General features: G+C 52.4%; 2 protein-coding genes across 2 annotated transcripts; both read right to left on the bottom strand.

Moving 5' to 3' along the window:
* Positions 1-17,530: 17,530 nt before the first annotated feature.
* Positions 17,531-21,589, bottom strand: PHLDA3 (pleckstrin homology like domain family A member 3). Its single transcript, XM_039537709.1, has 2 exons — positions 20,933-21,589; positions 17,531-19,216 (listed from the first exon to the last, which is right to left on the bottom strand). The coding sequence occupies exons 1-2, from the start codon at positions 21,282-21,284 to the stop codon at positions 19,092-19,094; spliced, it is 477 nt and encodes a 158-aa protein (XP_039393643.1). The 5' UTR covers positions 21,285-21,589; the 3' UTR covers positions 17,531-19,091.
* A 6,328-nt stretch (positions 21,590-27,917) lies between these two features.
* On the bottom strand, positions 27,918-55,903 carry CSRP1 (cysteine and glycine rich protein 1). Its single transcript, XM_039537707.1, has 6 exons — positions 55,772-55,903; positions 38,889-39,001; positions 36,034-36,202; positions 33,628-33,757; positions 31,503-31,596; positions 27,918-29,573 (listed from the first exon to the last, which is right to left on the bottom strand). Exons 2-6 carry the CDS (start codon positions 38,998-39,000, stop codon positions 29,497-29,499), a joined length of 582 nt encoding a protein of 193 aa, XP_039393641.1. The 5' UTR covers position 39,001; positions 55,772-55,903; the 3' UTR covers positions 27,918-29,496.
* Positions 55,904-70,226: the final 14,323 nt, after the last annotated feature.

The following is a 70,226-nucleotide window of genomic DNA, read 5'->3' as shown; positions in this document are numbered from 1 at the left end:
TTCCATTGGCTATTGCAGATTACGCCTCTAGCCTCTCTCTCAAACCACACCCACCGAAGCTATCGGGGGCGGGGTAACCCATTACAATATGACGGCTGCACCCAGAGGCTCCAGGTCCCCATTGTGCCAGGTGCTGTACAGGTGCAGAGGGATTCACGCTCCCTGCCAGGGCAGATTGGCAGAGGTCCTGGGGGTTATTCGCCTTCCTCTGCAGCGTGGGGCACGGGTCACTTGCTGGTGGATTCTCTGCACCTTGAAGTCTTTAAACCACAATTTGAGGACTTCAATAGCTCAGACATAGGTCAGGGGGTTGTTACAGGAGTGGGTGGGTGCGATTCTGTGGCCTGCGTTGTGCAGGAGGTCAGACTAGACAATCATAATGGTCCCTTCTGACCTTAAAGTCTATGAAATGCTCTCACTGACTTTAGTGGGCTCTGGATTAGGGCTTCAGAGATGGTATGGGGCCAGGGGCGGCTCTACCTTTTTGGCCGCCCCAAGCAGTCATGCGCGGGAGGCGCCCCGGAGCCGCGGGAGCAGCGGACCTCCCGCGGGCATGACTGCAGAGGGTCCGCTGGTCGCGCGGCTCGGCTGAACCTCCCGCGGCTGCGGACGGTTCGCAGGTCCGGCGGCTCCGCTTGAGCTGCCGCAGGCATGCCTGCGGGAGGTCCAGCCAAGCCGCGGGACAAGTGACCCCTCCGCAGTCATGCCTGTGGCAGGTCCGGTCCTCCCGGGGCTCCGGTGGACCTCCCGCAGGCATGACTGCGGCAGGTCTGCCGGCCCAGCCTGCTGCCCCCCCGGGAAAGGGCCGCCCCACGCGCGTGCTTGCCGCGCTGGGGTCTGGAGCCGGCCCTGTATGGGGCACTCTTGGGGCCTGTAATATGGCCTTTTCCTCCCCCAGTGGCTGGAACCGGCTAGGGTTGCATCACATCTCGCTTCCCTGTCAGACAGGGCCCAGTGGGGGCGCAGGCTGTGTGTGCCTGTGAATTAAGGGGCTGTTAATGATTTCCTGTGATTAGAATCAACTTCCACTATGTGCCTTGGAGGCAGGGGCTGGCGGATTACACCGCGTTCCCTGTGGGAATGGCCATGTCAGCGGCTAGTGGACACAGGCTGGAGTTAATCATTGCCCAGGAAATGCTGTAATCACTCCCATTTTGCCTGTTTCAAATAGCCTTATGTGTGTGTTCCCACAGTGGGGCTGTAGTCAAACCTGACCTCTTCCCACAGGGCTCTGAGCATTCCTGTATGGCTTGAGGAATTTACCAATTTTCCCTTAGGAGAAAGCAAAACCCTCATCCTCGTCCCTCATCTCCCAGGCGCTTCAGGTGTCAGCACAGCAGCACTTTGCCTTGTGCATAATGAGTAATCTGAGACTGACACAATGCCATTCAGCCCACAGCCTTTCCCAGCATATGTACATACAGGACCATGATGCAGCTACCTCTGGGGTGGGGAGTCAGCAGCCAAAGTGGAGCCTAACTTACAGCACAGCAGAGGGGGTGAGGAGGGAATTCCGGTTAAAGGCAGTGAGGTATAAGGAAGAAAGCCAGATGGGTGGGCACAGCCAGGGACCAGCTGGGACCTTGGTCACCTGCAAAGGACTCGCACACAGGTATGCTGCAGGGCAGCCCCAGCTCACATAGCAGTTCCCTATGTGTTGGTGGATCACTAGGCATTATCTGAGATGATCCCTTCCTTACTGCCAGTGTGACAGAGTTCGTGTATGTTGGATCTACCCTGAGCTGCCTCCTGGAATCCTTACGCCCCCCCACCCCGTCCTCTCCCGCAGCGTTAGCCGCTGACAAATGTACAATTAACCCAATGCCTGCCTGCCCCCAGGTAGCGCTTTGCCTGTGTTTAGAAGAGAGGCCCCCCAGTGCTGCTCCGATGCTGAGTGCTGGCACCGGTTGGGAATTTTTCAAGGGGACGTTTTTGTGCTGGAAAATCCCACTTCCTCAACCCTGAAACGTCACAGAAACGTGGCGATTTTGACAAAGCTGTTGTTGGGAAAATGTCTTAGGTCCCTGATGGAACTTCTGTTCTGAGCGCCCCACCTGGGGATAGCCAATAACCTGGTGGGTAGGATACTCACCTGACATGGGAGAGAGCTAGAGAGCCTGCTGCAGATCAGACACAGACCCTGTTCCCTACATCCCAGGGCCCTAAGCCCTAGGCTAGTAGCTACTCTAGGTTTCAGAGTGGTAGCCATGTTAGTCTGTATCAGTAAAAACAACGAGGAGGCCTTGTGGCACCTTAGAGACTAACACATTTATTTGGCCATAAGCTTTCAAAAACCAGTAGGAGAGCACTTCAATCTCCCTGGACACTCAATAACAGACCTAAAAGTGGCCATTCTTCAACAAAAAAACTTCAAAATCAGACTCCAATGAGCAACTGCAGAACTGGAATTAATTTGCAAACTTGACACCATCAAATTAGGCCTGAATAAAGACTGGGAGTGGCTGGGTCACTAAAAAACATAATTTTCCCTCTGTTGATACTCACCCCTTCTTATTAACATCCACATCCACCCTGATTGAATTGGCCTCATTAGCACTGACCCCCCCACTCAGTAAGGCAACTCCCATCTTTTCATGTGCTGTGTATTTATACCTCCCTACTGTATGTTCCACTCCATGCATCTGATGAAGTGGGTTTTAGCCCATGAAAGCTTAGGCTCAAATAAATGTGTTAGTCTCTAAGGTGCCACAAGGACTCCTCGCTGTTTTAGCTACTCTAGGGCTTTCTCTGTTGTGTTTTTTGCTGCAGGCGCTGAGAACACTGCTCAGTTGCTACATTCTTTGTCGGGATGGGTTCTGGGACAGCTGTGATGCTTTGGGAGCACGGCATATTCAGAGACTAGTGATTCCAATAAGGGATTAGGAGTCAGGACTCCCTGGGTTCATTTCCCTGCTCTGCCACTGGCTCCCTGGGTGACCTGGTGCAAATCACTTCCCCTTCTTGTGCCTCAGTGTCCCCATATGTAACATGGGCCATAACGATGCTCACGCACCTTTGTCACACTATGAAAAAAGCCTTCCCACCAGGTGCTGTTATCATCACTCCCTTTCTCCCCCCTGCTTCACCCCCCTTCCTGGAACTCAGCAGAGGAAAACTGAGACTGGAACAAATGATGTCTTTAAGAAGAGCAAGTCCTTTTGTCTGGCTCCTGGTTCTCCTGCTGCTGGCTGGGTCACTCACGCAGATGGGAGGGAGGGGAGGAGGGAATTGCAGTTCTCCTTTGTCACTGGCTAATTTTGGCTCTTGGGTGCTCTGAAAGCAATCTCGGGGTGGGACAACAGCTGGCACCGGAACCTTTATAAAAGTGGGCAGGGGGCAAGGCCGAAGTGGCGGAGGAATGAAAATACGACTTAAACATCCCAGAGTACAGCTGTAACCTAAATAACCAGACTACACAAGGTAGCCACATTATACTATGTAAGGTATCATTATAGCACGAACATTGCTGCCCCCCCCCCGCCCCTTTCCCCGAGCTCCCTTCCATGGTCTTACACCCCAGACCCCGCTCCTTGCCTCTTGCCCACAACGCCCACCCATAAGGCCAGCACTGTGCTCTGCCTAGTGCCAACTCCACCAGCTTCATGGATTGGCATCAGGATACACGTGCCAAAATTAAAATTCCTGGGCTCCGAGTAGAGTAAGATCTAAACAGCAGGCTACTAGCATCTAGTGGCCAAGATTCGTGCTCTCTGTAGATTAAGATGCACCCAACAGGGCCATAATGCCAGGATTCACATTAGAGAGGCAAGGTGGGGGAGGTAATATCTTTGATTGAGCTTTTGAGCTTACACAGAGCTCTTCCTCTGGAAGGAGACCTCTGTGAAAGCCCCAGAGCATGTCTCGCTCACCAACAGCAGCTGGTCCAATAAAGGATATCACCTCCCCCACCTTGTCTCTCTAATATCCGGGGACCAACAGGGTTATAACACTGCCTACAAAAATGCAGGATTCATATGAACAACCCACAGCGATCATCACACCCAGGCGCTATTTTAAGACTTCATATTCCTAACATAATGTCATCATTACACCAGGGAACCAGCACTACCAGCACAATGAGATAAATATAGTCATGTGTACATGCCAAAAATTCACAGTCCAAGCACATTGGGATCCACACAGCAGGATAGCAGTGTCAGGATGCATGTTCACAGTATAGCGGGGATGCACTCAATCCCTGAGAGTAAGGATTCAGCAAACATAAGGGCACCTGCAAACAGCTGTACTAACAGCAGGATCTGCACTATTGGTCCAGTAGGAGCTGCACATCAGGGCAGTGCATCAATTCACAAGAACAGTGCAAAGGGATCCAGGTACCAAGTGTTTAGTACCATCCAGAACTTGTACTCCCAGAATAGTGGGATGGAATTACAGAAGTTCCAGGAGAAAAAGCCAGTGCAGGGCTGATCCTTATGGCATGTTTTGTCCACTCTCCTTTTAAAAGTCCCAAGCCTTGGGGTTTCTTCTAGCCCTTCCTTGGGAAACTATCCTACGGCCTATGGCAGAGATCACACTGCAAGGAAGGTTTCCCCAGATAGTTTTGAGTTTCCTCCTCCCTCCCTGCCCCAACCTCTTCCCTCCTCCTCATCTGGCGCCCAGTGTGAGGACTTTAAGCAGTAGGCTACCACCCCCTGGTGTGCTTTTGCCACAATTTTGGCTGCTTTGCAAATAAAAGATGAAGCCCTTCGATAAAGCAGGTGAAGCCTGCAGGTTTTCCATTAGTCACCGGAGGGCACCTTCCAGCTCATTCCCAAGATCAGAGCCTGTTGCTGGAGAGGTTAACATACCCTGACTCCTTAGCCATTTCAAGGCTCAAGTGCCCTAGCAAAGCAAGCGGTCCATGCATGCCAAATGTCAGAGGCATTAGACTATTGCCCCAATCCTGGCAGAAGGACTTCGCTGCCCCACCGAGGCTTGGCACTGCCGGCACGGGCAGGACTTCACAGTGCATGGAGGGGATTCGTGACTGAGGCAGCTGGACACAGACAGGCTCTGTGGTTCTCTCATGGGCACCGTGTCAGGTGTCCCTAAATCCTGGCCAGGGTTCCACAGGTATGGAAGGGGCCACACCATGTCACTGAGTGCCCCTCGCAGCCGGAGCCTACCCCCCGCAGCAGGGCAGGAACGGGAATAACTTGCCAAGTTGTGTGAGCCGAGATTGTTTCCAGGCACTGCCCAGATGAGGGCCTGTGTTGCTTTCCACGCTGGTATCCATTTTCTGCTGTTGGTGGGAAATGTCTTCTCCAGTTAGCAGAGATTTTTGCTGGGAAGATGCTGCATGTGCAGCAAGGGTGGGGGGCTATGGCCCCTGTGCCCCAGGGCATGCCTCAAAAGACCCAGCAGGAGACAGATACAGGGCCTCCCCTTTGAAAGTCACTAAGCCACCATCTTTCTATCTCTGAGGGTCACTTCAGCATTGGCAAGAGGCGCTAGGGGCACAGGGCTGGGCTCTGCTTAGCTACAGAACAGGGGCAACTTGGGCCAGCTCAGGTCCCCGTGATCCCTCCTGCCTATGGCCCAGGAGCTGGGGGCCTGGTATCCATGACCTATTCAATCCTTGGTCTCTCTGCTGTGCCTGCCAGCATGGGCGGGGTGGGGGAGGGGAATCAATGTGGACACTTGTCCTTGGGACCTAGACAAAAGTCCTGCTCCAAAGCTGCTTCCCCACAAGCACCTACCAGGACTCTCATGGGGATGCCGTTGGCTGTGCTCCCAGCCAGCAGCCTCCAGGTCAGAGACCCCCATAGCCCCTCACCGGGCTCCTGATCCAGCCACATCCCGGGGGGGAGGGAATATACCCCACCCTCTCCCTGGGTTACAGTCATACCCTGGGCAGCTCCAGAACAGCAGGCCCCACCTGAGCCTGCAGACATGCACAGAGCAGGCTGCAGCAGGAGCAAAGGCTTTGTAAGGGGCTAACAGGAGAGATTTCCCCTCCCCGCCAAAGGAAAACCCCAAACTTCCTGTCTGGATGCAGCTGCTGAGAGCCCACGCCCTGGGCAAGGGCAGCACCAGCAGCAGGCGCTGCCTGGACATTTGTTCAGGCAATTTGCTCTCAGCCTGAGCTCCGCACACCACATCCCCGACCCAGACCAGCATCAGCTCTGAACTCCAGCCAGAGCTCCAGTGCACTGAGCCCCTCACCCCCTCCCTGGCATTTTACCAGCACAGGACCCTGGAGCCCAGCCTGGGTGCAGCAGAGCCCTGGAACAGAGGAGGGACCAACCTCCCCCATCCAGATCCTCCCTCTGCAGCCAGCAGCGCCTAGGGATAGCGTGACCACCCGGCCCTTGTTGTAAGGGGGAGTCCCTTATTTCATTGATTTGTGCCATAGGGTGACCACCATCCCTGGTTTTAAGATGTAACTGATCAGTACAACTTTAAACATTCCATTGAGGTTTAGGATCATTGCCCTGTATACTTGAGGGCAGCCGAAGTGTACATTTGAGAGAAAAATACATGCTATGCCAAGGGAAATGGCGTGTCCCTGGAACGTCCCTTAAAATAAAGCCTTGTCCCTAATTTTTCCATGTGTTTTTTCCTTCCTTCCTTCCATCCTATCTGGGAAAGGGTTAAACCCATGGCGGCTCCCTGCTGAGGCGCAGCTGTCTGCGTGGGTGAGAGATTTACCGCCAGGCAGCTGACTCAGGGAAAGGTTCCCGCAGGGCAGAGGAAGGGGAAGGGGGAGGGATAGAGCAAAAGTTTATCCATGTTTTCCTTAGACAGAATCCCAGAAGGCCCCAGCGAGAGTCTCCCCACCCTGTGTTCTCAGGGCTTCCAAACCAGGCCCTGAGCCCAGATGCTCTACCGGGGTAAAGGGGCCATTGGAGCACATGGAACAACAGCAGTTTACTCTAGCTGATGATCCAGCCTGGGGTCTTTACTGGGCTGAGCCAGATTCACATCTGTCTCAATCCTTAGTCCAGAACACTAACCCCACTGTCCTAGGGTGCCTCCTTGTGGCGAGAACTAGCATGGCAGCCCCTCTGGACTCCAGCAGTCTGCAGCCACTTAGAATCATAGAATCTCAGGGTTGGAAGGGACCTCAGGAGGTCATCTAGTCCAACCCCCTGCTCAGAGCAGGACCAATCCCCAACAAAATCATCCCAGCCAGGGCTTTGTCAAGCCTGACCTTAAAAACCTCTAAGGATGGAGATTCTACCACGTCCTAGGTAACCCATTGCAGTGCTTCACCACCCTCCTAGTGAAATAGTGTTTCCTAATATCCAACCTAAACCTCCCCCACTGCCACTTGAGACCATTACTCCTTGTTCTGTCATCTGCCACCACTGAGAACAGTCTAGATCCATCCTCTTTAGAACCCCCCTTCAGGTAGTTGAAAGCAGCTATCAAATCCCCCCTTATTCTTCTCTTCTGCAGACTAAACAATCCCAGTTCCCTCAGCCTCTCCTCATAAGTCATGTGCTCCAGCCCCCTAATCATTTTTGTTGTCTTCTGCTGGACTCTCTCCAATTTGTCCACATCCTTTCTGTAGTGGGGGGACCAAAACTGGACGCAGTACCCCAGATGTAGCCTCACCGGTGCCGAATAGAGGGGAATGATCACGTCCCTCGATCTGCTGGCCTGGCAATGCTCCTACGACTACAACCCAATATGCCCTTAGCCTGCTTGGCAATGAGAGCACACTGCTGACTCATATCCAGCTTCTCGTCCACTGTAATCCCCAAGTCCTTTTCTGCAGATCTGCTGCTTAGCCAGTCGGTCCCCAGCCTTGACACTCTAGCCAGCTCACATGCGTCCCACTCCTTCCGGGGTCTCAACATCCTACCCCAATCAGCGTCCACTCCAATGCTGGTGAGCAATCCACCCTTTTCTGCTCCTCCTGGCCTCCTCACGCCATTGGATCAGCTACTCCCAGGGCTTCTCCCTGGAGCCTGTCCCTGGCCCATTCCCACCCTGGAATGCAGACCCACAGGGCTGGCTCCCTGCCCTTGTCCAGGCCAACCACTCCAACTCACTTCACTCTGCAAGCCTTGCCAAGTCCCCAGAGCCTCCCCAGCTGGGTCTTGTTCTTCACTGAGCTCACACCCCTTCTCTGTGCCTCCAGATGCACTAACTCAGCTCCCCAGTTCCCCTTAACCCTCTCCGTACCGGTGTGAGGGTTGTACACCCAGCACAGGGAGCTAGTTTTGGAGCATAGTGGGCAGAATTCAGGGCTCCAGAGCCAGTGCCTGGGGAAGGAGCCTCCTGCTGGGGTTGGACAGAATTAGGATGCTGTTCCCATGACCCCAGGAGTGGAATAGAGCCACTAGTTACTCCTGGTTTACACCAGCGTGAGAGGAGAATCAGGTCCAAAGATTCTTGACCTTTAGGTTGCAAAAAAAACCATCCGTCGTGACACTGATGCAGTGATGTCTGCAAGGAATACCAGGCCTGTTTCTGATGTCTCTTTGTGACAAAGTGGGGGGTTTTCTTGGTTTTTCCATGTTTTCCAGTGGGTTGCACGCAGAGGGAGTGGGACTCAGTGTCCCCGGGTGTTACTGGTTTAACGAGGTGAGGGGAGAGGGAGTTTGCTGTTACAGAGGACCAGAGAGGGAACTTGGGACCCCAGCCGATGGCCTAGAGGATGGAGACCCCAGCGACTGGTGACCCGGTGATGTGGAGATCCAGCTCAGGAGTCGCAGCCGGTTCTGGCCAGTGGGAGGACAATGGGCTGTGAAGAGAGGACCCCAGTGACCTGACCAGCCGGTTCCAGCCAGAAGGGGACAGAGGAGGGCTGAGAGGAGGCCCAGGCCACCCTGTTTATAACCTTGTTTACCTGGAGAGAAGCCAATGGACAGAGGCGGGGCTTGGGGCCCGATATCAGATGCCCAGCTGGGAAGCAGGGGGGTTCTGGGCTGGAGAGAGGAGGCAGGCAGAGCCCACCTGGATGTAGAGGAGATTGGGATGTGCTGTGCTGAGGGAGGCCAGGCCTGAGGCCCGGAGAGTTTCCTGGGCTCTGTTCAACGCTCGATAAACCCTCCTGTTTTACGCTGGCTGAGAGTCGCTCTGGTCTAGAGAACAGGGTTGTACCAACCCCTTCGGGGGTGGAGACCTGGGGGGGTCCAGAGCGAGTGGACTCCCTGAGGGGGCCCACGGAGAGAGACAGACGTGCTAAGGCTCAGAGAGGTGCAGCTCCAGGAGGTGGAGGGGCCTGACCCCGAGACAGAGTGGACCCCCGAGAAGGGCTGTCACACTGGAAGGGGCACCGCCCACGGACCACCCGGGGCCAAGAGTGGGCACAATCTGTGAGTCCATGACACTCTTAGGGCTAGTCTACACTTACCAGCTGGGTCGACGCGGTGAGTTCGACTTCTCGGAATTTGAACTATCGCGTCTAATGTGGACGCGATAGTTCGAACTCTGGAGCGCGCGATGACTCGGTACTCCACCACTGCAAACGGCGGTGGCGGAGTCGACCTTGGAGCCGCGGACTTTGATTCCGCGGCGTCTGGATGGGTGAGTAGTTCGAACTAGGGTACTTCGAATTCAGCTACGCTATTCACGTAGCTGAATTTGCGTACCCTAGTTCGACCCCGCTTCTTAGTGTGGACCAGCCCTTACACTGGCTTTATATCACTGTAGTTCTACTAATGCTAAAAGAAGCATTTGTAATTTGTCTTTGTTCATCGCTGTGGCTTTTAACTCTGAAACCTACTGATGATGTTTTGAACTTCAGTGTTGCAAACTCTCTCCCTGCTGATCATTTAACAGATACAGCCAGTATTGCCGGCCCCTGCCTCCTTTTGTGATCCCTGAATTAATCTTTCAGTAGCTCTTTGCCTCCTCTAAGGCCTCGCTACTTGATGGCTACATCAAACCACCCACTGGAATTAACCAGTGAAAGGCGGATAGGGTTCAGAAAAGTTCTAGTAAGTGTTTTCTTTGCTTTTGTGGCGGCCTCTGAGCTTCCTCATTATTGCCAGCCCAAAGCCATCAAAAATCACAAAACAGGTTTAAAAATCATGAGATTTTAACACCATCTTTGGGGCTCTTTTTCTTTGCCTTCTGGTGTCTGATCCTTTAGGGTGTGGTCCCACTCAGGTCCCATATCCAGCTTTTCTTCACAACCACCACAGTAGGAAACTCACTTGGTTTTTTTAAATGCAAGCTGAGATTCTCACTGATTCACCTGACTCCAGGAACTGGGGCTTGTGTGGTGTCTCTGTTTGGGGTCAGAGTTCTGTGTGAGGTTTCCCTATGTGCCGTGTGGGTTTACTCACAGGATTCATGAGGCTGATCGCAGTCTAGCCCAGTATAAGGGGCTGGTGTGGCTGGAGTAGGCCCCTCCCCTGTGCATGGTCAGCAGCAGCCTGCCTGGGACGACCTTGCTGCGTGCTCACTGCAGACACTTGGTGACCTTTCCTTCTGAAGCTGTATATTAAAATTCAGCCCCCAAAGGCAGAAAGTAAAATGATCTCAACCGCTCACCCACGCCCAATGCGCTCCAGAGCATGCTGGGATATTAACCACTCCTCTCCTGGGTCAGCCCCACCACTAAATATGTCTGGGGCTTCGTTCCAAGTCCCTGGTGTCTGTCTACATCCAACAAACCTCCTCTTGTTTTTGCAGCATCTGGTCTCTGCTCAGGAGAGACTCCAAAATAGGAATAGCAAGGGGGGAGCGGGCTGGGGGGTCAAGATCGAGGAGCAGCAGCAGACCTGCGGCAGGGTGGGAGGGTGTCTCAGGGCAGATCAGGATTATAGTGCACCCAGCAGTGCAGTCCCCACCCATTCACTTTGCTCTTTTTCTTAATTGTCCCTTTTATCACCCATTTGTCTTTTTCACTTGTTCATGGCAATGGCTGCCCGTCTGCGCATCAGCCTCTTTCCAGCTTCTGGCACAGCTCTCTGAAAAGAGAACCGCGGAGACAGAGGCAGCTAGTGTGGGAGGCTGGGGGCACTGCCTGAGCCTCTCCTGCTAGAGACTCTTCCTAGCAAATGGGGATTTGTGGAGTGGGTTCAGAGCCAGATTAAGACTTTTAGAGGCCCTAAGCACTGAAAAGATTATGGTGCCCAGGGCCGGCTCCAGGCACCAGCTTAGCAAGCAGGTGCTTGGGGCAGCCACTCTGGAGAGGGGCGGCACGTCCAGGTATTCGGTGGCAATTCGCCGGAGGGTCCCTTGCTCCCGCTGAATTGCCACCAATCGGGATCGCAATCGCGATGGTGGCTTTTCTTTTTTTTTGGCTGCTTGGGGTGGCAAAACCCCTGGAGCCGGCCCTGATGGTGCCCCCCAATATGTAATTCAAAATAAAAACAATACTATACCATAAAATAAAATTTTATTTTTCGAAATGACACAAAACTTACATGTATGCTGAAATTAAAATAGCTTCTTTCTAGATTTTCTGGTTGCAAAATTCCGGATAAATTCATCGAAGCTGACTCAACGAAGCATGTCCGCTTCCATACACAATAGGGAAAGTGAATCAAGTCTGTCCTGACACATTGTTGTTCTCTGAGGGTTTTTTATTGTTTTCAGCTGAGAAAAAGACCGTTCTGCGGAGCAGTTAGTAATCATCAATGTTAGAAAAATACATAGTGTGATCTCTACATTTGGAAATGCACATTGTATTCTGCCTTTCAATATTGTGTAATGAAGATCAATGTGACTGAATTTCATTTTTCCTGTTTCATTAAACTTTGCGCGCATATAACAGTGGAACTGCCATACTTCTCCACAGAGATTCATGTTCAAGTCAACAGGGTATGAGTCAACTAGCTTTTGGGAACCTTGTGAATATTGTTTGTCAGATAAGTCCGTATTGTTTAGAAAAGAAAATCTACTTGATACTTCTTTGTACACTTCACTTCTCCTTTTCATATGAGCTTCAAGTGTATCAATTATAGCCAGGGGCAGCTGTATGTATTTTGCCGCCCCAAGCATGGCAGTCAGGCAGACTACGAAGGCATGCCCGTGGGAGGTCCGCTGGTAACGTGGATTCGGCGGCAAGCCCAAGGGCATGCCGCTGAAGTGATAGGACCGGTGGACCTCCTGCAGGCATGCCGCCAAAGGCAGCCTGACTGCTGCCCTCACAGCAACCGGTAGGTGCCTCCCCCGTGGCTTGCCGCCCCAGGCACACACTTGGTGCGCTGGTGCCTGGAGCCGCCCCTGATTATAGGGTAGTAAGTAGATACGTGAAATTTGTCTCTAGGAGTCAATGCTGTTTCTGTTGCACTGCTATCTTTCGCTTGTTTTTTCCTGATTCACTTGCAGAACTGCGCTTCTTTGTAGTTAGTATCAAACAAGATATCTTTTGATATGTCTTCAAATATTTCTAAATCATTCCTCAAAGTGAGTAAGTGGTCTGCTAATAATTGTCAGACGTCTGCACATGATTTCAAATCCAAATCTTTTTCTTGGCGAGCTTGACTTGTGTGGTAAAAGTGTTGTAAAATTTCATTCCACATGGTCAACATGAATACAAACTCTAGTTCTTGCATCGTTTGCAATGTTTTCTGCCTCTCGTATAGTTTCTCCCTTTTGTGATTGGTCTTCAGCTATACTGTCTAATGCATCCACAATCGTTGAGTAGGACTCCAGAATTTCACTTGTTGCCACTGCATGTGCCTCCCAGCGAGTATTAGAAAGAGATTTCAACACATGACCATTGCCCAAATATGTTTTAACAACTGCCCATCAGTGTGTTGAGGCAGAGAAAAATGTATAAAGTAACTGAACTGTTGAGAAAAACCTTACTGCCACCGGACAACAATCAACAGCACTGCGGCCAACAAGATTGAGAGAGTGTGCAGCACATGGTATGAATATGGCATATTTGTTCTGTTCTAAAAGCTTCTTCTGCATTCCTTGATAACGCCCTGACATGTTGGCAGCATTGTCAGAAGATTGACCTCTGCACTTTGAGAAATCTATTTTGCAAACTTGGCACAGATAGTGCAGTACTGCACTATTTCTTCACCAGTGTGGCTTTTCAAACTGAGGAATGTTATAAATCATTCAACTGGTTTTCCCTCTGTGGGAGACACAGATCTTAGTACAATACTCAATATGTGAAAGATCAGGTGTAGAGTTGACAGATAAACAGAAGTACTCAGCAGTACTTATTTCATCCACAATAGCTGAACGAACTTTGTCACTCATTAGACCAATGAGTTCATCACATATTGTCTTGGATAAGTATGATGGGTTACCTTTGCCAGCATTCCCATATTTTGAGATATGGCCTGCTAAAAATGGGTCAAACTGAGCCACAAGCTCCAACAATCCCAAGAAATTTCCATTCTGCAATGATCCAAATGTGTCATTTGATCCCCAGAAAGGCAGACCACATTCAGCTAATGTTTGAATAACAGCTATAACACGCTGCAAGACATGTTGTCAGTATTCACACTCCCCTTTAATTTGTTCTTCCAATTTTTGTGTCAATCCAAAGCCCTGTCTTCGATTTAAATATGTCAACATTGAATCTCTGTGAGTAGTGCTATTTTCATGTTGTTCAATTAAAACACTATTCCACCAGTCACTAAATCCATCGCACCAAACCGGGATGTTGAAGGTTTATATGCAAAAGTTTGCAAACAAAACAGTACACAGACCCTGTTGATGGTGAATACAGTAGCCATTCCTGAGTGTATTTCTCACCATTTGCTTTCATGCCGAAAAATATTCTTTGAGGACAATATCTTGTTTGTTTGCCATTGGTAGAAGTCCGACGTGATTTCTCAAATGGCCCAGTGTGGTGTTGACAGTCATTTGGTCCACGATCTATCCAGCAAGCTACATCATCGGTACTGAAATCAACCCACATACCAGGATCTTTTCTCCTATTATTTACAGCATGAGCAGGTTCAGTCTCTGACATATCCACACCTTCTAGAACAATGTCTGTTTTACTACCCAGGAGTAGGATGATCAGTTACAGTCTCTGATTTTCTCACATTATTTCTATCTACGTTAGTAGGACGCCCCCCTGGTTTACGTGGGGATAAATAATAAAAAGAGAACAGGAAAACGGGGGAAGAGTGTGGAGTGGAGTGTAAGGAAGTCTAACAAAGTTCTGATTTTTCCCATGATGATTACTTAGATGCTTTGTTGGTGCCCTAAGCATGTGCTTAGTCTGCCTATTGGGTAATCCAGCCCTGAGTGGGTTTAGTCAGATGCTGCAGCTTAGACCTGAAGTCTGTTCACAGTCCGACTGGGCGGGGAGGTAAGAAAGGCCCCATTAGCTTTACAGAGTCCCAGAATGGCTAGGAGTCAGAGCACAGGTGCAGGGGATTGCGGAGCATTAGTGTGAATGGGGGGATAGCTTTTCCAGCTGTGCTTTCCCTGTCTGTATAGCTGGGTACCTGTGGGGGCGGTATAAGACACCGGGACTTGGGCAGTCAGGGCTAGTAGTTAGAGCAGGAGTCAGCAGCCAAGGGTCAGAGCTAGAGTCAGAAATCAGAGCTGAGGGTCAGGAGTGAGATAAAGGCAGGAGCAGGGCTGGGGGCAACAGGCGCAGGAGCTATTGCAACCGTAGGCAAGTGCTTTGAGCAGCCACTGAACATCTGCTGTGGCTGGGCTTAGGAGCCAGTCCGCTGACTCTTCAAACCAATCCGGTGGGGCAGCCAATCAGGCAGCCTGCTACAGGCCAGGTGTGCTTGTTAGGTTGCCCCAGGCTGGCTCTGCTGCAGGCCCTGCTTCCTGACCAGGGATGGGGAGGTGCTTGTCATGTTGTAACAGGGTGTTGTCCCAGATCGAAGGTGAAGACACAAATAAAGCTTTTGCCCTCCACCTATTGAGGAGCATGTGGGAATTCACACCCCTGTGGAGTGTGACCCCTGCAGCATGCCCAGCCCCAAGCATTCACAACTCCTAAATCAGGCCCCAAAACACCAGATTAGCTTAAAAATCAGGAGAGTTTGTAAAAATGTTGGGTTCTGTTTCTTTGCCTCCTAGGTCATGTTTTCCAGCTTTCCCTCTGCAACCAGGACTGGAGGCTTTGTTGTTAAATGCGAGCCGAGATCCTCATTCACTCCCATGACTCCGGGAGCTGGGGCTTTAGGCAAAATGCTAAATATTGCAAGACTGACAAAAAAAATCATGAGAGCTGGTGACACACTGCATGTGTTTCCTCCCTTCCACTAGCTCTCCACACTGACAGCAAGAAAACAGGCTGCGTGCAGAGGGGGACCTGTCCCCTCCCAGGAAGTGTGTGCCCGACTTGGCTTATGTGCATGTATGTCACTGGCCTTTGCTGAGGAGAATGCCTATCACACACTCAGGCCTGCGGCTGTGACACTGAGGCGCTGCAGAGGGCATGAGTGGGGCTGGCAGCACTGAGGAAGCCATAATGGGGTCTGGTTCAGAGTCCCAGCTGCAGAATGTGCAGGACATGCCCAGGTACAGGCACAGAGAGTGAACCTGAGCTCCTAATGGGAGGCCCCTGGGCCTGCTCTAGTGCCCCATCCCCAGCTGGCAGTGAGTTTACAGGGACCCCAGGGGGCGAGGAACCACCCCCAGTCGTGGATACCATGAGGAGCTGAGCCCAGCTGTGCACCGACCACATCCTTAGGGGCCAGCAGACGGGATGTGGAAATGCCCGTGTTTCACCAACAGACTCACTCTGTTTTGGAAATAGCTGAGAGCGTGCACCTCCATCTCCTTCCAGGGCTGAGTGATTCACGCCCATCCCAGCCGAGCGGGAGGAGCAAGGGGAGCGACGAGAGCACACAAGAGGCATGAGTCTTGCCTCACACCTTGGTCCCGTTGCAGCTCATAGGGGTCAGCGCAAGCCTTGGCTTCACTCCGGACATGCATGGAGCCCGTCCCCTGCAGTTCTGGTGCAGATAGTCTCACCCACCCACACCTCCCTTGGGGGAGTGACCCCTCTGGAGGTATGCATCCCATTCCAGAGGAACCTGCCTCTGATAAGGAGCTGGCACCTTGGCCCACATTCGTACCTGCCAGTGCCGCGCTCCACGTCCTTCCTGCTCAGCCCATAAACAACATGCCTGCCAGGAGCAGCTGGAGAGAAGGAGCCCTGGACAGAGGCAGCACATACCTCAGAGCTGTGTTTTACAGACACAGAGCGAGAACCAGATGCTTGAACGTGTTTTTTAAAAGCCTAGAAAACTGGTCCCTGCAAAACCCACAGCAGCAAAGCCGCAACGAACAGCAAGTGCCCAGAGCAGCACAGGCCACAGAGAAACCCTGCTTGTCTCCCCATGGGGTTCCAGGCTCATGCAGGGTTCCACCCTCCCTCCACAGGGTTCCAGGCTGCAACTTCTCTGCGTTCTAGGCTGTCTCCCCACTGCATTCTGGAGGGCTGCCTCGCAGAGCTCCAGACTGTCTCCCCTCAGGGATGGGTCTGCAGCCAGCCAGGTCCAGGAACATCGAGGGGTGATGTTAACCCTTCCCCGTTCCACACACCCTCCTGCGTGAGGCTGGAGCAGCATGGGGGGGCAGGTGTTCTCATCCTGACTGTGACAGCTTTGCAAAATACTTGTGTCAAACTCAAACCAGCTGGAGCAGAGCAGGGTTTGAGGGCCAGTGTTTTCCCAGAGCTTCACCCGGGCTGTGGGCACTTGGTGAACAATCTGGGGAGCCACCGAACCACATCCCGAGCCACCACGGCCACTCTCCCACCAGCAAGGCCCAAGACCTCATTGTTACTTAGGAGGATAAGGAAGGCTGAGGGAGTGCCATGCCATACAGGGCAAGAACCATCTGGCACTAGGGAACTGGCCTCTCACTGCCAGGCCCTCAATGAAAGGTCCCAGGGTAGATGGGGTGGAGGATGCTCCATGGAAGTGGTGGTTTATCAGCCCTGCAAAGGGAACTGCACAAGCACCTTGCACAGGGGGTGGCCTCCCCCTGCCTACAGGGCCAGCATGGGGCCTGGGCACCCCTGTAATGCCACCTAATCCTGACGGTGAAGCCACAGCCTGGCGCGGGGGGAATCCTAACCCCAGGGGGCAGTGGGCTGAGAGTGGGCACAGCCCCGCTGGCTCCCTGCCCCACACTAGTCCTTCCTGTCGGTGCTGCTGCTGTGATTTCTAAGCTGTTTGCCACCTCTCAGGTCTTTGAGACCCTCCATTGATTCTAATCTCAGGCTCCCAGGCTTCATCTGAGAATCCCTCCTTCTCCCTGGCAGTCCAGCAGCCCAGGCCACTGTGCAATGACAGGGCAGCGCAGACTGAGGAAGCTAGAGAGACCCACTGGGTCTGTCTGTGACCTGCAGCCCCCTTTGCATTCATCACAGCCCAGGCTTGTCTCTGCTGTAGCACAAGGGACACACCATGGGTCTCCTTGCTGTGGTGTACTGGAAACTGGTTACAAAGGACAAGCCATCACTTTAAGCTTGAGGGATTTCCTGGTCCTGCTTGCAGGCTAGGGGCCTCAAAGGGAAGCTGTGTGATCTGCGTCAGTCAGCAGCCTGGAGAGAAGCAGCCTAGAAAATGATGGGATGAGTTGTGCCTCTCTGCCTTCAGGGAGCAGCCTGCTTTGTCGCTCTCTGGTTTATCACTAAGAATTCTCAGAAAGAAAGGAGAGGGACGTTGCAACATTCCAGCAAGAGTATTTGCTTTTATCTCACTTCGCTGTGTGCAAGCCATAAAACAGAACATGTCCAGTGCTCCCCTTCAGATTGTTACACCTCTCGTTCAAATGTTTCGTTTCAATCCCCAGCGGTCATTTTTAATCACATAAAAAACCCTTTACAAGGAGCATTCAGGACATGGCTGCTTTGGGCCATCAATCAGTTCTCTTCCTTCTTTGGGGCAAGGTGGCCACCCCCCACCCAACAAATGATCACAGCAGAGGAGCTCTCCCTGTAACATTTATTGGTCCATGTCACAAAATTACCACTCAGCTTGGCCTTCACATGGAGGCCCAGGATGGGCACAGCAGGTGCAATAGAGGGTCTGTGGCAGATGGGGGGAAGCCCAGGGCCAGAAAAACAGAAGGCTTCAGGTCAGGATTGAGGGGCATTGGCAGAGCTGTATGTGGGGGAGCCTCTGGCTGGAATAGCAGGGGGCTGCGAATCAGGACTGAGGAGCATCGGCAGATCTGTGCATGGGAGAACTTCCCCAGCACACTGCCTGTGTCAGACCTGTCTCTCTGGGGACCTTCACCCTGCCTCCGTTCACCCCAGATGAACCCCCACAAGGTGAAGACGCAAACCAAGCAGCAGCAGCGTGCGGAATGGGCACTGTTCCGGACACAAACCACCCTTTGCTGTCAGCGGCCCAGGTGCCCGCATTGTCAATTGTCCCGACACACCAACAGCAGCGACTCCCCATCCTGGCAGGAGAGCCGGCATGACCCAGTGGGGCAGGGTGTGTGAGCGCTTGCACCGTCTGTTACAAGGGGAGGAATTCATTCGGGGCTGTCCTCACAACCCCTCTGTCCAGACAGGTCACCAGCTGAGACAGGCTGGCACCTTCTCGCTGAAGCCTGTCACCACACAGGCCCCAGCCAAACTGGGGAGCGGCACCACACAATCACTCTGCTCAGGAACCCGCCCCCACCTACACCTGACATCCCACCAGGCTCAATCTCTGGATGCTGAAATTGAGCATCTTCAGCTTGCATCTCCAGCTACTCCAGTCCTGCAGGAGAAGAGACGTAGGGCAGCTGACTTCCAGTTCAGCGCAGCCCCAACCAGCTCAGCTACAGGGCAGCTTGTCACCAAGGGATGCGCCTGTGGATCACACAGATGCCTGGCTGAGCCTTGGCAGCAGAGCCATGGCAGGTCCGGCGGGCAGGATGGGCTCCCCACTCACTAGCACAGTTGAGTCCCTTCTGGCGTCCAGCCAGCAGCAGGCTGATGAAGCACGAAACAATCCTGCTTTGGTTCTTGCTTTCATCCTAGGCTTTTATCCCCCAGGTGCTCCCCTTCCTGCCTCTCCTGCAGGCCCTTGGCTGGGCCAGTGGGCCCCGGATCCCTGGGCCAAGCTATCCGGAGAGCTTGGAGAACAGTGCAGCAGCCTATGGCCGTTGGGAAGCAGGAATGGCCCTGCAGGGAAGGGGGCGGTTCTCAGCAGCTAGCAGCACACGTGGTCCAGGCTCATTGGTCCTTTGGCGCTGAAACGCCTGCTGTCCCTCTTGAAGCCAGGGCCCCGCTTTCACTCACAGCCAGGGACTCCATTCTCCCCACCGGTGGGCGAGTGCCCCTTCGCCATCTCCGTCCTTCCCTTGAGCCCCTCCGGGTCTGTGGCCTGGCCGCTCGGGGCCGGGTCGTACTGGAACGCTGCCAAAGGGAATGCACCAGTTAGCGAGGGTGGCTGCCCAGTTCAGGGCCAAGGGACTGGCTGGCATGGGCACCTGGGAGCTCATCTGGGCATTGAGGGGCCCAGCTCAGACCTGGGGTAAGTGGGATAGACTCTGGGGAAGTGTATGGGGGCATTCCAGCTATTTACATCCGGGAGAATCTGGCCCCAGCTTGGGTTTAGGCCAGAGGAAGGAGCTGAGAAGGGGGCACACAGGGTTGTGATATAAGCCATTGCTTGCTCTACCTGAGCCAGGACAGATGGAGAGCCCAGGCCAGGCCCAGACCAGGGGGAAAGCAAAGGTGGCTTGAAGCCCCCCCCCCCCGCCCCAAACACAGGAAGGGAGTAGTGGAGAATTGGGCTCCCAGGCACCCTGCAGGATCAAGCCCTGCTTTGGGGCTGTGGGGGCAAAGAAGAGATCCAGGGGTGTTTTCCAGCTTGAGAGCTCCAAGTTCCACAGCAGCAGCGCTATGGTCACCATGGCCACCCTGAGGGCCAGGGCATGCTGGGAGGGGACCTCTCCCATCCTGGGGATGCTGTCACTAGCCTGGGGGGCCCCTTGCCCCACTCACTGGGCAGAGGGATCAGCCCTCCCAGCCCCAATCCCTCATGGAAGCGGTGCCAAGTGCCTGAGCAGCACCACAGAAATCAGCCAGGGGATTGGCGCATGTGCTGGAGCAGGGTCTAGGAGCCAGGTCCAGCTGCTTCCCATCCAACCCGCCTCCCCCCCACGCTCCAATCCATCGTGGAGCTCAGGACTGCTCCAGCCAAGGGGATCTGCAGCCACCCCAGCACCTGCCCAGGTTGGAGCATACCCAGGAGGCAGGCAGCGGGACCTGGCACATCATCTCCAAAGCAGGGGGGAGGGAGTTAGGGCACTGGCAACACAGTCCTGAAACAACCGGGCTTGCCAGCTGGGATCCCAGGTCAGCAGCATTAGGGTAAGGAAGGCGGGCTCCTGTAGCAGGGCTCTGGCACAAGGAGAGGAGTGACTCTGCTAGTGGATCATCAGCCCATGGACAGGTTCCAGGCAAAGGCTACGGAAACCCTGTGAGCTCAAGGCAGCACCTGGCCCTCGGTGGAGACATGATCTGTGCCTGGCCCCCTCCCAACCTGCCCCCTGCCCCTCCCCAGTGCTGCTGTGGTGGGACCATCCTTCCAGGCCAGACAGAGGCACTGAAATTCCTCCCCACCCGGGCAAGGAAACAGCAGCTCAGGGGCCCTTGGGGGAGGCTAGACCCCGACTGGCACAGTGTAAATACATGCAGCACCCCAGCTCCCCCTGAAATCCAGGTGACTTGGGGGCACCCCAGGAAATCAGGCGATAGGCCCCGCAATGAAAACAGGGAGGGAAAGCGGGGCCTGGAGACAGAGGGCTGGGATGGCTCTGGGAATTGCAAGCTGACTGGCACATCACCCTTGGCATGGGCAGGGTAACGCCCGGCACAAGCAGGGGGTGAAGGCGAGACTCAGCAGAGACCCCTCTCGGGTGCGCTGAAGGGGCGGCCCCTTTGGCTGGTAGCAGCGGTAAGTTGTTATCCTCCAGGGAAGTTTCCTTCCTCGGGGACAAGGCGGTTCCAACGCAAGGAAGCGCGGGCTGAGCCCCGGGTTCACCCCGCTGCCCTTGGCACGGATCGCTCCCCGCCGCTGGTGCCAGCCCAGGGCGCCCATCCCCGCGGTGTCCGGCCCGGCCTCACCTGCCCCGCCGCCGTGCCGGGCCCGCACGCTCTGCATGGCCAGCCGGTTCTGGTAGCGCACCAGCCCCAGGCCGATCTCCGCGCTCCAGCCGGGCTCCTCCCGCGGGCCGCGGAAGTCGATCTCGCCGCCGCTGTGGGTCACCACGGTGAAGTAGACGTGCCGCCGCTTCCACTCCACGCACTCCACCGCCCGCATGTGGGCGAAGCCCAGCTCCTTGCAGCGGGAGCCGCCGGGCTCGAAGAGCCGCAGCCCCTCCTCGGTCAGCAGGCAGCGCTTCTTCTTCCAGCGCTGCAGCAGCCCCCCGCTGCGCTTCTCCAGCACCCCCTCCTTCAGCACCGCCGCGGGGGTCATGGCCGCCGGGCCGCCCCCCGCCGGGGCATCCGCTGCAGCCTGGGCACGAGAAGCGCGGCCCCTTCCGCTTGCAGCGCAGCGCAGCCAGGCGCGATCCCCCGCGCTGCTCTGCCCGGGCTGTGTCGGTGCATGCCCCGGCGGAGCCTCGCCCCACGCCCCTCCTGCCTGGCGGGCACCCTTCCCAGCCAAGCGCAGGCTGGGGGCGGCCTCGGCGCACAGCTGGGATTCATTCACAGATTGGCACACAGGCGGCTGGGGAGGGAGGCGGAGCAGCCCCGGTTCTACCCCAGTGCCTTTTGGGCAGCCTGGGCTTTCCTGGCTGCCGGGCAGCTGCAGCCCCTGGGTACAAAGGGAGGGTTAGTGGGTTGCAGGGCTGATATGCCAGTCTGAGGCCCGAATCATTGGCAGGAGGGCAGTGTAAATCCCTTTGCTCAGCAGCTACCTGAACCCGGGAATGGAGCTGTTTGCACAGCAGGGGAGCCAGGCAGGGTCTGAGTCATTCCTATGGCAGCCTGGCCGGGTGGGGTCTGAGACTGGTGTGTGGCAGCCATGCCAGGCAGGGGTCTGCCCATACGACCATGCCTCAGAGGCCTGGTGCACCCAGACTCTGCCACGCCCCTGAGAATGAACCCCAGCAGCAGGCAGGCCCAGTGGCCCCAGATACGAGCAACCTAGGGGGTTTGTGTGCAGCTTTGCCAACCCCCACACATTGGCTTGATCAGTTGTTTCACATATGCACAGCCCCACAAAGGGGCTCCCTCTTGTCTTCTGGAGCTTACTATGCGCTGGTGCTTCCCTCTGGCTTTGGGGAAAGGTGGGGGGATTATAAAAGTGGAAACACCAGGGCAGGTGCTGGGTTTGAAACCAGACCCTTCAGCATTACAGCTCAGGCCTTTGCCACTTGAGCTAAAGGAGTAACTCTTTTAACTGACAGCAGTAGTAGGTTGTCATCCACTAACAGCACAGACACTAGAGAGAGCTCACAGCAATGGAAGGGCAAGATGACAGGCTTGGTGGGATGGCCTGTGAGGCAAGCAGCCAGCTTGGGGGGTACAGAAACTAGGGCAAACCCCTCGCTGACAGGGACAGGATGGGAGATCAGGCCCATGCAGTATAGAGATGTCACCACCCCTTCCTGTGTTGTCAGCAGGGTCTGAATCTAGGACCTTCAGCACTAAATCCACCAGCCTCTCTTGCTTGAGCTAAAGAAGCAGAGATCTGGGCAGGCAATGGAAGAAGGCTCTTAGCCACACTAGCTGCCAGAGAGGGACAAATGCCCACACTGTGCTCTTGGGTTGGCAGGAGTTAGTGGGGGAGATGTCCACGTGCTGTCTGTGATCCAGGGTCCAGGGCCGCTGCTTGGGCTGGTGTTGGAGGAACTTGGGGATCAGTGTAGGCAGGTAAGAGGATGCCTCTGGCCAGGGCTGAGGAGAGCTGGGCTGGCTGCCAAGGGAATGGCTCAGACCCCCACCAACATTGGCACGGCTGCCATTCAAATGGCACTGGGAGAGCAGCAGGCACCTGCAAAGCCTCCAGCCACTCCCTGCATCCTAGTGACAGTGCTGCCCAGGGGAGCGGAGCGCAGGTGCTGTTGGAAACAGTCTCTCTGAATGCAGCCACTGATCACCCACATTTCTCAGCCATCCTTAGCTGCAGGGCAGCTGCTGGATATGGCCAGAGCTGCGAATCTGTAGTAAGAATGAGACATGGCTAATTACCCCTTGTTAAAAGGGCTGGGGCCGCAAATCCCAGCGGAAGCTGTACCCAGGAAGTTGTTAGTGTTTCCAAGGGCCAGTTCCTCCCTGACTTACATAGGGTAAATCTGAAGTAACCACAAGCACGAGCTGACCTCCTGGGGTTAACTTCAGTCCCACCTACCCTGTACTACATTACAGCCCCCTGCAGGAGTTGAACCCAGGGCTCAAGTACCCACCTCTCCTACCTGAGCTAAAGGACTATGGGCTGGCAGGGGTAGTAGGTTATCCTCTATGTCAACCAAGAGGAACCTGACCTGCATTTTACAGTTGTGTCCCTGCCACACAGGTTTGATCTTGCAGCATAGACTGGACCAAACAAAGTCCCTGACCCAGCCTATAAGCCAAGGTTGTAGCAAGAACCAGGCACAGGGCACCACATGACTGACCAGCATTTAATCATGGTGGGGGCTGTTGCACAGAACATTTCTACAGTGTCAACAGGTCCTGGCTGCTAGATTTGGGGGCTGCAGCAAGGAGCTGGCACCATAACAGAGCTGTGTGGGGGCAGCCCAGGACTGCAGTAGCAGAGCAGGGCTGAGGGGCATTGGCAGAAGTGGGGAAAGGGGGGCAGGATGGGAGCAGCAGGGGACTGTGGGTTGAGATTTAGGGGCAGTGCCAGAGCTGCAGGGGAGGGGAGCCCATGAAGCTGAGGGTGATCATTAGTCCTCAATGTCATGAGAAGCAGCAATGAAGCAACTGCAACTTGGGAAGACCCAGGCACTCGTAAGGGTTGGATTGTGGTTTTATAGTCTATCCCCTGCACCACAGGCCAGGTCAGGGTTAGCAAGGGGACAGGCCGCACCTCCTGTACTCTGTGACAATGCCACAGCATCACACCCTGGTGCCTACTCATGACAACATGCCCCAACATGAGCTGCAGCCAGAGCTCAGAATTGGCTTCTTCCTTCCCAAATCTATCTAGCCCTGGGCCTCAAATTCCCCTCTCCTGGCCTGCAATACAATCACCCCTTATGGGAACCGAACAGAGCGGGGCCCTTCTCTGCAATGACTCCACAGTGCCACCTGGTGTCAGAGACCTGCAACTGTCCCATTAAAGACTAACATTTATTTGGGCATAAGCTTTTGTGGGTAAAAAACCCACTTCTTCATCTGATATCTGTTAGTCTTTAAGGTGCCACCGGACTCCTTGTTGTTTTGTGTGGATACAGACTCACATACCCCCGATACATAACTGTTCCATTGTCACCTTCTTTTCTGCACCATCACCTCATCCCCGTCCACTGGAACATTTATGTGCAAGGAAATCCCGGGAGCCCGCTCTGTGATCTGGAATAAAGGTTGTGGCCACCTTTGACTCTTCCAGAATTGCAGCTGCCATGGATCCATGCCATGCTCTCAGTAACACTTCATCCGCCCTGCAAGGGATTAAGAGGCGAGACTCCTGGGCTGTGAGGTCACCCTGCCATAGCATGGTGTGACCATGTTGCCATGTCACAGCGCGGTGAGCTCATCACACTGTTGGGTGATGTCATTGTACCGTGAGGTCAGCCCATGGGAGGACTCGGCCCTCCCACAGCCATAATGCAATGCAGCAAAGGAGAATGGGAGAAAGAAAAAGGAGGAAAGTGAGGTGAATGCTAGAAGGGAGAGAAAGAGGAGGAAGGAGATGGGTAAGAAAGAAAGTAATGAAAACCCAGATATAAAACCACAGCCCTGACTGCTGGGCAAGGGAGTATTAGAGAGAGATCTTAGCCCATTGGCCTATTGTGAATGTTCTTGAGAGATCAGATCAGAACATAAGAATGGCCACACCGGGTCAGAGCAAAGGTCCATCTAGCCCAGTGTCCTGCCTTCCAACAGTGGCCAATGCCAGGTGCTTTAAAGGGAATGAACAGAACAGGGCAATTATTGACCCCAAGCCCATCCCCTTTGTCCGGTCCCAGCTTCTGGCAATCAGCAGTTTAGGGACACCCAGAGCATGGGATCCTGTAGACATGGTGCCACCACACATGTGCACAAACAGTGATGCCTGAGATGGTGGCAGCATCACTCTTCTTCACTGCGATGACAGTGCCTCATGGCAATGCCGCTCTGATTTACAGGGCAAAACAGCAAAGGAAGGAGGGGGGAGGAGGATTCCCAGTTAGATTAGCATGGCTTTGCATGCCAGGGAGCCAGGACTGCCCAGGGAACCAAGAGCACAGCCCTGAGAAAGTACATTGTCTCTTGGAGGCACTGACTGTTGAGGTCTCCCCAGTGTGGAGATAATGCAGCAAATGTCTCCATTGGCCCTAACTCCTGCATAGCCTTGGGCCCCATCTCCTTGGGCCCCATGCACGGAGCTAACAATGTACATGGGCCAAACCAACCCCAGCCAGCCCTGGCCTAGCTTGTGAAACCTGCCAGCATTTGTGCTGAATCAGGCTCAGGTGCTTCTCTTTCCCCCAGTGCAGAAGTGTCTGAGCACCTCAGAGCCTGTAATGCATTTACCTTTATGCACCCGTGACAACCATTAGCTCCATTGTACAGCCGGGGAACTGAGGCAGAGCAAGGCTAAGGGATGTGCCCCAGCTCATGCAAAGCAGGGCCTTAAACCCAGGTGTCCCCAGTCCCAGGCTAACGCACTAACAACTGGGGCCCCCTTCCTACCCAAGGGAGAAAGAAGCTTGCTTCCAACAGACACGTGCCAGACTCTTAGGGGACCGCCCCATTACAGCTGGCTGGAAAATGCCACTTCCCTTTCACAAAAAACATCAGAGCTGGGGACTTGGTTGTGAGGAAACCAAGACCTTTTAAAAAGCCAGTAGCCCAGTGGTTAGGGCCCTCATCTGGCATGTGGGGGTCCTGCTCTGCCTGATTCAAACCAGTGCTGCCAGGTGATGGCCCTGGCCTAGCCCTTGGGCTATTGGCTATTTTGGGTCAGTGGGCCTCTCTCTACCCTAGGGTGACCAGGCAGCAAATGTGAAAAATCAGGACCGGTGTGTGTGTGTGTGTGTGTGTGTGTAATAGGAGCCTATATAAGACCCCAAAATCGGAACTGTCCCTATAAAATAGGGACATCTGATCACCCTACTCTACCCATCCCCCTCGAAATTCCACCTGCACCTGAGAAACCTTCTGAGCCAGATGCATTCTGTGGGAAAACTCCCAGCCACCTCCACTCCCTATCTAAGGGCTGGGACCCTGGAGCTCCTCCTGGTATCTCAGCCTGCAGTGCCCAGGAGTCTGCCAGCAGAGGGCACAGACACTCACCCAACTCTGTTGGGTTCAGATTCTGAATTTCCCCAGCCCCTCCCTTCCCAAGGAGCAGCTGAGCGGAGCCAGTCACTTACCACCGCGGTCCTGCTGCCAGCGGGTTTAGGGGCAACTTCCCATCATTGTCATGGAGCCAGGGATCAGAGCTCACATCAATCCGCCCCACTTGTGCCAGGGTAACTGAAGGGCACGGTAGATTGGACATCACCCCCCACCTTGTGCTTTACCAAGTCCTATTATCAGGGCCCAGCATACCCTGCCCCTTGGCGGTGGCTGGGAACTTGGCAAAGAAACCAATACCATTAACCACAAAAAGGTCTCTGGATCCCTATGGGCCCAGCTAGGAGCCAAACCTTTGGTCTAAAGCCCAACAGAGGAGTTGCAACTCTTCCCCCCACCCCCTGTTCTGAAAGTGCCCCTTGCTCCTGGCCTGCAGCCCTCCCGCTCATTTCAGTTCTGAGCCACACACAGCCCTTGATCTCAATCCTGACCTGCAGCGCCCTGCTATTCCAGCCCTGGGCTCCACACACAATTGTGTTGCTGCCTCTCAGCCCCGACCTGTGGCTTCCCATGGCCTCTCTTTAGCATAGAGGGTGCCTATTAGGTCGAGTATTAGCACACATGCTGCTCCGTCCATCTGTAGATCTCCGTCAGTGTCAATACCCCCATGTCGCAGCTGGGGGAGCTGGGCTCTAGACAAATCTCTTGGGGGCAAATGAGACCCATTCAGCCTTGTTCTCAGCAGTATCATCACTGTGCTCTGACAGCAGGGGCAGTTGTCCCCCCCCCAGAGCACTGAGCTCCGCACCACAAACAGCTGTGGGGGCATTTGCCCTCCTGCTGCACAACCAGGCAGGCAGAGGGAGACGTCTGGTTGTTACTGTGGTGTCCCCGCTGCATGCGAGGAGAGCACACCCTGTCACTAGCCAGGCTCCATTACTTCCTTCCTGCAGAGCTCTGCTAGCGCCATTAGGGAGACAAGCTGCCTCCGCTTGCTGCTGGGCTAAGAGGTGGGGCCTGGCTGCACAGCTGGGGTGAGAGCCCCTGCACCTCCCCACGGAGCGCTCTGATGCCAGAGCAGCGGGGCTCCAGGCACCAGCACTCCAAGCACATGCCTGGGGCGGCAAGCCATGGGGGGCCTGCGAGGGGGGGAGCAGCAGCTCCAGCCTGGGGCCCTTACACATGCTGCAGTGCTTGGGAGTGAAGTTAATGAGGGCTAAGCCAGGTAGCTCTGCTATTGCAGTCCAGGCCTGACTCAGAGTCACTCCTGCCCTGGGCTTAGATGCCCACAGACCGGGCATCAATGCAGGGCAGAAACTGTGGCCCCCAGGATGAGCTTAAACTCATGCCACTTGTGACCCGAGTAGTTAATACAGTATAACCTACTTTAGCACAGCATATGGCCTATGTCACCCATAGGCTGCTCCTAGTAAGAGTCTAATACTGCTAGCTGCTTGTAACACTGACTAGTCCCAGGTTCAAATCCTGCTGATGACCCAAGCAGTGGGGTAATGAAGTAGCTTTGATCCAGCTCTCTAAAGGCAGAAGCCAGTTCCCGTCCTCCAGAGTCAGTTTTACATGAAGCCACAGAGGGAGTTCCCCTCTGATGTGACTAATCATTTCTCTTATTGCTAGGGAAAGAAGAGACTGAACAAAAGCCTCATTCTCAGAGCTTTATTGAATACATAATTTTGCTTGAACGCAATCCTTGTACATGGCATATACAGTAGAAATATTGCAACATAATGTTTCTCCTGCATTGTGGAAAAGGTATGTGGAATCCTAGACATCTCTGCTTCAGGAGGAAACAGGGGAAATAAAAGCTGTGATCTTTGCTCAGGTAACACCCTGAAGGGAGGGAATGATGCCAAGTGAATTAGTGAAGTTTTAGGTATAAACCCATAGAATGCTCTGTGTGATCCCAAGTTCTATTATTCCTTGGCCAGTTTTTGCATCTTTCTATTCTGCTCAAGGGATTAGATGGCATCTGAGCCCATGAAAGCAAAGCCGCACCTGAAGCCCCACAATGAGAACTGTACTGGGGAACGTTTGTTTGCTCATACAGCACTGTAAACTGAGGGCAAAACTGGCCCTGTTTTTTTTTTAAAACATACAAACATCTTCCAGCAGAGTTTGCAACCCGAACGCTGTAGCATCAACTGTGAAACCAGCATGAAATTGACCTCAATGTTCAAGCTGAGAGAAACACAAAACCGTGGCATAAACAGTGAAAAGCAAGTTGGATTGTTTCTGCGCTCTCGGGTTAATAGGCTAAGGTGCTGTTAGTAACGCAGGAAGAGAAATCTGGGCCAAAGGTTCCAAGTTAGCCAGTGACGCTGGGCATCGGTTTTTAGGAACACCGTAACAGGCAGCTTTGGGCTGGGGTTTCAGATGTGCCAAGTACCCTTTTGAAGTCAGTGGGAGCTGCAGCGGTTCTGAAAGAGATCAGCACCCTGTTGGCCCCCCAGAACCGAGACAATCTGAGTCAGTGGCCACTTTTGAAAGCGTACTAGTTTACTAGATTTAGAACCAGGGTGTAACTTCACATCGCTGCATTGAAGTCAATGGAGCTGGGCCGATGTACACCACTGGGGAGCTGGCCGGTGATTTATATGGACTGTCCCTCCAATTAGTATTTTTAATACAATACACAATTTAAAAAATATTCTCCTCTCCCTAGTCTGTATCTCTCGCTCACATCAGTCACTGGATCTCTGTCTCCCTCTGTCTCCAGACAAACAATAACCCACCCACAAGCCCCAATCATTTGCCAGCTTTGATTTTTTTACATCTAGGAACGATCGAATAAGGCTTGTTACACTCCTCTGACGTCCCAGTGGCTGGCTGCTTTCAGAGCCTCAGAGCACCCAGGTTTCACAGGTGAGCCTATTACCTACAAAGTGACGCTCCCCAGCTGCGTGGAAAGTTCTCTGCACAAGCGTGTGAGGGCGTCAAGGCCATTTGGCCTACGCTAGGGCTGTTCGCTCCTGAGTCAAAGCCCACGGCTGTCAACAGGAAGATTCCCGATTAGTTCGGTGAGCTTTGAGTCAGGAAACCAGCAGGCAAGTGGGTGGTGGACTAGTTAGAATAAGCAGGAGTTTATTGACAGAAGCACTGGCAGGAAATGGGGGAAGGACCGGGCTGCCTTGATCCACGTTTGAAGGTCAGTCTGGACAAGCCTGGTATCGGCGAAGCGCTCGGCACTGCAGGGAAGAGGCGGAGGAGTCAATCCTCATGGCTCACTCGGAGTGGATGAGCGCGCCGGCTCCCTGCCCGAAGCCAAACCCCTTGGGCCCAAAGTTCTTAGCGTAGCATCCTGCGGGAGGGGAGAAGCCATGAGTGATGGCGACACAGGGAAGGGAGGGGTGCCAGCCACAGGGGACATAGGGATCAGGGGGGAGATGGTTTTACAGTGTGGGGTCAGTGTTGAAATAGGCTCGTTCCCAGAGTTCAGATCCGGCCCCATCTCTCAGGCAGGTGGAAACAGGGTGAAGAAACAAGCACATGGGGACTGGTTAACACCTTTCATCAGAGGATCTCAAAGCCCTTTACGAACAAGGGCCTTGTCGTTACCCCCAATAGTGAAACTGAGGCACAAAGGGGGGGAACTGACTTGCCCAAGATCACACCGTAATGTCAGTGGCAGAGCTGGGAGCAGAAACCAAGCATCCTGGCTCCCAGACTGGTTCCCTATCCACTGCAACTCTCCCCCAGCCTGGACATAGTTGCCCTCGTTAGCTGGCTGCCGGGGGATGGGGTTTAAAGTTCACCCTGGGTCAGAGGTGAAAGTAAGCCGGTACGGTCCGGTCTGGTGTACTGGCAAGAGCCAGTACATCGTGCCGGACTGGACCGGCTTCTGCGGCAATTTAAAGGGCCCAGGGCTCCAGCCGCTGCGAGGAGCCCTGGGCCCTTTAAAGTGCCGCCAGAGCTCCGGCAGCTGGGCTCCCGTGGTGATTTAAAGGCCCCATAGCTCCACGGCAGCTGGACCCCAGACCCTTTAATTGGCCCCTGAGCCCCGGGACTCCCAGCCGCCTGTGCAGCTGGTAGATCTGGGGTGATTTAAAGGCCCTGGGGCTCCCAGCCACAGCCCGGAACCCCAGGGCCTTTAAATCTTGAAAGGCCCCGCCTCTTCCATTTGAGGCCACACCCCTGCTCAGGACTCCAGTGTACCGGTAAGTCCTTTAAGTTACTTTCACCCCTGCCCTGGGTTAGTTTCTCACCTCTACTGCTCGATGTGGACAAGAGTTCCCAGCGGAACCCCAGAGATCAGACTCACATGGAGTTCGCTCCCTTCTCCTAGATCCCACCCACACGCCAGCCCTCATCAAGTGACAACCCCCCCAGAGTCACTGTCAGTGAGCCCTGGGCAGAGCTCACAGGATAATCATCAGGGACGGCAGAGTCTCTGGTTTCGGGCAGAGAGTTTGGTGCAATGAAAGGTGTGCGATTGTTCACCCCGGAGACCAACCGGAAGGGACACAAACCCAGGCGGCAGCAGGGCGAGTTCCCCCATACGGAGCTGGGGCCACACACGAGAAGACTCTGCAGCCAGTCACACATGGGCAACCTGGCTGCCGGCTGCAGCACTTTGGGAGCAGCTGCAGAGGAGCCTGGCTTTCCCCCCTGGGGCGAGGGAAGAGGATGTGGTGGCAACAGCCCCATAGGCAGGAAGAGGAAATGAAGGCACTGATGGCCTTGCCCCCCAGGGGGCCACTAGGGCAGGCAGGGTGGGCACTGCCCACCTCTTTCAAAAGCAGAAGCATTAGGGGTTTTACAGATTCCCATTGAAAGACACTGACATGTTAGGTTCACTTGGCACTTCCAGAGGCCACCAGCCGCCCCCACAAACCTAGACCAGCCTGGCTATGGCCCAGGTAGATCAGGGTGAGGTAATCTGTAGGTGCTAGATGGGGAGAGATCCAGTGTCTCTGCAGCCCGCGTGGCCGGCGCGGCGTTAACCCACAAGGGGCCAGGCCACTAGAGAGTCTGAGTGCTCGCTGTTCCCATACATGGGGTGCTCCCCAGGTACATCCCTGCCCCTCTCTCCATTCATATTTCAATATCAGCTACCCCCCAGTATTTTAGTAGGACCTACAATTGTCAGCATCTCGTGTTCTGGTTTGGGGTCAGCAATTCATTCTCCCCGAAGAGGCACCCCCTCAATGCCCCCTCCCCCACCTTGCTCTGGACTCCTCTCTCCCCTGGGTCCCAGGGATGCCAGCTCGCAGGGAAGGGGGGCGCTCACCTTTGCAGTAGATCTCCCCGTCTTTGTCAGCCAGCGTGGTGGATTCCAGGCCTTTGCCGCACTTGGCGCACCGGAAACAGGCCTTGTGCCACGACTGCGGGGAGATGAGCAGAGAGCAGTCAGAGGGGGCGGGGAGCAGAGCAGGGGGCCGCTCAGGCAGTCACCCACTGCTAGGACACCCAGGGCATGTCAGTTCCCTGGCTCTCCCCGGCAGCACCCCCAGGGCCCCGCCGCGGGGAAAGCTGTACAGTGAAAAGTGCCTGTCCCGAGGCTCTGGTCACAATCCCATTCTCCCCAGAAGGGGTTCAGCCATGCTACAGCCCGGGTCAGACCAGTATGGCTTGATCTCCACTCCATGGGATGGTGGATTTAAGGTGAGTGTGACTCTGTGGTACCCAGGCCCCCCAGTGTCGCTGTTTTTAGCAGCGCAGCCTTGGCTTTACCCCTTCGCAGTCCCTGGCTGGTATTCCCAGCATTGCATGGGAGGGTTGGCTTTTATCACACTTCCTTCTGTCTGGGCAGGACCCTCAGTGCCCAGCCCCTCCTTAAAGAGGTTTTAAAGCTTCCAAGCACAAGTCCCAAGTCACAGCCACAATTTCCCTGGGAAACAGCGTCCAGCTCTAGCCTAGTTCACATATTCCATTCCCCACATAACATAGTGCCCCTTGATGGGTTGTCTACATCGGGGACTGACCCCAGAACCTCAGAGTGGTGACAGAGCCATGCTGTGGGCATGGGCTACCCCCACATCCAGCGGATCAGCTCAGGGAAAACCACCCATTACCCTGGTGAGACGAAACTAACTGGCTCATCAGAAAAGATTCCAGGCGAGTGGGATTTCAGAGGCTGGTCTAACCCGGATCTCAACCAGTCATGCATGAAACCGGTTACAGATAAAACATGCTCCTTTAATCTTGTTTCCAAACTACCAGCCACCCACAGTTTAGGATTTGCTCCTGTAAAGAGTTAACTCTTAAACATTAGGCTGCTGTTGATCAGCACAACTCCTCTGAAGTCAGCCAAGCTGTGGCGACTGGATTCGCAGTGCGCACCACCTAAGGATCTGGCGAGAGCCCCTGGCTCCGTATTCTAGAGATGAATGCATCCTAAAGCACTAGCATTAGAACAGGTGCACCAATGAAAGTTACACCCTGCGGGCCTCAGGTTGAGAACCACTGAGCTAAACCCACTTGAAAGCCAGTAGGCCTCCGATGCCTTCCCTCAATTTCATGTTCCCAGGACAGACAAGTTCTCCCACAGTTCACTGGGAGAGACTCAGAGCAGCTCAGCTTGCTGCAGCACGTAGAACCATGGGACATGGCCGCAGTAGTCCTAGCTATGCACATGGGGATCACAGCCCCAGATGTCCCAGTAACACGAGTCAGGCTGGACTAGTGGAGGGTGCTGCAGGTCAGGACTGCACAGAGTTCCTGGCGGGCGGGACAGAGTCTAAGACTGGAACAGCAGGAGATGCTACAGATGCATTAGCAGAGCTGTATGTGCTCACAGGGCAAGGCCCGGGGAAGACCCAAAGACAGTCTAGAGACTTCATCACCCTGCCTCATGCAGAGGCCAGCGGTGGAGGAGAGAGAGGAGCCTGAAGACTTAGGAAGCCTGCGGCTGGGTGAACTGGGCTGTGGAAGCCAGATCCAGCCTTCTAGAGCCTCTGGGGAGCATGACAACATGGCGGTTTCCTTGCAGCAGACTTGTCTTCCAGCCCAGGGCTGTGATGCACATCATTCTCCTCCCAGGGCATGGGGAGGGGGGTAGGAGAAGGGACCAATCATAATCCCCTGGGATCAGGGAGATGGAGAGGGCCTGTGGCTACCCCATGCGTGCAGCTCTCTGCTACCTGCATGTATCATAAAGACAGAATTTTCAGAAGGGGCCAGCACCACCCATAGGGGCCAGATTCTCAAGAAAGCTCACAGCACGATGGGCGCTAGCTGAGCTCTTAAAAATCCAGCCCCATTTGTGGGTGCTGGACATCTGGCCCATGATAGCGTCCGGGCTTGGCCCTGGACCATGAGCCCTAGTTCATGGACCCTTTCAGAGCTCCCAGCCACATGCTGACTCAGGAACCACCACCCTGCAGTCAGCTCCCCCCACGGCACTGCTGTCTTACCTTCCCAGCGCCAATCACCTTCTCAGCAGCATACACGGCCTGCCCGCAGCGGGGGCAGCCATCAGCACCGCCCACCTTCTGGGCCAACTTGGAGGCATTGGGGTTGTTGGTGGGCTGGTGGGGCTGGATCCTGTGGGATTCCAGTTAGGGAGAGTTAGTTACCTGGTCTGCACGACTGGGAAGCAGCGGCAGACAGAGATGGCTGATGAGACAGGGGGGCTCCACATTCAGGGAAGAAGAGAGGTCTCCGCTAGGGCCAGATTGTGAGAAGGGCTCAGCACATGGGTTCCCGTTGTGGGCCAAACCCTTCGGACGCTCTGGGCATCTGGGAGAGAAGGGTTAGAACATTCCCCGCAGGGGGCACACAGACTACAGACTCTCCTGCAGGTTTGCTCTATGGGAGATCTGCCTCTATTAGCGAAGCAGGGCCCTGCCGGATGAGGGAGAAGGCAGGCTAGAGTCACTGTCGCTCCCATCATGCTGCAGGGAGCCAGCAATTCTGGCTGGACAAGCTCCTCCCACCCCATGGATGGCTTCCCAGATGCTATAAGCCGCCCTACTCTGAATGGGGGATGCACACGGGAGCTGCCCCCCTGGGGGTGAAAGTTCAAGACTTCAGCACAACATTTTGTCAAAACCCTTGCTGCTGTTTGACCAGCTCTGCAAGGAGCACCAGGCGAGGGCTGCACTGCCCCCAAAGGTGGGTGTTTACAGCATGGCTGCTAGCTTGAGTTGGCTCCTGACCTAAAACCCAAGTGGAGATGAGGTGCCGGAGTCCTTCACTCGATGTAGCTAGCCCTGTACCCTGCACCTGAGATTGACCTTGACTGGCTCTTTGTAGCCAAACCCAGCACCCACCATCAGCACTGGTTCGGTTTCAGCAGCTCTCTTGGTATGGACATGTTATTAGGATGGCAGACCAATGAATTACAAAGTGCACTTACCAAGGGATGCTGCTGCACGGCCGGGGATCACGTGCGCACCAAAGGCTTCGGTAGCCAATGATGGACCAAGGGATCGGGGACTGGGAATTGATCCTGCTTTGAGCAGGGGGTTGGACTAGATGACCTCCTGAGGTCCCTTCCAACCCTGATTTTCTATGATTCTAAGGGAACGTCTACACTGCAGTATGTGTGCGCGAGTGCAGTGGCAGCTCATGTAGACATACCCACACTAGCTGTATTCTAAATAGCTCTCTGAAAAGAGCAGTGAGGGTGCAGTGCTGCAGGCATCACTATGGGATGCACAAATGAGTACATACCCTGGGGGTCAGGCAGCCTTGCACAGCCTGCATGAACGCCCACACCACGATGGCTTCACTTCTATTTTTAGCAAGCTAGCTAGAGTACGGCTAGCGCAGGTCTGGCTACACAAGCTGCACATCACACCCCTGGCTGCAACAAAGACCTACTTGTAGCCTGAACATCTGGCCAGATCATCTGAAGGACCTTGATTGATCTAGGTGGCACTCGATCTTCAAGGGGGCTACGTCCCTTTGGGATTTGCCTTGACGATGATGAACTCCATCGAGGTAAGAACTCCAGCGCCTCTGGAATTTTACAGTGAGGCCACCTCAAGATAGCAATGACACTGTAAACGTGCACCTTTGCTTGGCAGTGAAGACACAGCTGAAGGGCTGGTGTACACAAGAAAATGTGTGCGACCCAGTGACGTTGCTCAGTGGGGTGAAAATCCACCCCTCTGAGCGACGTAGTTAAACCAACATAACCCCCAGTGTAGACAGCACTAAGTCGATAAAAGAACTCTTCCATCAACCGAGCTACTGCCTCTTGGGGAGGTGCATTAACCACAGCAAGGGGAGATCCCCTCCCATCGCTCATTTGCTGTAGCGACTGTCTACACCGAAGCACTGCAGCTGTGTAGACATATTCCTAAGCCAGGCTTTGATTGTATTGGAGTAGAGACCTCCCATTCTTCCTGGTCATTTGAACTACCCAGGAGGGCAAGGGCTACTGATCTCATTAGACTCCTGCTAGGTTACGTTTTAGCTGCCAGCTTGATTCTGTTCTCAGGGCTGCCTTTGTTAATGGCAGGGGGCATTGTCTCACCAGGTGAGTGGCTCAGCTAGACGCCCAGCTGCAGCCAGACACTAGACTGACCCAGTCAGAGGATCCTGGGGAGAGGCTGGCATTTACAAGGCTGGGAAGAGCCTGCCAGCCAAACTGCTGACTACTAGGGGTCAGGAGAGTGCAGAACTTTACACGGAAATTGAAAGACATGGTAGAAAGCAGGATTTCTTTAGAACAGGAAATGCTAGCAGAGCTGCTCAGCTCTCTCGGGTCCCCAGTGCCCCTCCCCACTGGGGCCCCCACAGCCTAGCGCTGGGATGGGGGTGCCTCTCTCCCTTTTATAGCCACTATTTTTGAAATGAAGGCTCCAACTCACTCTTCTGATTTGATTCCCAGCGACTCTCCCTTGTCGGTGCTCAGGGTCCCTGCTCCCTGACCATAGCCATAGCCTTTGGGGCCATACTTCTTGCCGTAGCAGGACTTGCAATAGATCTCTTCCCCGTGCACAGCCACGGTGGTGCTGTCCAGGTTCTTTTTACAGACCACTGAAGAGGAACAACGGGAATGTCACGCTCAGACCTTGGCCAGGAGTTTATAGGTCATCTCTGGCTTCTGGGCAGCCAGAACACACTGGCAAGTCTGAGAGCATCAGTCCTCCCAAGACATATTATGTGTCAGATTATGTGCCGAGAACAGGGCCATTGGTATGAGTTAAAAAACAACCAACCCACCCACCCAGGTAAACGCCAGGAAGTTCAGAGTTAAAAGGTGAAATTGACATTAACCCCAGTGCTGCCAGTGGGCAGAGTGGATGCAATTTGAGAAATGACAAGTTATGAAATCCCTTTACAAAGCTCATCTGCACCATTCTAAGGGTTAATCAGGAATGGTGCAGGCAGAGGAGGGCTGCATAGACAGTCAGTGATCTCAGCCTTTGCGGGATCAGTTCCATGGGATGACAGCAGAAAGTGTGCATGCCCGGAGACAGTCCAGCTCGGTCCGGGCCAACCCCGACTGGAGCATGCTCCTGCCAATCAGGAGACTGGCAGCTTAGAACTAGCTGATGACAGGCAGCACAGACAGCACTCTTGGATGCTTAGACACACTTGACCTCCAAGCCCTAGCGCTGGATCAGATAATCCAAGAGGAAGTTGTAGGGGCGGGGAGGAGGCTGGAAGGGGCAGGATCAGAGGTGGGGGCAGGGCTCACAATCCCAGCCGCAGCCTTTTGATGTTTACCTACCTCTGGCTGTAAAGGAACGAAGAGGCTGGAGGAGCCCAGCAAGAGCCAGACACTGGTGTGTGACTGAGGGCTTGGCTACACTTACAAATTTGCAGCGCTGCAGCAGGGTGTGAAAACACACCCTCTGCAGCGCTGCAAATTGCGGCGCTACAAAGCCCCAGTGTAATCAGCCCCAGCGGCTGGCGCTCCCAGCCTCGTCCGTTATTCCCCCAGGGCTGGAGGCTGGACAGGCGCTGGGAGAGTTTCTCCTCGCGCTGCGCGACTTACACTTAGCGCGCGCGCTGCGCGCCAGCTGCGCGCCGCAGCCGCCACTGAGCGTTTGAAGTTATAGCCCCACAGACTCAACCCCCATCCCACATGCATGCCTGAAATGTCAGCAGGAAGCCGCTCCCCGTGGCCTGCTCGTCTCCTTGCCAGAAGAAAAATTTCTTGCCCTTAAACAATGTTTCAAGAATGCAAACACAGAGCCGCGCGCTCCCCTCGGAACGCTCTGCAGGCCCAGCGCCTTCCACCTAAATATGGGATCTTAAATCTGCACTTCCCATCCCCATGACTAAATATGGTGCTTTTCCTCCAGGGCAGCTGCTCCCTGGGCGCTCTCTGTGCTTGGAGAGTAGGAGGGGGAAAAGGAAAAAGATAATGTTTGCCATGTAAGGACGGTTATGTCAGGAATTTCTGCGGGTTAGAAGCTTCCTGAGCCCTCTGTAGCAGAGCTAGCTGGGCTGGTATTCGGAGCCCATCTAGCCCAGTGGTTCAGCAAATCCCCACCAGCTGAGCCATCGGGCATTTAAACATTTAATCTACACTTAACACTTGCATGGCTACATCTGTTGGGGGGGAGACACACACCCACAGCCAATATAGCGATGCTGGCAAAAGCCCCAGTGTAGAAGCAGCTATGCTGACAGAAGTGTGCTTCTGTGGGCACAGCCCATGTCCTTTGGGAAGGTGCTGTTCCTACACAGGTAGAAAAACTCCTGTCAGCGTATGCTGCACCCGCGCTGGGGGGTACCTGGGCTCTGTAGTTCAGATATAGCCTTACACTGGGGAGAAGCAAACAAAGACCAGGGCTTGTGGGTGGGCCCCATTTCCTGTGCGGGAAAGCAGACACCGGAGTGCACCTGTCGGGTGGGGAGATCCTGTGCCGTTCCCTGGAAACTCCTCCCCTTCCCCTGCCAGCTATGATCTCTGGGGAACTGCATTTCTTGGGATAGCAGGTGCCAGCAGTGAAAAGCAGCTGCACGACCCAACCCTGCGTTTCTCTGAGCACAGGTGACATCCACCCAGGTGGGAGCTAGCATGTCAGTTGCCACTCCATGTCTGCATCCTTTCCAGTGCTGGTTGGCATGTGGAGACCGCCGTATGGATGGGCTGAGGCTACGACTGCCAGACGGGTGAGGGGGGTCCAGGCATCGGCCATGCCGCAGGCATTTGGTCACCAGAATGGCCAGCAAGCACAAGGCAAAGCAGCATCCTCTGTCCACAGATCCCCAGGTCCTGCAGGGTTCAAAGGCCACACTCCAGCCGCCTGCAAGGCCCCACACAAACCCTTCCCTCTTCATTCAAAGACGGTGCAGAGATGTGCCCTCATGGAGTTCCTAGCCCTCAGCACCACTAGCATGGCTTTGCTGTGGGATGGTACAGTCAGGGCTTTAAAATAGTGCATTTAGGCATCTAGGGGGCCTGCGCTAGTGTGGTTTAGGGTTAGTGTTTCATTTAGCAATGTGGGGGCGGAAGTTGCATGGATGTTTCCCCAAAGCACCCCTGCCATTTCAGTCCCTAAATCACCCACGATGCTTTGCAAAAATCCCTTCCCCCAGTCTGGAGAACAGAGAGCTGCTCCCAGCCCAGCAGTAATTAGCCAAATGTCAGCTGTCTGGGTCTGCTCTGCAGTGCCGGGGGCATGTTTACATCGCTGGCAAGAGCAAGCAGGCCAGGGCGTTGCCATGTCAACGGAAAGGCCAGGACCCCACGGGGCGCTGTACTCACGGCACAAGAAGCAGGACTTGTGGAAGCTGTTGCCTTCACACTGCACCTCTTCGGCGAAGTACACGGCCTTCTGGCACACGCCGCATTTCTTCCCTCCGCCCCAGTTCGGCATCCTGTGGAAAAAAGACAGGAAAAAGCAGATTCACCCCAACGGAACTGAGCAAGGCAGCTGCTGGACGGTGCAATTAGAATCCTGGGAAAGGGCCAGGACACCCCGCAGGTGCCGGGGAAAGATCCTAATGTCACAGGGACATCTCAAAACCCAGGTATGTAGGCTCCAACCAAGAGCACACACACTGCACCTAAGTCACGTAATGCACAGATTGGAGCTGCATACGCTGGCATTGCCTGCAAAACCCAGCAATGTTTCCACTTGTGTCCCAGAACTTTCTTGCCTGGAGCTGGAGCATTGCATTCTGGTGCTAGCAGTTAGTGCAGGTGCCCCTGGGTATAACGGAAGAGTGGTGGGATGCATTTGGTACATGGGTCACACACTGGCTGGCAGTCAGTGTTGTCCTCAGCAGCTCTCCAGCCTAGATCCGGCTCTCTCTGCTCCGTGTGGCAATTCAGCTACCCACGAGTGCTAGATGAGGCATGGGAAGGAGGAGATCAGATTCTTGTGTCACGGGGCACGCAACAGAGATTTGCACCCCTACAGCGTGGAGAAACGAGACGCCTCTTCGTTGCTTTGCCAGAGATGCAGGGATTTCCCCATTTCCTTGGACCGCTGAGCCCAAAGAATTTTCGGGGAGAAAAGGAATCTAGATTAACAGCACTGCAGGATAGGTTAACAGCACTTCTCCTGGGCCCCAGGTCTGTCTAAGGTGCCCCTCACCATAGTATCACCACTGGACATGGGAACTTTTGTACCTTTTGGGCACAGCTGACCCTGCACTGTTCACCAGGACAGAGAGAACCAGCAACTCCCTGTTATAAAAGGGTAAAGGAATGAGAGCTGGAAAGCGGGGAGGAAGAGAAGAAAATCTGCACAGGCTGAGACAGACCAGGCGAGTCTCACCCCACATTCTGGGTCCTAGTTATCTATGACAAAGCAACAGGCCTGGGGCAACATTCCTCAGGGTCTGGCTGGCTGGAGTGTGGGGGATGAGAGGGCTTCCTGGAGGAGCAGCCTGAAAAGTGTCACTAGAATCGCCTGCTCTCTGAACATCTGTCCTACAGCTGTTGGTGAGGATGAGAGTGGGGAAGGGGATCCCCGATAAAGGCAAGAGACAACATCTGTGACTGTGCCATGTATACCCAGACTCCGCAGTCCTCCCCACACCCCAACTGCACATGCTATTGGAGTATTAGCCCTGTATTAGCCTTCCACCTGGCCTCCCTATTCCCGGGAGATTTGGGTTTTTATCTTGGATTCAACACCAGAGAAGAGAATCAAAGAAGCCCAGGATATCTAGAGACATGTCCACAAACTTGACAAATGTCACAAAACATTTAATTGCCTTGTCTAGGCCAGCCCTGAAATTCTAACTTGGCTGTAGGGGGTGGAAAGCAGGGCTTCCTATGGGGTCTCCTCTTTTCCTGGGAACTCAATGCCAAAAAGGTATCAGAAGGGGACCACCAAGTTGAGGCAGCCCCAAGTTTTAAGAAATGCAGAGCAATCAATCAGGATCAGGCCTTCAGCTAACCCCCAAGGACAGAACAAGACATAGCCATCATGTAAACTGGTTTCTCAATGCACTGCAGGCACCAATACCCTTCCTTAGCCAGCCTCATCCTCTGCCCCTGCCAGCCCTACGGCACTGGGCTGTAGAGCGGTTGGGACAGTGCTTGCTTTGGTGCCGTGCAGCCAGGTAGAAAGATTATTCCAAGGACCATGCACCCCGGTGGGAACACACAGCCTTGTGCTCTTTGGCACAACATCAATGAAAGCAGTGGGGCAAGTTCCCAAGAGATACAGACAGGTTTGCCCAGACACCACACACCAGCCAGAAGAGTTAACTGCCTCCACCAGCTTTAGTACTACAGCTCTGATGAAGAGGACACACGGTTCAATGGTTGCAGGGGAGGGGGCGAGAGCAGGGGGAATAGCCTGAGTCTGGGGGCCATTCCTTATTCTCTCTCTGACTCCCTATGTAACTAAGGGCAAGTCACAGCCTCCCTGTGCCTCAGGTCCCCTGCCTGTACAATGGGGTAATACCCCTGCCCTGCCTCACAGATGGTTAAGGAGAATAAATGCACTGAAGACAGTGAGACTCTCAGATCCGGCCCCATCACTGCAGTAGAAACACTTTAGACTGAGAGGTGAGGCTGCAAACTCCACCTACCCACACAGTCCCAGGGAGACTGCTCACCCAAGCATTGGCAGCATCAGGCTGTCGTTCTTCTGTCACAGGAGAGGTCGAGATCTTGCGGGAATGAAAGAGCTACATAAAATATTCCACAAAGTCCCTGAATTAGGGCTTGTCTACACTTGAAATGCACAAGTGGCATGGCTGCGACACGGCAGTGTAGACACTCACTACGGCGACAGGAAGGGTCCTCCCATCCCTGTAGTTAATCCACCTCTGCCCCATGAAACGGTAGCTAGGCAACAAAAGAATTCTTCCATCGACTGGGGGTTAGGTTGGCTTTACTACGTCACTTAGGAGAATGGGTTTTTCATACCCCTTAGCAACACAGCTGGGTCAACCTAGTTTAGTTTAGGCCAGGCCTTCCGGTAAGTCACTAATAAAATGAGTTTGGTGATCTTAGCCTAGGTTCAAGTAGGCAGGGATGGCTTTAGGAAGTGTGGGGCCCAATTCGAACAGTTTCGATGGGGCCCCGGCAGGGATGACGAAAAAAAAAAAAACCCACGTAAAAAAACACGTGGGGCTTGTACTCACTGGGCGGTGCTCTCAGTCTTCGGCGGTGGGTCCTTCACTTGCTCCAGGTCTTTGGAGGCACTGAAGGACCCGCCGCCAAAGTGCCACCGAAGACCCAGAGCAAGTGAAGGACCCGCTGCCGAAGTGCTGCCGAAGACCCGGAGCGAGCAAAGGACCCGCCGCCGAAGTGCCGCCAAAGACCCAGAGCTCTGCCAGGTAAGTAAAAATTAAAAAGGTGCCTCTAACCAGGGAAGGGATTCTCACTGGGCGCAGGGCCCTCTTAGACGCGGGGCCCAATTCGGGGGAATTGGTGGAATAGGCCTAAAGCCGGCCCTGCATGTAGGCATGGACTCAGGATGGGGACAGCAGAGAGCTCCAGAGTCCAGGTCAGGACTGAGGGCTGGTCTCCACTGAAAAAAAGTTACAGCAGCATAGCTTCATCTCTCAGGGGTGTGAAAAATCAACCCCCCAGAGAGACGGAGTTAAGCCGACCTCACCCCCGGCATAGACCGCGCTAGGTCAGTGGAAGAATTCTTCCGTCAACCTGGCGACGACCTCTCGGGAAGGTGGTTAAACACCAGCAATGGGAGAACCCCTCCCATCCGCATAGGTAGCATCGACACTGAAGCGTTTCAATTGTAGACGTAGCCTGAGGGACAGACCTGAGCCCAGCACCAGGCTAGCAGGGGAGGCTGCATTGGCGGAGCTGTGAAGAGGGCTGACCCGGCGGCTAAGCCTTGCTCTAGCAGTGCTGTGCTAGCAGTTCCTGAGTCACAGCCGCACATTCCAATACCAAATATATTTAAGTGGCCTGCATGGGTTGCAGGGATAAAATGCTACCTAGGATGGGGGATTGTGTCAAGGGACCACCCAAGGGTATCTTATGGGCAGGGTGACCCACTTAGTTAAAAGATTAACTCCAGCAGTCTGCAGCTCCTTGCTCCTCCCCAGTGCCCTGCAGGCTGGGGTTTGTGCATTTTCCTGTCTGCTGCGTCTGGCTGCTGCCAAATCCCTCCCTTTCAGCCAGATCATTCTGGTCCAGCACCCTGGATGGCCTTAAAAGGACTGTTTCTCAGAATCTAATTTCACTTGGCTGGGGTGGGAGGGAGCTCAGTCCCGCTCAGAAAGGGCGGCTCCCTGGAGAACAACAAAGCCGATACCAGCCGTAAAGCACCTGGCCAGAGGCAGCCCAGGTACAGACACACTACAATTCCCAGGACAGAGCTCTGGGGAAGGCCACTTCTGTGATTAGAACAGAGCTTCTCTGACCCTTACAGTACAATCCTAAGCATTTTCCCACCCCCCTATGTCAGATACCAGCCTCCCCTGTTTCAGAAGGGACAGAGAGACCCATTACCCCTTACCCCTCAGTCCGTCCCCTCTCCCCCACTACTCCTAGGCAAATTCCATCTCTAGTAACCAGCCAACCAAAGGCTACCCTGTAGTTTCAGACAGATACACATATCTGTTGTTCAGTGCTCCAGCGCGTGCTGTGTTCAACCCCAGAGGCAGCTGCAATCAAGTTCAGTACCAAGCTGTCTAGCAGGATTTGCTACAGCCGGCACTGAATCCAACCGATTGTCCCCCTGTGACAAAGTGGGGCTGTTCTTAATGTTTCCTCTGAATACTGTGTGGGTGCCTCAGTTTCTGGCCGACATTCTGTATCCGTGGCAACTAATGGCCTGGGCCCTTCCCCCCTGCAAGGGGATGCTAAAGGTGTGGGAGAACAAAGAGATCAGGTGACCGCCTGGCCTGGGAAAGAGACAAAGGCCAGAAAGGAGGGGCTGGAGGGGGTTTCAGTTGGGAGCTGGCTGGGGACGGGAAATAAGGGCAGATGGGGTTATCTGCCTCACTGGGCCCTAGAATGGACCCAGCTGAGGGGTCCCGTTCTCTGTACCTACAAGCTCTGTTTTAGACCGTGTTCCTGTCATCTAATAAACCTCGGTTTTACTGGCTGGCTAAGAGTCACGTCTGACTGCTAAGTGAAGTGGGGGTGCGTGCATGACCCTCTGGCTTCCCCAGGCCTGGGTGGACTCACTGTGGGAAGCGCAAGGAGGGGCAGAGGATGCTGAATGCTCCGAGAGACCCAGGAAGGTGAAGCCATGTGAACTTCTTGCCCTGAAGACAGTCTGCTCCAAGGGAGAGGAGGCTCCCCAAAGTCCTGACTGGCTTTGTGGGGAGCAGTTCCAGAGCATCGCCCGGGGACTCCGTGACACCCCCTCAGTGGAACAGCTTTTTTCAGGAGCAGTTGTCGGAGAGGGGTTGGGATAAGCCCTGTTTGACCCCAGTTATCTGACAGGTTTAATGGTGCAGACGCGGCCTAAGAGAGGTTGCGCGTGGTTTGGGGTCTCCTAGCAAGTCTACCACAAGAGATTTCAGCAGTGAACATGGTATAAATAGATTCCCCAATAAACAAAGCAGCCTCAGTTTACCTCACAGAAATATGGGCTTGTGGGACCGTTAGCGGAGAGAGGTCTTCTGATAGATTGAACAATGTCCTCCTCCCCCTCACCACATGCACACTCAGTCCACAACTCACACACGAAAGCTTGAACACTGACTGGGGAAAACCCAACTGGCAGAGGCTGCAGCAGGGATCAGAAAGCAGCAAGAGCTTTATTCTAAGGGTTCAGTGAAGGTAGGACGGCAGGAGAGTCAAGGAGAGGGACAGGGTGTAGTCAATGAACATAGGAAAGACCAGACCAGATCAGGGGTCTGGCCAGTGTAGTCCAGTGTCCCATCTGACAGTGGCCAGTACCAGATGCTTCAGAGGAAGGTGCAGCCCCTCCCCCCTGTAGACAGATGAGAGATAATCTGCCTACCCCCTACTAATAAATGACTGGATTAAACCATGAGGTTTTTGTAGCCCTTCAGAGTTCATTCACAAGACTCAAAGAGGGATCAAAGATTTATATCCAGAGTTATAACAGTCAATGCTAAATTCTTGACCTCAGTGACATCCTGTGGCAATGTGTGTTTGAAAAGGGTTTGTTTTTTTTTTGGTGGGTTTTGAGTTTGTCACCTTTCAGTTTCATTGCACGTCCCCTTTGTGTGTTACAAGATGGTGAGAAGACAGGAGAGAAGTTCTCCAATCTATTTTCTTTATTCCACTTGCTCAGCAGATACTTTGATCATGTCCCATTGGCGAGTGGGGAGAGGAGCATTGTTAATGGTAGCAATCAGCTGTCACAGGATTCTGGAGAAGGGAATCTATGCAGTTGTGAGCTATTTGAGGAAGGGAAGTTTGTCAGAATCTAGCATTTTCTGAAAGCTGTGCCGGGCATCTTAGAACGTAGTTCTGTGTAAAGCTGCTGAGTTCATCTTATCCCAATCTTCAAATTTCGAATTCACTAGGTGATGTCTTATTCTAGCCACAGTAAGTATGAAAGCTGCAGATCAACATGGAAAATGGGCATTCAACGTTTAGCGCGTCCCAACAATTCACACATTGATGAAGTTGAAGGAAACAAGCAACCGAATGGACGGAGTGAAAAAAAAAATTCCACTTCTACGTGAGGAGAGCTAACACAGTCCATATTAGTGATAAGATTGAGAGAATTCATGCTCAGAGGGCAGAGAATCTGGTTCTTTGAATTCTCCAAGAACAACTGTGCCACTGAATGAAACACTACCATTGAAGCAGAACATTGATTCACCTGACAATGCTGCAGGAGAGACATTTTCAATGCCATCATCACTGAAATGTAGCCACAATGACAACTTAAGTCCCTATTCCAGCTCTTTAGCATTAGCTGAGATCAAATCAGTGATCATGCCGTAAAGACGACTGATATGAAAGGTAGACTGGAACCTGATAAGAAACTGGAACCACTTGTGCCAACACCCCCTTGAATGCAACCCAAACAGCAATCTAAACAAATGATTCAAGCACTTAGCCACAGATTAAATTGGTCAGGAGGAGTGTGACACTCTGTACCTCAAAGTAGTGCCTTGGAACCCCTATATTCACCACTATCATATGATTACGATGTGTTTTGTACAAAGTTTGCCTTGTGAGGTATCATTTAAGAAGTCTTGATCTGTTGAACCTTAATATCCTGTATAAGTAGGAGCATTGCCAGCAGATCAAGGGACGTGATCATTCCTCTCTATTCGGCATTGGTGAGCAGGGGCGGCTCTAGTAATTTCGCCGCCCCAAGCACGGTGGCACGCCGCGGGGGGCGCTCTGGCGGTCGCTGGTCCCGCAGCTCCAGGGGACCTCCTGCAGATGTGCCTGCAGAGGGTCCGCTGCTCCCGCGACTCTGGTGGAGCATCCGCAGGCATGCCTGCGGGAGGTCCACCGGAGCCGCGGACCAGCAGACCCTCCGCAGGCACGCCTGCGGGAGGTCCACTGGAGCCACCTGCTGCCCTCCCGGCGACAGGCAGAGCGCCCCCAGCGGCATGCCGTCCCACACGCGCGCTTGGCACGCTGGGGTCTGGAGCCGGCCCTGTTGGTGAGGCCTCATCTGGAGTACTGTGTCCAGTTTTGGGCTCCACACTACAAGAAGGATGTGGAAAAATTGGAAAGAGTCCAGTGCAGGGCAACAAACATGATTAGGGGGCTGGGGCACATGACTTATGAGGAGAGGCTGAGAGAACTGGGATTGTTTAGTCTGCAGAAGAGAAGAATGAGGGGGGATTTGATAGCTGCTTTCAACTACATGAAAGGGGGTTCCAAAGAGAATAGATCTAGACTGTTCTCAGTGGTAGCAGATGACAGAACAAGAGGCAATGGTCTCAAGTTGCAGTGGGGGAGGTTTAGGATGGATATTAGGAAAAACTTTTTCACTAGGAGGGTGGTGAAGCACTGGAATGGGTTACTTAGGGGGGTGGTGGAATCTCCTTCCTTAGAGATTTTTACGGTCAGGCTTGACAAAGCCCTGGCTGGGATGATTTAGTTGGGGATCGGTCCTGCTTTGAGCAGAAGGTTGGACTAGATGACCTCCTGAGGTCCCTTCCAACCCTGAGATTCTATGATTCTATGATTCCCACAAGGGGGAAATGCATTCCTTCTGAACACTGTTTATATTGCATCTGAAAAGAAAACTGGGGAATATTCTGCCCAGGTCTTTGCATTTGTCCAGTGAAAATATAACTATAGATGAGAACTTCAGGTGCATGCATCCCAGACTTTGACACATGGGTGTGCAGTGCATCATCAGAACCTCGGTGAGCAATTGACACCTAGCAATCTTACAACACATGGTGGCTGTTAAAAGCTGCCAGCCAGCAGCCTCATGTTTAGTTTAACTGAAAGACGAAAATTGATGCACCTGTTTCCCACTTGGGGCTTGGCTACACTTACAAATTTGCAGCGCTGCAGCAGGGTGTGAAAACACACCCTCTGCAGCGCTGCAAATTGCGGCGCTACAAAGCGCCAGTGTAGTCAAAGCCCCAGCGCTGGGAGCCGCGCTCCCAGCGCTGTCCGTTATTCCCCACAGGGATGTGGGGTAAGGACAGCGCTGGGAGAGTTTTCTCCCAGCGCTGGCGCTTTGACTACACTTAGCGCTTCAAAGCGCTGCCGTGGCAGCGCTTTGAAATGCAAGTGTAGCCAAAGCCTCGGTTGAGTTCTTAGGAAGACTGTAGCTCTGGTCCTCCACTGATGGCAGTTAGCGTAGCTTCATTAGTTTCAATTGACACTAGCTGAGGATCTGTCTGCGTCCACATTTGCATCCAGCTACTCCTGCAAGTATGATGAAATCTGCACAGGACACCAGGGGTCTGATCAAAGTGCAGCATGAATTTTACATAAGAAGGGACTCTACAGAGAGGAACTAAACTTTCAGTGGTTTTAGTTGGAACTGGCAGATTTCAGGCTGACACTGTCACAGGCTCAGTGGATGAAGTCTGGCTTCCAAGTTAACAAAAGTTTGTAACCACACAAGGCCAACACTGGAAAACAATTCAGAGACATGATGGAAGCTTTCCAATATTTAAACAAAGGCAAAGGTCAGAGACTGGGCCTAGGATAGAAAGAGGCTGAAATATGAAGAGCACTTACTTAATGAGCAGTTATTCAATGTTTTATTTTCTCCTTATTGTTCGTGTGTGACCCATACTTTATGCCCTGCACACTAGCCAAACGCTGCTCTGAAGGCAGAATTATTAATTTCCTCATGGTCTTTCCTACGATAGTATCTGAGTGACTCACAAACTTATTTATTTTCATAGCATCCCTGTGAGATGAGGGAGCATTATCCTCACTTTACAGATGGAAAACAGAGGCACAGACAGATTATGGTCAAAAGTATCCACTAAATCTGGATGCCCAATCAGAGATGCCTAGGACCTGATTTTTCAGAGTGCTTAGCATTATACAGCACTGATATGTTCAAATCCCAGCTCCCAGTGATTCAATCACAGCTGTAAGTGCTCAGCACTTCTGCAAATCAGACCCCAGGATATCAAGCCAGGCACCCAGAAAATGAGGGATGCACATGTTAGTGATCACCTGTGAAAAGTTGGGTTTAAGCGACTAGACTAGCATAAGGCCAACAGACCCCAGTTGTTGGTGGGCAAATGTAACGATGCAGTTCTGGCGGGACCCAACTGAGAGTGCCAGTTCAGGACAAATTGCTTAAAACAGGGCAGTTATAGCCCAAGGCTGGGGTTTTTCCACCTCTAAGGCAAACCAAACCAGCCAGCCAAAGAAGATTTTGGTCTCACCCCACTGGCTAACCCCAAGTCACACAAGCAATTCCCTTAGACACTCCAGTTTCCCAGTATCACCATCAGTGCCACTCATTATGGGGACAAATGGTTATGAAAACCAATACCCCAATAAAGAAAAAAAAGGGTTCTTTCGATCCCAAAGAATCAAGCCCCAGAACCAGACCCAGGTCAATATACAAATCAGATCTTACCCACAAATCACCCTGTTGCCAATCCTTTAGAATCTAAAATCTAAAGGTTTATTCATAAAAGGAAAAAGATATAGATGAGAGTTAGAATTGGTTAAGTGGAATCAATTACATACAGTAATGGCAAAGTTCTTGGTTCAGGCTTGTAGCAGTGACAGAATAAACTGCAGGTTCAAATCAAATTTCGAGTACATCCCCAGCTGGGATGGGTCATTCAATCCTTTGTGTAGAGCTTTCATTTGTAGCAAAGTCCCTCCAGAGGTATGAAGCAGGATTGAAGACAAAATGGAGATGAGGCATCAGCCTTTTATAGTCTTTTCCATGTGTAAGAACACCTCTTTGTTCTTACTATGGAAAATTACAGCAAAATGGAGTCTGGAGTCACATGGGCAAGTTCCTGCATACTTTGCTAAGTTACAAGGCGTATCTGCCTTCTCTCAATGGGTCAACTGTATAGCTGATGGTCCTTAATGGGCCATCAAGCAGGGTAGGCAGAGCTAACACCAACTTGTCTGGGATGTCACCCAGAAGCATAGCACAAGACCGTATAGAGCCAATATTCATAACTTCAACTACAAAAATGATACACCCATATAGACACCAAAAAGAACAGAAGTACTTGTGGCACCTTAGAGACTAACAAATTTATTTCAGCATAAGCTGTTGTGGGCTACAGCTCACTTCTTCAGATGCAACTGAATATCTTTTTGCGGATACAGACTAACACGGCTGCTACTCTGAAACCTGCCATATAGACACCATAATTATAACCAGCAAACCATAACCTTGTCTTAGACACCTTATGTGACCCCCCAGTTTTCTTTTCAGATGCAATATAAATAGTGTTCAGAAGGAATGCATTTCCCCCTTGTGGGAATCATAGAATCATAGAATCTCAAGGTTGGAAGGGGCCTCAGGAGGTCATCTAGTCCAACCCCCTGCTCAAAGCAGGACCAATCCCCAACTAAATCATCCCAGCCAGGGCTTTGTCAAGCCTGACCTTAAAAACCTCTAAAGTGGTTCAACACTTTTCTAGTGTGGCTACAGTTATACTGGTATAAATGTGCTTCTACGAGTATAGCTTGTTTCCCTTCTCACATGGGAGTAAGCCATACCCGTATAAAGCACTTTTACACTGGTATAACTGCAGTCACCCTACGGGGTTGTACTGCTTTACTTATCCCAGTACAGTTGAACCAATCTGAAAACACCAGTTTTACAAGCTCTCCCTGGAGTTTCACTTGTAAAAGTTTCATGGGTTTTTCCACCTTTCAGACACAAACCACGGCAGGTCTGATCAGGCTGTGGGGGAATCCCACCACTAGGCTGAGGGGTGTGAAAATCTGAGCATTACTTCTCTGAAGAGAAACAGGTCATCCTGACTTGTTACCCCACCACACTCACTGCTCTTCTCCCTCAGGAGACCAACAGTTGCTTGACCTTGCTCAGTGCCTGCTCTGGGTGATTTTGAAACAAGTCTACAGTGGCCAGGATCAGGGTAGGTGACACAGGGCCAGATTTTCAACAGAGTTCGGTGTGCTGGGTGCTGAGCACCTGGCCCCAATCAGTGGCTCTGAGCACTTGGAAATTTGGCCCCATGCTCTTTAACAAGTCTGGCCCCACATGGCTTGGGCCAGCTCTTTAGAACATGCATGAGGTCTGTGTAGCTCCATCCCATTTCCCCTCCCTCAGGCTAACACAGCTGCAGATAAGAATCTGGCCTCATTAGCACCTCTGAAGATCACCAAGGTGTCACTGCAGAAAGCAGCTCCCTGGGCGCCTCTCCGCCATTCCAGTGTCAGAATATTCACGGATGTTCTGTCCATCCTCTACACTACATAATGGGCGAGCATGATTTAGACAGCAATTGCCTTGGATTTAGAGATGAGAGGACAGCTACTAGGGAAAAAAGGTTAGACACCAATTAATTTTGGCCATACTAAAAGGTTATTTAGCAGAGGAGAAGGGCAGGTTTAATGCACTTGGATTGCTGTAGAGCATTGAACAGTGTGGCATAAAATTCCACCTGTAAAGTTAATTCACACTTATTTGTCCAGGAGCAGGGCTGCCCAGGGGGAAAGGGGGGCAAGTGGGGCAATTTGCCCCAGGCCCCACAGGGGCCCCCATGAGAATATAGTATTCTATAGTATTGCAACTTTTTTTTATGGAAGGGGCCTCAAAAATTGCGGCCCTGTCCAGGAGAACTCTCACGTGGCCTTGAAACTAGTGACAGAGTCTGGAACTGCAGGAGAGGGATCTAGAGAGGGACCACAGGGACTGGGGTCTGATTTAAAGTCTTCCTGATTACTGGATGTAAACAGCACACTAACGAGATTTGCAGAGGATAAGTAATTGGCAGGAGATGCAACTCCAAGGGGCCTGGAGAGGTTAGACATCTGGGCAGGAAAGAAAAGGAGAATCTCTTTGCAAAGATATATCCAATCCACTGAGGAAAGCCACAGGGACAGATTTCTGAGGCCTTACCACCTACCACTGGGACCAGCTTTTCAGGGTTCTTTGCACCCAGTGTTCTGAGTTCTTTTGGCAGTTTAGCCAGGAGAGCCCAACTCTCTCCTACCATATGTCACTTCCATCTGTGCAGATCGAGTATGAAGTGGGTGTAGCACACTGTCACTCTGATTTGGTAGCAATTTACATCAGTTGTGTACCGGTGTAAGTGACTGCACAAGGAACAGGTTCCAAAAGAGACCTGGGGCCAACCCTCACTCACCTGGTGCAAATCAGGAGTAACCTCATTAAGTTAGCAGAGATACATGCACATCAGACCGGTGTGAGAGAAAAGAGAATCAGGTCTCAAGCCTCGTGGCATGATGACCAATGCAATCTGGGACCAAATCAGTGTAGCCGAAGAGAGCAGCACTCACTGTGTGAGGCCTTTCTGTGGGTTTTGGCTCGGAGCAAGGGAGTCAGTACAGGATGAGTTATAAATGGGATGAGTTAGGGTCCATGGAAGTGAGAGACTAACAGCAGCCCGTGGCTAGCGCAGGATCCGCACACAGAGCTTGCCAGTGCACCCCGACCTGACCTTCCGAGTGGAGAGCTTCCCCAAACCCAGGCAGACCCAGTCATGCCATATTCTTGAGTGGCTTTGAGACAGGCAGAGAATTTCCACTAGAGACCGGGCCAAGCCCTCTGCTGCTACCAGGGGGGACAAGCCCATGTCCCTGAGCCTGCTCCGCTACAGAAGGCAAAGAGCCGGCCACATAAACACCAGACCACTGTGCTCTAGACAGGTTACCATACATGGCCATTCATTAGTGCTAAAGGGCAGTGAAATTCCTGAGGAATGAGGTATTGCAGCTACAGAGATCGCAAGGATCCCCAGACATTCCACAAGAGGGCTGCTGGCTGCAAGTTTTCCATCCAAATCCAGTTTGGGTGGAAAAACTGGAGTATCTACTAAGTGAACAGTTTGATGGGAAGTGTGTGCTCTCCATGGAAAATCCAGGCTGGGGGCCGGGGGGGCAGAATCAAGAAAGAAGCTATTTGTTTTTCAGCAAAAAGTCAGGTTTTCCTGCAGGGAATTTCCCCTGATCCCTCGTTTTCTGACCAGCCCTATTTAATGCAAGTAATTTAGCCCATACCAGGTACCTTTTGAGAACAGAGTCAGATCCTAGGCTCTATGGGCTGCTTTGCCCTCCCCAGGAGACGGAATCCTGAAGCAGCCCTCCCCAGTTCTAAGGCAGTATTCGGTACAGATGCTCTGAGATGCACTGGGGTTCTGGCTGGGAGAGGCACAAAACCCCATAGAAGAACCCCCACCCTCCCAAGTAGGAAGACAAGCCACACATCCAGTTCATACCAAGCCTCTGTAACAGCATGCCCAGAGGGCAGAGGGAGGAGTATCTTGGCACTACCTTTGCCAAGCTCTGAGCAGCTGCAGGCTCCAGGCTATTCATGGGAAGGTGGATCCCACAAGCCAGACCTTGCAGCCAACAGGAATGGGAGAGAGAAGCCAAGACACCCCCTCCCCAAAGCTCTGTGCGGGGGGAAGAGGTATCCATGCATCAGATGGATCAGTAGCCAAAGACACACAGGATGGTGCCAGGGACAGCACCTAGTAGCAACCTCAACACCTTCCCTCTCCCTGGTATCCCAGTGCTGGCTTTTCTCATCAAGGTGTTGGCTCACTGGCCCTTGACCCTCATGTTTTGAGCTGAGCTCCAGCAAATAGGTTTACACCAGATAGTAAGTGTCTGGTGTACCTTGCCCAGGAGGGCCATCCCTAGGGGGGTGAGGGACCCGGGGTGGAAGTGACGGATTCGTCTCTTCCGGGACCGACCACACTAGCCAATCGCACCAGCCCGCGGGGCCCCCCAAAGTGCGGGGCCCGGAGCGGTTGCTCCGATTCGCCCTACCCAAGGGATGGCTCTGTTGTCCAGCTCTGGTTAACACCCCCTCCTACAATCTCTGCTCTTAATTTGTGCAAACAACGCCTATCTGGATTTCTTGCTTTAACACCAGGCCGAAGCTCATTTATTTGGGCCGCATCCTCAGCTGTATAAATTAGTGCAACTCTAGTTATTTCGGGGAAGAGACCGGTACACTGATTTACACCAACTGAGGATGGAGTCCTTGAAGTTTACAGGAGTGCAACCTTTACCCAGACCAAAATGGGAAGTTAGAGCAGGGCAGTTAGGAGACAGGACTCCTGAGATCCATGCCAAGCCCTGCCACTGATCTTAGGCAAGTCCCCGCTGCTCAGAGCTTCAGTTCCCCTCCCCGACAACCATCTGCAAAATGGAAACACAAATTCTTACCTACCTCCGAGTGGATTCTAACTAGTGATAGCAAAATGCTTTGAGAGCCCCAAATGAAGGGCACTAGGAAAGTTCTCTTTGCTGCTTTAGGGAAACACAATTTTAAACTCCAGGAGCTATAGGCTGGGTTTCCCCATTAGATATAATCACATACGCAACCTCCCTTCCGGGGTACAGAGCACACATACATTTCCGCTTCCCTCGTGGCAGGAAATTCACTGAGCAGGATGATGTCAGCCTGCTTTTCTTGTTTAAATGTTCAGAGATTCCTAGGTTTCTAGGCCAGAAGAGACCATTGTGATCATCTCATCTGACCTCCTGGGTAACACAGGCCGGAGAACAGCCCCACAGTAATTCCTAGAGCTGATCTTTTAGAAAAACCTCTAGCCTTGATTTAAAAATTGTCAGTGATGGAGAATCCATCAGGACCCTGGGTAATGTGTTCCAAGAGTTAAGGACTCTCACTGTTAAAAACGTACACCTTGTGTCCAGTCTTATTTCCCCCCCAGGCCTCACACATTTTCCCTAAAATATTTCAGAAAACATGGCCGTAGGATTCCCCACAGTCAGAGATCAGAACTTGGGCCCACGCCTTTATCCACCAGAGTGGGTGCCACTTATGCTCAAAGAAGCAAAGGATCTAAGCACTGGCAAGAGGTGGTGTGAAGACCAAGCTCATTTCCAGACTTTGGTCACAGGTGAAACGAGTTGGGGAGGTCTCAGTAAACATTCACTGTGGACTCTGCATCAAAACCCCATCACATGATACGGCCCAGGTCTGGAAGAACAGGTGATTTGGGGGAAGGGAGCGAGGGGTCAGCATTGTGGGGCACTGACAGGGCTGCAAGAAGATGTGGGACTACTGCCATTGCAGGTCAGGCTTGAGGGCCACTGGCACAGCTAACAGGGATGCAAGACTGAAATAGCAGGAGGTGCTAGAACTCAGGACTGAGGAGCATTCATAGAGCTATATGCGTGCAGATGAAGCCTGCACCGGACAAGACCCCACCACATGCAGCTCCAGCCAGCATCATGAACCCTTCATTTCCAAGGGTACTACACTCACCAAGAAGTATAGCATGATGGCTACTCCATCCTCATCCAAGCGTCTCTCAGTGTCACAGCACTACCACTCTGTTCAGAGGGTTCCTGCCATGCCATGGGTGCAATGGAGGCAGCCTGGAAGCTCAGAGAGGTAGATTGCAATCGCCAAGCCTAAACGCAGCCCAGGGCATTGCCTGGCACTTGCGGTGGCATGGGCCAGCCCCTCTCCTGCTATGGAAATCAGGGCACAGGACTGACATGCTGCCTCAGCACGTGTGGGGGAGTCTTTGCACACACAGCTGGTGGGAGGGGTGATGGGATTCCATTGTAACAAGCTGATGTTACGGCTGAGACGCATGCAGCTTTACATTACATGACTGAACAACTCCTCTCAACAGTGGCAAGATTCTACCTGCCTGCCAGAGCCAGGAACAGGGAGATCTGGGGAGGAGATTGAGGATGTACAACGTCACAGCCTTAAAATACAATTGATTAGCAGAGCTTCTGAGGCAGCTCTGTGTAGCTGTAGCCCTGACAGAGCTGATACTTGATAACACAGGTTACAATCCAAAGGAACCTTCAAAAACCTGGACCTGAAAAGTCAGCCTGGAGATTTGCAACCTGAACCCAGAGGAAACTCTCTTAGCTGGTCCCCAGCTCTGAACCTCTATTCCAAACACCCCAGCTTTGGAGAGTGGGAGGTGTCTACAACCCCAGCATTGGGCAGCTCATCCCAGGGCTGGTCCGGCAGCAGCAGAGCCCTGCACTGGGATGACTCCCCTAAAGGTTTTGGGGAGTGGGGAGGCAGAAGGGAGCAGCCCTGAAACCCTGCTCTGAATTCGGCACCTCCGAGCCAGCTTTATTTGCAGTCGCTCCGAACTCAGTGCCAGGGGTGCGGCTGGCTCCGTAGCTGGGAGCAGTTCAAAGTTGCCCTGCTCTGGAGAACAGCCCCGTTTGATGACCGGGGACCAAGACAGCACAGGGACTCCGAGCTATACCAGACCCGCTGCCCCTTAGCACATCCCCGGGCAGCACAGCCCCCGCGTAATAACAGAGCCAGGGCTCTGCCCCCCTCCCCCAGCTGCCCAGAGCAAGAGGAAACCGGCCAGATCCTTTCTGACTCAGGCACTTGGCTTTCACGCTAATATGGTCCGGAGTGCGGCTCCTTTGACGCGCGCGCGCTCCGGGACCTGGCGGGGGAAAGCCCCGGGGCAGAGCAGGTCTGGGTCTGGCCGGACAGGGAGCTGCAGTCACGATGCGCCGCGTGGGGCTGGGGGCGCTGCAGCAGGAGCCCATGGAGGGTCCAGCCGGCCTTGGGTAGAGTCCGGGTCCCCTCGCCGCCCGGCCGTGGGAGCAGCTGCCCCGAAGGCACGTACCTGCTGCTGGGCTGGGTTCTCCTTAGCTCTGCGCTCGGCGCTGCGCTCCCGGGCTGGGCTCCGCTGGGGGCTGGGTTTTGTTCTCCCCGGGAGAAGGCGTGTCCCGAGGCACACACCCACCCCCACTGCAGGCCCGGGGGCCGGGCTCTTTGCACTCCGCCCCGAGGGGCTGATGTCACGGCTCCGGAGGAAGGAGGCAGCGCTGCCCACCCAAGCTCCCGGCGAGGGACAGGGGAGCGCCCCCCGGAGACCCGCCCGCGCAGGAGCCCGGCACAGGCTGGGAGGCGCCCGCGCAGGGGCGCGGGCCAGGGTGCCACCTCCCCCGGGGAAAGGGGGAGCAGCCTGGCCAGGGCACGCTGGTGGCCGGCTCCCCTGCACTCCGGAGCGCCCAGCTGGTGAGCGGGAACAGCAGCAGGTGCCTTGCCAGGGCAGGGGCTGCTCTAGTTCAGGTGGCAGGAGCGCTGCAAAATGTGTTCAGTGATACCCCACAAACCGGACCCGCAGCCTCCCGCTATTCCAGGCGCCCCCTCCCAGCTCTGCTGATACCCCGCAATCCTGCCCTCAGCCCCCCGCTATTCCAGCCTGGGGCTCCCCTCCCAGCTCTGCTGATACCCTGCAATGGTGCCCTCAGCCCCCCGCTGTTCCAGTCCTGGGCTCCCCACAAGTGTGATGGGCCATCAAGCAGGCTAGGCAGAGCTAACATCAACTTGTTTGGGATGTCACCCAGACGCATACCACAAGACCGTATAGAGCCAATCCCAGGAAAAACTTTTTCACTAGGAAGGTGGTGATGCCTTTGAATCTGCTAGGATAAAGTCCCCTATCTTGTATTTATATCTAGAGCCTATATTTTTTCTTGCCTTCTACACAGATGACGTCTTTGAAAAAAATCCACACGGGAATGACAAACACACACACTGAATCTCCTGCACACCAACGTCTCTTGGTCTTCGGGGAGAGACCGCGAGATGGAGGCTTGCTGCAGCAAGCCTACAGGGCTCTGCGAGGTTCCCCCTGCCCCGCATCCCTGTCCTGCCTGGCTGTTGGCAAGGGAGCTCTGTGAGGTCACAGACGCCTCATTCATAGAATCATAGACTATCAGGGTTGGAAGGGACCTCAGGAGGTCATCTAGTCCAGCCCTCTGCTCAAAGCAGGACCAATTCCCAACTAATTGTCTTTGCTCAATGGACTGAGTTCCTGCCAAAAGCTTTTGTCAAGTCACTGCCACACCCACCTTTCCCTGGCAGGCCTGACAGCTGCCCCTGGCCAGCCCAGCTGGATGTTTGAGCTGCACCCCGGATCACCCCACTTGCTCATTATTGATTCTGGGGAGCAAGCAGGCTACCCAGTAAAACAGCAGAGTCTGTTCTGCACCCCACACTGAGTTTTTCATAGAGGTAACAGTTGTGAAACAATTCAGTCTCCTAATATGGCCTCTATTTCACGGGCTATGAAATTTCACACTTTTAGCACCCTATTAAGCCCAATTTCTTGTAATTCACTAAAAGGCACCTTCCCAACCAGTTATGATGGTAGGACAACAGGAAACAGAGACTCCACCTCTCCCCTGGGTAATTTGTTCCAGTGGCTAGTCTCCCTCACTGTCATAATTACATTTGAAATTGACAACTTCTGATAAGGGCCAAATTTATGACAATCTTTTAAATAATTTAAATAGAAGAGAAAAAATAACATTCAGTAGAACATGTTCACTGCCAAGTTTTTCAGACAGTCGCACCACTGATGTGATAGCTAAGGCCCTGGAAGCAAAGTTAGCTGAAATGCTAACCCAGCTTTGGGCAGCAGTAGCTTCCTTGAAAGGTGCAGAAAATATTGTCTTCCTTCCAAATTGTTCAGTTCAATCGACTAGTTTGTTGAAATTCAAGAAAGCCATTGGGAATTCACAAAACAGGCAAACTTGTTTTCCTCCCTCAATTTATGGATAAAAACTAGAGGATAGATCTACTGGTTCATCAATCTAGAAACACGTGGAGACAAGAATGTATCATTTCAGTTCACTAACCACACATCAAATTGCCTTTGTCTAAGAAATCAGTTAGTTTGAAATGCAAAACATTTTGATACAACTTCTTTCTTATGCTTCTCTTTCTAGCTCTGGCATGGCCTTGCTGTGTGACCAAAGAGAGGTCACTTCTTTTCTCTTTCCCTCAGTAACATGGGGGATGGAGAAAATTCTCTCAGTCCTAGCAGGGGAGAGATTTGAGCAAGTCAGGCATGTTAGGGCCCTCGTGCTCTAAAGGACAATGGGTGATTATTGTTTGGGGCAAGAATCCCGACGGATTTACTTGTCCCCCAACCAAAGCCAATAACACATCTCTGTATTTTCAATCATGAGTTAGACATTCTCAGCACCCCTCTGTTTCCCGCAGCCCTCAAGTGTTCCTTGGATTAGGGAGTCTTGGATGCTAAGAGAACTGGAATTATTTTACTGGCTTCCTGGGTGTTACTAGCCCATAAGGGTCTCAGTCTGGCCCCCAAGGCCCAAACTCCCAGACACTAAACATCAGGATGGGTTGATTTCACTCAAAGTTTTTTGTATTTGTATTATTGAATTATTTTCCTCATGAAAGATTGATTCTCATGAAATCTTAGAGCTGGCAGATGACAGAACAAGGATCAATGCTCTCAAGCTTCAGAAAGGTTGCTGGCTGCTGCCCTTGGAGCCCAGGTCTGAAGGCAGCACACACGTGAGGGTGGCAATGCTGTGACCCCCCCCACACACACACAACAACCTCTGAACTCCCCCGTTCTCCCAGTTTGGTCGGGACCCCCATGGTTACAATACCAGGAAATGTCAGGTGGAAACATCTGAAATGGTGATGTCGGTCAATTTCAAGGTGAGAGGGTTTGTGAATTAGTCAAAGTGAGCCTTGAATGTGGTAGGGGCCTGGCTGTTATGGAGGCCTGAGCAGGTTTGCACTCTCAGTTCTCCTGAAAGGCCATGGAGAATTCCTGCTGCCTGAGAAACTTCCCAGAAGAAGCTACTGGGGGGAAATGGGGGGAAATGAAGGAAACCAACCAAAGCCTGAGCTAGGATGGAGAGCATTGATCCAAGCCGTGTTTGAACCCCTCCACCCCCACCTGCCTGCCTCACGTGAAACGGACAGAGGGGCACTGATTTCTAGTTGTGAACTTGCTACAGACCGTGGGCTTCAGCACAAGCCGTACAGCCCATACTCTGAACTCTTGGATAAACAGCAAATCTGGCTTTTCCGAAACCTTTCCCCCCAGGGCTCTGAATCCACTTGGGATTGTGCCCAGCAGAGGCTGATGGAGGGGAGGGGAAGGGAGAGGAGGCCATGCAAATGCTGTGGCGTCTGCACTACCCCCCAGAGACACACACAGCAATGCAGGACGTAATATCCAGGACAGTAAATTATTTGGCCATAACCTACCAAATCCTCAGTGTTGAAAGTCCAATTTCTCTAGAAAACAATGGGAGGGAGGGGTTAGAGAGTTGCAGTAACAACCTGGACTTCCAATCTCTGGCCAGCCACATCCCCCTCTCCAGAGTTTTCACTGCTATCATCTCCAAACTGGTTCTCCTGATCGAATCTGAGGTCACATCCTGGCCTTTAGGGACATTGGCAGGATCTTCCCTGTTCCCAGCTGCAGCATCATCCTCATTGTCCTGCCTGATAAGGATCCCGCCAGGGCTCAGCTAAATGGCATGTGGCATGACAGGTTCTTTGCTGAGGGCCCTTGACAGTGCCCAACTGAGATCTCAATCTGACGGGCACGTGAAGGTGCATTTCCTGACTTTTTACTGGAGTCCTGGACCCTCTCATGCTGCTGCTGCAAATGTTCCTTCTCGCTCAGCGCTGAGCAGCAGAATGCTCACTGCCCTTTGGCTGTGCAACACACAGACATCTAGTCCTGCTGCTCTGAAAGAAACCATCTTCACAGCTCTAATCCTGGCAGATATTGATTAAAATCTTGCCGTGCTCCTCTAAGTGTATTTGTGATTGGACGTGCTTCTTGCTAGGGGGGATTTTCAGATACATGAACTGCATAAAACAGCGGGAAAGACAAAGAGAAGCGTCAACATGTCTAAGAACTTGAATAATATTTGAAGACCATATATTGGTGTCTAACTACCTCCTGCTGCCGGGAGACACAACTGGTATTTTAACGACACACTCACTCCGCTTGTGCCTGACCTGAGATTCAGGAGGGATAGCTCAGTGGTTTGCGCATTGGCCTGCTAAACCTAGTATTGTGAGTTCAATCTTTGAGGAGGCTATCTAGGGAATGAAGGTAAAATTCTGTCTGGGGATGGGTCCAGCTTTGAGCAGGAGGTTGGACGAGATACCTCCTGAGTTCCCTTCCAATCCTGCTATTCTATGAATTCTGTCCTCTTGTGTTGGCAGAACAAATAAACCCCACCTCCAATTACCCCTTACACAATCCATTTGAGTTCAAGAAAGAGAGATCTGTCTTGCAACAAGTTTTAACATTACGCGGCAAAGACTAAGGTGAGTGGTCTATTTTTCTTTCAGTTCTAATACCTGAGGAAAGCTTCAAAATCCATTCTGTCTACCAAGAGAAAAGATTGTTTTTCTGTTCTCAAAGTGCTGATGCATTTGACCCCAAAATGTTGTCTTCATTTTCTCTCACAAAATAACTTGCAGTGAAATGGGACCAACTGCCTAAACTATCCTGAACGCTGCATGTCAGAGTTTGGGAATATCAGGATAGATCATCATCTGGCGTCAGTTGTCACGGATCCATCAGCATCAGCAGAGCTACGGTGATTTATACCAACTGAGTGTCTGGTCCGTTGTGCTGTACTGAGTTAAAAGGTGTCATACGCTGTGCATATGAAGATGAAAATAGTCTGTTTAAAATTACCCCTTGGTTTCACAGAATCTTGTTTAATGGAGGGGTTTTTTCCTTTCTTTTTCTAAAAATGTGTTTCATTTATTTGAATATCAAACATTTTCATTTAAAATTTCCCAGAGTAAGTTTTGTGCTGGTGAAATATTCCCAGCTGACAGCCCTGGAGAGAGAAGATTGTGAATAAAGACAGTACAGTATGGAATGGGCTTCCCCAGTGCACCATTTTCTGCCCCCATGGAAGGTCTCATGGGTTCGGAGTGGATACATACCGACAATGGAATGAAATCTCTCTTGCATAGTTGAGTTTTCTTCTTAGTTTGAAGCGGGAGAAGGAACAGGAATATCTGGACCCACCTAGCTTCCAAGGGAACCATCTTTCTTGATGCTGTTTGACCTGCAATTCATTGTGGCCCTTTAGGTGGAGATCAGTGGGTATTCTTGAGGAAGCTGCTTTATGACTCTGCTAACAAACTATCTTCTGAGAAGGACAGGCTGGTCCTCCCACTGTCTCCATTCACTCATGGTAAATTATAGAGATTTGTAGCCGTAGGTTGTACAGGATGATAAGATACTGCATGTGAGAGAGAGAGATGTTTTGCTTAGTATTCATTAGGGTCCTTTCTTCTGGAGGGGGAAGCTTTTCCAAACTCACTTGCTGCCTCTGCTTCCCCACTGCAGAACTCCAGTTTTAGGCTGTGCAAGAAGCCAGAGCAGGAATGAGCGTCTCACCCATAGTTTTAATTCAGCTCCCACTGCTTAACTTTGCTCTTCATTCGTATCTCCTCAGTTAATATACAGTGAACCAGTGTGAACATAATCTTACTGATTTCAACAAGAATGCTGGTTATTGAACTTATCAGAGTTTATTCCTAGTTTGTGCTTTTAATTGACTTCTTATAAATAGCCTAGCTCCTGGTTTAATTATGAAAAGGTAGGTAGACAGGTAGACACTAGACAGATGGATGTTTTTCTATGGGGCTAGATAGACAGAGACATGGTTATGTCTGGGGTTAGACAGACAGAAACACGTCATCAGACAGACACAGGAGAAAGGAAGGATGGTCCAGAGGTTATCACACTCGACTAAGACTTGAGGGGTCTGAGTTTAAATTCTGCCTCCACTGCAGACTTCCTTTGCAACCTTGAGCAAATCACTTAGGGCCAGATATTTTAAAGGGATTTCAGTTCCTAATTCCCATTGAAATCACTGGGATTTATATGGCCTAAATACCTTTAAAACCCCTGGGTTTAGTCTTCCTTTGCTTCTGTTTGCTACTTGTAATATGGAGGTAAGAGAAGGAGTGTTGTAAGCAGGCTTGCCATCTCCTTATGAACTTGCTGCCGCAATGTACCAGTTCTGTGGGATGCTTTGCTGGGTGCAGGTTGTGATCCCACAGTGTTCATCTCAGGCAACTTTTGTGAGTCAGGCCTGGCCTGCTTCATAATACCTGCCAGTGACTTTGCAGACCAGCCATGACCTCTGTCTTTTCACTTAGGGTGACCCCTTCACGCACCTCAATGCTCTCGAGTGGGATATCCCTATGGCATTCAGGCCTCAGATCAGGAACAGGGGCTGCCTTACAAGCCTCTGCACAGAATAGCATCTTGACAATGGCTTCACTGTTGTGATGCACTTTTAAGCTGTTTATATGCACAATCCGAGGTGCGTCCCTGCTGCGGGGCCTGTGTACATTGCAGGTAACAGCGTGACCCCTCCCTACCACCTCAGAAGGCCCCTCCCATCAGTTTTGCAATTTGTACTTTTCCACAAGGAATAACACCAGCAGCAGATCCCCTGAATCAAACGATCGCTCACAAGGAGAGCGGAACCCCCTTTATCCCATCGAATTGGGACCAGGGCCAGGTTGGTTAACCAAAACGTCGGATAGTCGGATGAATGGGAACATGCCAGGCTGCAACGCCATCTAGGGACCATAGGAGAGATTACCCACTTCTGGACCTGTGTGCGCTGGTTGTTGGGTTAATACGGAGAACCGGATAATGGAGGGTTAGATAAACAGGGTTCTACTATATTCTTTCCGAGCTGCTTGGCTTCGCGTCACTATTCCAATCATGGATTTAGGGAAACCTAATTTAGGCTCCTCCCTGTGAAAGGGAAAGGAAAAGTGAAGTGCTTCAGTAAGATCAACCCGACTAGAATGAAATGGTTCCATTTTTTGTTTCAAAAGGACATTTGGCTTCATAAGTTTATTTTATTTTGGATGAGATTGTGCCTTTCATGGTTTGTGGCACACAAGCAGACAAGTTAAAGAAAATATAAAATACTCTTGCTGGACGTTCGCAATGTCTTGCTAATTTGTTTCTTAGGAGCCAGAACATCAACACGTAAGAACCCAAAACTCAGAGGGAAAGAACACAGGCTACTGCCTATAACAGAGAGGCACAACTCACTGGGGACCTGCTGACTGGCTGCTGCTATGCTCCGATTGTGTGCTGCCCTACTGAGCTCCCTAGCATGCAAGCATGCCCAGGAACCCTGCCCAACATTTAAAGTTACAGTATTCAATTTTAACACAACCACAAATGCACCAGAGCATCAAAATTTTCTGTTTAACGAGGTCTCTCCTTTTTTGGAACCCTTGTTTCTAAACATGCCATGCAGAATTTGAATCAAATTTCAGCGACTAGTTATCATGTGGGTGGAATCATCATTAATGTGTATTCTGGGTAGTTATGTTGTTGGCTTCTTTAGGAAATGTTATAGCTCAGAACTTTCACTGACTGTGAAGTTGCATAAAATGAGTTTTGTTTTAATGCAGTTTAATTTAATGACTTTCAATACTCTGATCAGCACAGCACTGAGTGGTGAAACGGGGATTTTCACCAAGATAACAATGGCAATAAAATATACACTGAACCAACGCAAGAGTAAGAGCTTCCTTGTTTAAACAGTTTGTAGAGGTGCAGACTCACCCCTGCAGCGCCTCCTGCTGGTGACTTCTGGGAATTAGCTCGTTCCAGCTCCAGAGCACCCTCTGCAGGCCAGTGATCCACCTGTCCCCTGGCCCCCATGCCCCTCCCTGGACCCGGTGCCCCTTTAGCTGAGGTGCTGCCCCCTGGCAGTAACCCCTCAGTCTCAGGGTCTCCCCTCCTTGGGGAACCTCCAACCCACTATTCCTACCTCGCATCAGTATACAGGTACTGCCAGTCATCATCTAGCCTCCATGCCCTGGGGCAGGCTGCAGGATCAGCCACTCATCACTGGCAAGGAGGGTCTGGACCTGCTGCCTTGGCCTACCCCTGGGCTGCCCTCTGCAACCCCCAGGACCTGTTGGCCTTATGCTAGGCCGCAGCCTGGGGCTTTCCAGGCTGGAGCTCCCCAGCTCCGCAGCCTTTCCCCAGCCCTGCTCCACTCAGGTACCCTGTCTCTAGTTCCCTGCAGCCAGGCCCTTCTCCCTCTACAGACAGAGAGAGACTGATCCTTCCGGCTTCCCAGGCCTTCTTATAAGGCCCTGTTGCTCAGTTTGGGGCGTGGCCCCAGCTGCAGCCACTTCCCCCAATCAGCCAGGATTTTACCTTGCCCAGCCCAGCCCAGCCCTCTGCAGGGCTTTTCCAATCCCTTCCAGGCTGGAGCAGGGGGTCACCCCGTTACACAGCACAGAGATAAAAGATTTTCTTTCTATTAAAAAAAAACAAAGGAAATTAACAAACAAAAACCCTTCATTTAACATTATTCACGTTTGCTTTCATCAATAAAATCATTAGGAAATACAAAGTCAAGGCTTTTAAACAGGATGAAAAGGTTACAAAGTGAAGCATTCTCAGGTTAGCAAATGTCCAAAGAAGTGTTGCCCTGGCACCCTCAATTCAGTCCTCTTGTGCATTTGCAGGATGATGCAGACTTTAATGACATGATCCCATAGTATTTTTTTTCCCCTGGGACCCCTTCCTTATTCAGCACACAGGGGTTTATGCTCTGGGGCTGTGTATTGAAGGAGTCTGTTGCCTGTAGGATCCCTGCCTCATTTCTTGCAGAGTTAAGGTTGCACAGGCAATGCTCATTCTGGTATTTCCTAACTTGAGAGTGATTCACTTTGCAGCCTTTTAGTCCTCTGTGCATTTCCTAATGTTTATAGCTTGCTTTACTGAGGAGAACAGTCTTCATGACAAAGGGCTTGGTTATTTTTGTGTGTGTGTGATGTCTCCATTATTTATCTGGTCAGTGTCACTAGTGTGCACTTTACAAGACAAGAGAAAGTAAGGACACTCCCTGATACAAAGCCCCTACGATCTAAGGAAGACTGACACATACAAAGAAAGCAGGAGATGTAAGAACTAGGACGTTCTTTCTTTCTTCTGATGAATAGTCATTTATTTATTATGAATTATTATTATGATTGAAGAAAGGGTGGTGGATTGGGGAACTTGTGTGGTGAGGATGTTCTATGCAGAAGTTTCCATTGTTTGGCACATGCAGCTGATCTGAAGTGCCGCACAGTGCTAGGTTTTGGGTAGCAAGCACCCTCACAATGGCAAAGAGCCTTTTCAGAACTCTGATGCAATCTTCTCTTGATGCTCATCATCTATGGTGGACTTTAACCTTAGGCTCATCTCAAGCTCTTCCCACCTATGGAATGCTCTCTGCCTTCTCATGGCATGCCCCATTTCTAGCCAGATTTTTCCAGTCCTTTGTTCCTGTAGAACGCAATGTGGCTGGAACATTAGACTGGAGGAGTTTGCAACAAAACCAGTATGCAGCATTCTGGGTTTTGAGTCCATAAGCCATGGCCTCTCCACTTTGTCACCATTGGGGATTTCACACCAGGAACGTGTTGGATGGAAACATCTATTTTCATTGTCTTTGGGGAACATGAAGTTTTTCACTTACTGTGGCCCAGGCAGTACAAGGAAGTCCCTCACGCTACTGCTCAAGTGGGTCCACAGTCCTGGATCATCTAGATTTAAGGAACTAAACTCAGCAGCAGTTGTTTCTTGTGCCTCCACCACACTCTTCTCTGATCTACACTTTTTGTTTTCTCGAATACCAAGGGAGGTTTTGTGGGTCTGAGCTTCAAGCTCCTAAACCTGTCACTGATTCACTGTTTGTTTATGCTCGTATTTCTCCCCCTATTTTACCCAGTTTCTGTACCTCTGGCTGAAACCTACAGACCTTTGCACGCAGGATCAGAGGGATGTGTGCTGGGTAGAGCCCAGTCACTGGAGCCGCCAGCTGCCCCCGCTCCGCTAAAAGCCAGCCTCCCTCCTTTGGGGCTTCGTGCACCACAGCCTGCCTGAGCAGGGTGAAACACTTGGTGACTATGGGGGAGGCTCTTCCCACCACCCCAGACCCTGGCTTCTTCCCCATATGCAATACTGTAAACAGTATTAGAACTTTTCACAGGAGAAAAGACATTCCAGACTTAATGTGCTGTATGAAAAAGGAAAAAGGAAACTGAGGCACACTACCATATTGCTTTCATGACCATTGCAAGGGCTCTGGTTCTTTTGGTTTTAGGTCTTTGGTGAGCTGTTCATGGAGGACCAGAAAATATCTTTCCTCCAGGCGGGGCTGCTGGCCATCCACCTCTCCCTGCTCTATGTCAGCCAGCTGCTAGAGGACGAGGTAACCAAAGAGGGATCACCTGGGGAGGGACCCCCCAGGGTCTTTCACCTCCAGGCCATTGAAAATCACTCCCATCCCATCCCCATGCGCTGACCATGCAATGTCATCAAGACAACATAAGGGCAGAACAAGGTAATTATAAATTTCTTAAGTAAGTTTTTTTAAATGAGTCATTTTATGAGATCAACTCTTTCCAGCAGGAGTTAACTATTAATTTTGTGAGACAATTGAAATAAACAGGCTTTTGTTTTACTGTCTAAATGTAAAAATGTTCATTCTAGGTTTCTTGCTACTATATGATCCCCTTACTCTCTTAATGCACCACAAATGTGCCTGTATTCATCACAAATGTTGGAGAAAATGCATTAATAGTAACATGTTTATTGTTTTAGGAAACTCTGTGATACAGCCTTCAACCAAGTGTCCCCGAATGATGAAATTATTGAAAGGCCCTGGCTCATATACTCACCATCACCTGGCTGTGTTTTCTGGTTTGTATGCAAATTGTTTTCTCTGAACAGCACATCTGCACTAGCTAAGAGAGGATTTGATTCATGGGATCACATTGGCAGACTTGCTGCCACACAGGCCTGGGAGAGATGAGCCGCGAAACCCCCACAAAGCCAGCCCCTGGCACACAGCTCTGTAGCACTGAGTCCCCGTACATGTGAGCGCAATCCAGCAGGGCCCTGGGCCAGCCCCACCCTCTCCCATTGCCGCTCTCTGGCAGGCCAGGGCACAGTTCACAACTTAGCACTGATCAGCTGCAGGTATCCTCGCGGGCCATGATATGGTTTTAGCAGCATTTTAAATGTTTGGGAAAAGTGAGATCTGTGCAATAGGCAACGTTGTTCCATCTGGGCACCAGTCAGCTCCTGTGCGCCAGAGAGCTCCCACAGCTCACACTGAACCAGGGACAAAGGGGGCAGGAGGTTGGAAGAGAAGGCACCAGCCTCCCTGCCGCTTTCCCGCCTTCTTCTCCTGCCCTTTCGAGCCCGCCCCAGCTCCCCCACCCTGCTGGCCTTGCCCACCTGGGAACTGCCATGGCCCCAATATTCCTGGGGGAAGGGATCAGGGTTATTTCCCTGGGCAGGAAGAATCCTGAGTGGTTGGATCCAGCCTGTCTGCTGTGCAGCTTGTGAACCAGCAGAAGGAGAGGCGGGAGTGACCCAGGGGAGGCCGTTTGGCCTGCGGGATGGGGTGCTGGCCTGGGCATCCAGAGGCCTGGGTTCTAATCCTTCCTGTACTGCCGACTGGCTGGGTGACTTTAAGCACATCCATTTGCTTGTTTCCCTGCTGGCTGCCTTGGCTAGTTAGAGTCTGAGCCCTGTGGCCCAGGGATTGTCTGCAGCACCTGGTGCAACAGGGCCCTGATCTCAGCTGGCATCTGTAGGCGCTGGTGGAACAGAAATAACTGGGCTGGCCCTGATGCTGAATGAGGCAATTGCCTCTCTTCACTCACAAGCAATGCCTTGTCCTGGCTTCTTGCAGAATGGCTGAGGAAGCCCCCAAGGGCCCCTTGAAACCCATCCCCATCTGGGAAGAGATAAAAACCTTGGGGGAAGAGCCCACAGCAGCAGCAGGAGCTGTGTGCCTCAGCCTTTCTGTGCCAGTGAGTGGGCGCCTCCTGGGTGGGCGGAGGAGGCTGCAAAAATGGCCGGGGCCATGGCCCTGCATTGCGGTGGGGCTTGGCCCCTCTGGGGGTTGGGTGGCAAGACCAGGGTGTTACTGGAGGGAGAAGCCTCCATAGACCTTGTACTGCTCTGGGCTGCCATGAGATGGAGAGACAGGAAAACCCAGGCAGGGGGGAATGGCCCCTCCTGCTGGCAGCAGCTTCAGCCTTTAGAGCTGATTGGGTCATTAGAAATGGCGGCAGAAGCATCAGGTGGAGACTGACTGAATCGCTTACCCTGATCTGTCACGCTTCAGGGTTGGAGGATGTTTTCCACCCGTCGAAGGGGATGCTTGGTGCACGGTGGGTTGTTAAAGCCTAGGATTGCAGGGCACCGGCCAGAGCATAAGATGTCCCCTGATGTTGCAGCCCCATCTGCTGGCCACGGCGTGCTTGGGGAGGAGGTTTGGCAGAGGTGAGCTGGGGCGGGGAGTTCCCCTGCGTGCCGCCTGCCCCCCCACCCCTTACTTGCTGCAGGCGGCCCTCCCCGTGCTGGATGAGATGCTGAAGGCCTTGTGCAAGGATCAGGAGCCCAACCTTCTGGTGTTGCAGAACATCTTAGAGGTCTGGAGGCGTGGGGGCAGGAAGGGAACTAGTCCTGTAGCTGGGGTGGGTCTTGGGGACCAAGGCTCCATTTAATCCCAAGTATGGGACACCCCCATGCTTTTGGCTCCTCAGAGTGCATTCTATACAAACGTTCTTGGGCTGGAGGGCCAAGTGACCCCGCTATATCTGAAAAACGTCTGCGTGGGGTGGGGGTGGAGGAGCGCGGGATCTGCCGTGTTCTCTACTGAGCCTCCATCTGACCCTGGCATTCATTTGTGTTGACCATGGGCCCCACCAACCTGGTCAGAGCTAAATTCCCCCAACATTCTAGTTCTGGGGCCACAGGAAGTAGATTCTGTGGGTGGTTTGTGCTCCCAAAAAAGGGAAATATCCTTGACAGAGATTCAGTCTCCTCAATCCTAGAACCTGGGAAGAGGGAATCACAGAAGTGCAAGGCTGGAAAGGATCTCAAGAGATCATCTACTCCACCCCCTGCACTGAGGCAGGACCAAGCATTCCTAGACCGTCCCTGATGAGTGTTTGTCCACCCTGTTTTTTAAAACCTCCATGATGGCGAGTTCACCACTTCCCTACATCACCTTTTCCAGTGCTTAACCACCCTTAGACTTTTTCCTACTCTTTAACCTAAATCTCCCTTGCTGCAGATTAAACCCATTACTTCTTGTCCTACCTCCAGGGGACATGGAGAACAATTCATCACCATCCCCTGTATAACAGCCCTTAACGTATTTGAAGACTGTTACAGGTGCCCCCTCCATCTTCTCAAGATGAAACATGGCCAATTCGTTCAACCTTTCTTCACAGGTCAGGTTTTCTAAACCGCTGATCATTTTTGTCGCTGTCCTCTGGACTGGCCCCATTTTGTTCACATCTTCCTTAAAGCATGGTGCCCGGAACTGGACACAGTGCTCCAAGCTAATACACCTCAGAATGACATTTCCCTTTTTCACAACAGCATCACACTGATTCATATTCAGTGGTAACCCACAGATCCTTTTCTGCAGTACTGCCAACTAGCCAGTTATCCCCCACTTTGTTTTTATGCATTTGATTTTTTCCTTCCTAAGTGTGTTACGTCACATTTGTTTTGACTGAATTTCATCTTGTTGACTTCAGAACAACTCTCCAATTTAGCAAGCTCATTTTGAATTCTAATCTGTCCTCCAAAGTGCTTGCAACCCCTCCCAGCTTGGTGTCATCCTCAAACTTTACAAGCATACTCTCCTCTCCGTTAACCAAGTTCTTAATGACTAGTACTGGACCCAGGCACACCCTTGGGGGACCCCACTTGAGACACCCTCCCAGTTTGCCAGCGAGTCACTGATAACTCCTCTTTGAGTATGGTCTTTCCATCAGTTGGGCGCCCACTTTACAGTAATCTCATCTGGATCATACTGGCTTAGTTTGCTTATGAGAATGTTTTGTGGAACTGTGTCAAAAGCCTTACTAAACTTCATATACATCATCATATACTGCCTGCCTCCATCCACTAGGCAAGTAACCCTGTCAAAGAAGGAAATTAGATTTGTTTGGCATGGTTTGTTCTGGACAAATCCAAGGTGCTATTCGTTATCACCCTATTATCTCCTCTAGATTCTTACAAACTGTTTAATAATTTGTTCAGTATCTCTCTGGGTACCAATGTTAGGCTGACAGGTCTATAATTCCTTGGGACCTCCTTGTTCCCCTTTCTGAAGATAGGTTCTGTATCTGCCCTTCTCCATTCCTTTGGGACCTCAGCCCTCCTAAAGGTTCAGAGATTGCTTTGCCTA

Source organism: Mauremys reevesii, linkage group 4 (genome assembly GCF_016161935.1).
Source record: "Mauremys reevesii isolate NIE-2019 linkage group 4, ASM1616193v1, whole genome shotgun sequence".
In the NCBI taxonomy this organism is placed as follows: Eukaryota; Metazoa; Chordata; order Testudines; family Geoemydidae; genus Mauremys; species Mauremys reevesii.
This window is presented reverse-complemented; position numbering and strand designations above follow the sequence as displayed.

What these genes read in the sequence shown, in the direction of transcription:
- PHLDA3 (XM_039537709.1), bottom strand. Translation starts at nt 21,284, where the DNA reads ATGACCCCCGCGGCGGTGCTGAAGGAGGGGGTGCTGGAGAAGCGCAGC. An exon ending in CCGGCACGGCGGCGGGGCAG is followed by an intron (nt 19,217 to 20,932) that starts GTGAGGCCGGGC and finishes TCCCTTTGGCAG; the next exon opens with CGTTCCAGTACGACCCGGCC.
- CSRP1 (XM_039537707.1), bottom strand. Translation starts at nt 39,000, where the DNA reads ATGCCGAACTGGGGCGGAGGGAAGAAATGCGGCGTGTGCCAGAAGGCC. An exon ending in CAAGTCCTGCTTCTTGTGCC is followed by an intron (nt 36,203 to 38,888) that starts GTGAGTACAGCG and finishes GTTCCTCTTCAG; the next exon opens with TGGTCTGTAAAAAGAACCTG. An exon ending in AGGTGATTGGCGCTGGGAAG is followed by an intron (nt 31,597 to 33,627) that starts GTAAGACAGCAG and finishes ATCTCCCCGCAG; the next exon opens with TCGTGGCACAAGGCCTGTTT.